At 40.8% G+C, this 72,089-nt stretch overlaps 4 protein-coding genes across 4 annotated transcripts; all 4 read right to left on the bottom strand.

Moving 5' to 3' along the window:
- Positions 1-11,889: 11,889 nt before the first annotated feature.
- On the bottom strand, positions 11,890-12,870 carry LOC309544988 (taste receptor type 2 member 40-like; the record flags this gene model as incomplete). The annotated part of the gene is made up of 1 exon (XM_082244049.1): positions 11,890-12,870. The coding sequence occupies one exon, from the start codon at positions 12,868-12,870 to the stop codon at positions 11,890-11,892; it is 981 nt and encodes a 326-aa protein (XP_082100175.1).
- Positions 12,871-22,803: 9,933 nt separating this feature from the next.
- On the bottom strand, positions 22,804-23,763 carry LOC309544477 (taste receptor type 2 member 40-like; the record flags this gene model as incomplete). The annotated part of the gene is made up of 1 exon (XM_082243386.1): positions 22,804-23,763. One exon carries the CDS (start codon positions 23,761-23,763, stop codon positions 22,804-22,806), a length of 960 nt encoding a protein of 319 aa, XP_082099512.1.
- A 28,409-nt stretch (positions 23,764-52,172) lies between these two features.
- LOC309545469 (taste receptor type 2 member 40-like) lies at positions 52,173-53,165 on the bottom strand (the record flags this gene model as incomplete). Its single annotated transcript, XM_082244680.1, has 1 exon — positions 52,173-53,165. The coding sequence occupies one exon, from the start codon at positions 53,163-53,165 to the stop codon at positions 52,173-52,175; it is 993 nt and encodes a 330-aa protein (XP_082100806.1).
- Positions 53,166-69,287: 16,122 nt separating this feature from the next.
- LOC309544990 (taste receptor type 2 member 40-like) lies at positions 69,288-70,247 on the bottom strand (the record flags this gene model as incomplete). Its single annotated transcript, XM_082244051.1, has 1 exon — positions 69,288-70,247. The coding sequence occupies one exon, from the start codon at positions 70,245-70,247 to the stop codon at positions 69,288-69,290; it is 960 nt and encodes a 319-aa protein (XP_082100177.1).
- Between the last annotated feature and the right edge of the window lie 1,842 nt (positions 70,248-72,089).

Genomic DNA, 72,089 nt, shown 5'->3' with positions numbered 1-72,089 from the left:
CTTTATTTCGGTTTATTTCAGCACAAAAACATTTAATAAATAAAATAAACAAAAACAAATTAGCAGGATCTTTTTCTTTTTAATATTTTTGCAAATTATCAAATGAAACACACTGTGCCTTGCTATGTCCCAGTTGTATTACAGGTATGACACAACACTGATTCAACTATTCAACTAATAACTCAAATAATTATAGCTGCTAATTAATTACAGCATGATATTACCACTAAAGAAGATATTTGTATCTGGTTCTAATATTATCAGTTGTTTCCCTTTATAAATTGTTTAAAACGCTTACGTTTGAAACACTTCTGAGTTCCTTATGAGCTGCTCCTAACTTCCTATTGAGTTGCTTCCCTGCACTTTTGCATTTCCATTGATTTGTCAAATTTGCATAACATGATTTAAAAGAAACTTTGAGTCTTAAGGGGAAAATTAAACCATAAGTAAACATGAACTCACGCCAAAAATGTTGGTACTGCATTGGTTTTAGTATATGTTAGTGTAACTGTGAATGCTGATTTTATTTTGGTTGTAATAGAGACATATTGTTGCTCCTCACCTCTGTTTGGTGTTCCTGTATGTATGTAATCTCCATGCTGATGCTCTATATTAACACACACAAAACTACATTTAAATACTGTATAGTCACTAAGAGGTGTGTCTGTCTCCTAGTGTTAATTGTATATGTTAATTCCCATGTCATTCCCTCAACATTTCCAAATTGTAGATTTAAATTATGACAAACACCATCCCTTGTTCCTCAAGGATAAATGCAAGATCCTAGTGGAATTATATCCCCTTTCTTATCTGATTGTTACCCTTGACAGTTCTATGACTGCTAGAAGTATGGCCATATAATTAGCTTAATGTACAGAACTCCCGGAATTTTGTAAAATATGCTGTGTAAAAAATAGTTAAATCTAATGCGGTGCATATTACCTCCAGGACCACTGCCATTTCTTTATTATTTACTGCTTTACTGAGGCCAGATAGTATACTGTAGCTTTCAATATACTTCTGGCACTGTGACAGAAGAGCTGTGGCTCTCCTACACAGGGGTCCATCTGTTGTTTTTCTGCCCCTCCTTTCCCCTTATCCTTTCACCGAATGCTTTGAATTCTGTGAACCATTCTGTGTTCTGTGAATGGACAAGGGAAAGGGCATTGCTTCTGTTTGTGAAAGCTGCAGCTCTCCTATTCTGGAAAACTTATTGTGTATTCATTACTGTTGCATTGGATTTCATTAGGTGTATATTAACCCAGATTGCAAGCAATTGAGCTTCAAGTTTGAAAATGACTTGCTAAGCCTTTGCTAGACTTGTCAGGCTTCACAACTTTGTTGCACAACTGCAGCAGGTCTGCATTGCATGACTCCAGATCAACTTTGTTTGCAAACATTCTGCCAGTCTTCTGCAAGTTCTGGTTCAGTTATGTTGTGCAATAGTCATCCCACCACAGGGGTCATTGTGACTTTCAGAGCACTTGCTGTGGGCTCACCCATCTGCAACTTTGCTCTTGCTAGAGAATGCCACGCAAATTTGCTACAAACTGGAAAAGTGTCAACTAGAACTTGTTCAGGGGAGGACTGGGCCAGGGGGCAGGGGGACAATTGCCCCCTGGGCCACTCTGATGCCCCATAAAAAGGCTGCACAGCTTCTGCCACAGATATGCCTTAAGGGATTCCTGGTGAAGAGAAGTAAAAAGTCCCTGCCACTGACCTACTAAGTGCGGGTTGAAGACAAGGACAGAGTGCAGGCTCCCCCCCAGCATGGATGGTGTAAACTGTGTCTGATCAGAGGCCGGTTCCATGCCCCACTGGAGACTCTTCTTCCCCGGATGCCCCAAGCGAGCTGTCCTATCTTCCCCAAACCGCTCCCTGCTGGCCAGGTTGGGAACCCAGATTTAGCCAGTGAGAAAGTACCTGGAGCAGAGCTTTTGACGGGAATGGGGGTCAGGAGGAGGCCGGGAAGAGGTAGCGTGGGAGGGGGGCAAGTTTTCTGCACCATGGGCCTCTTGTTTGTACTTGCCCCCTGGGCCGACAGTTGCCAGCCAACCCTTGAACTTGTTTGTGCTTCAAGTGCTCTGCAAGTGTACAACTTGCCAGTGAAAATGTGCAGCAAGTTAAGAAGATTTAACAATTCAACACTTCCACAAATCTGTGGCAAGTTATCCTTGCTAAAAAAGTGTATTGTGATACAGCTTGCTGCTAGAGGTTATATGTTGTTACAATATTGCTCAAAAATATTTATATATATATATATATATATATATATATATATATATATATATATATATATAAAATATAAAACTAGTGAATCACTCACATCTTCCACACTCACATTCATATATATATATATATATACAGTGTTGGTTGGTAGTAACTGCGTTTAAGTAAACTGCGTTACTTAACGCAGTTACTTTTGAGGGTAACGAGTAATCTATCAGATTACTCATTTTGTCCCTGTAACGCCGCTGCCGCTACTTTCGGCTGCGTTACCGCAATTACATCTACCGCCACTAGATGGCAGTAGATGTAATTGTATTCAGGGGTCGACAAGGTGTCTGCACACGGACACTGGTGTCCGTGAGCGGTCCTTGCAGTGTCCGCCGCGCCGAAACTAGTGACTCACTCTGCTCTGCTGAAATCGGATCGCTCGGGGGCGGAGCCTCAGGCCTCCCTCGGGTTGTCCGCTCTCGCCTCCTGTTCGGCAGTGGCACCGCCCACAAAGTGGAGTCGTGGTGGAGACTGGAGAGAGACCTGCGTGCGCGGCTGCGCAGTGATCTCTCTGTGACTGACTGTCCAGTGCGGGAGAAGAACAGAGGAGGATTGTAACGGTAGGTAAGGTTGTGGTGGACTCACTGGACTGGAGGCCTGGGAACCCTGCTTGGCCTGCTTTAAGGGGGAATGTCACCCTGACCTGCTGTAAGGGGGATCTAGGGGGGACCTGGGATGGCTGACCTGCCTGCCATTGTCTGCTCTAACAAAGGGGTATTTATAAATATGGGGGACCATCACCCTGTCCTAAGCCTGCTCTAATTGGGGATCTAGGGGGTTTCCTGCTCTAAAGGGGTATTTACAAATATGGGGGATCCCCCTTTAGAGCAGGCCTAGGCCAGGGTGAGGGTCCCCCATATTTATAAATACCCCTTTAGAGCAGGCAATGGCAGGCAGGTCAGCCATCCCAGGTACCCCCTAGATCCCCCTTTAGAGCAGGCCTAGGCCAGGGTGAGGGTCCCCCATATTTATAAATACCCCTTTAGAGCCCCCTAGATCCCCCCCTTTAGAGCAGACCTAGGCCAGGGTGAGGGTCCCCCATATTTATAAATACCCCTTTAGAGCAGGCAATGGCAGGCAGGTCAGCCATCCCAGGTCCCCCCTAGATCCCCCTTTAGAGCAGGCCTAGACCAGGGTGAGGGTCCCCCATATTTATAAATACCCCTTTAGAGCAGGCAATGGCAGGCAGGTCAGCCATCCCAGGACCCCCTAGATCCCCCTTTAGAGCAGGCCAGGGTGAGGGTCCCCCATATTTATACATCCCCCTTTAGAGCAGGCAAGGGACTCCTATGGGGGACCTGCCTGCACTAAAGGGGGATTTATGGGGGATGGTTGACCTGCCTGTCCTTGTCTGTTCTAAAAGGGGATCTATGGGGGACCTGCCTGCCCTTGCCTGCTCTAAAGGGTGATGTATAATTATGGGGCACCCTCGCCCTGGCCTGCTCTAAAGGGGGATCTATGGGGGACCTGCCTCCCTTGCCTGCTCTAAAGGGGGATGCATAAATATGGGGGACCCTCACCCTGGTCAGGCCTGCTCTAAAGGGGGATCTATGGGGCACCTACCTGCATTACAGCGGGATCTATGGGGACCTGCCTGCTCTAAAGGGGGATCTACGGGAGACCTGCCCTGGCCTGCACTAAATGGGGATCTATGGGGGACCTGCCCTGGCCTGCACTAAAGGGGATCTACGGGAGACCTGCCCTGGCCTGCACTGAAGGGGGATCTATGGGGGACCTTACTTTTGCCAGACTGGCAAAATATATATAAAACAACCAGTGGCAGTTACTTACAAAACGATATAGTCCAGGAGACTCCACCACCACCACAGGGCACTGGGCAGCAGGAAGTCCACCACCACAAGTCCACCAATGGTCCAACGCACACAGCCAGCCCAGAAGAGGAGAGAGGCACAGACAGGCAGGCCTGAGGCCTGCAGGAGGACGGAGCCAGAGGGACCCGGACAACAGTGTGCCTGCCAGGCCAGAGGCCACACCACCACCAGCAAGCCCAGCACAGCAGGTACCACAAAAAAAAAACTCAGTCAGTCACAGACAGTCAGGATTCAGGTCTCAGACCCCCACCAGCCACCACCCACCACCCACCGGCCACCACACCACCACCAGCAGCGTGCCACACCACCAGTGTTCCACACCGCCACCACCACCAGTGTTCCACACCGCCACCACCACCAGTGTTCCACACCGCCACCACCACCAGTGTGCCACACTGCCACCACCACCAGTGTGCCACACTGCCACCACCACCAGTGTGCCACACTGCCACCACCAGTGTGCCACACTGCCACCACCAGTGTGCCACACTGCCACCACTCGTGTGCCACACCACCAACAGCCAGCCACTCCAGGCCGCAGGTACCAAAAAACAAAACAAAATATAGTTACTCACAGTCAGGAGGACTCAGGACTCAGACCCCCACAGTGTGCCACACCGCCACCACTATTAAAGATCTCATAGAACGTAATTGCATTATAGAATATTAAAAAAAAGTCAGTTACTTTGCTGAGTAACTAATTACTTTTTCAATGTGGTAACTGAGTCAGTAACTCAATTACTTTTTGGGAAAAGTAATTTGTAACTGTAACTAATTACTTTTTTAAAGTAAGATGACCAACACTGTATATATATATATATATATATATATATATATATATGAATGCACTGTATTGAAACAGACTGTAAGTGTTCAAATATATATGCATGTGGGTCCTGCCACTATGTTGCCTGAACACTCTAACTCTCAATTTTCTAACTTATTGTAGACAGCAAATTAAACGTCCATAAAGTCCATTAATAAAAAATGTCCACTAATATCACCATAGTGTTAGGCCAACCACTCTGATCCATGTGAATATTCAGTGTTCTTCCAGTGACAATTCATTATATGTGTATCACCTGTGCTACATGCTGTGCTCTATCCCTCCATCGGGTGTGCTCTCATCTGAGATAATGGATTATGTATGTTAATATGATCAAATCACACTTTTGTCCCTCCCAAGGTGACTGAAAGCGTAGTTCAAGTGGTTCAATAATGGAATTGCTTCCTCTTTCTCCTACCAATTCCTCCAGTCAGCCATATACATATGAATAAAAATGCCAAGAGAGCTTTATCTTTGAAAACACCCAATTTATTGTTGTCTGAAGTATTACACTCACATTTAAAAGGTGCTTCCAGTGCACCAGACTGCAAACTGCATATCAGCTATGTACACCAGCATGAAATATTTAGATGTTAAATTACTGCAGATCGCTATTGCTCAGTGTTCCTCAGTATCGTCTGTTAGAGCATAGCGACCTCAAAGCCCCTCCCCTATGCGTTACGCCACAGGGACACTTGGCTTCCTCAGGGGGATAAGATGTGTTAAGACAACATGGTTGCAGGATCCACATGCATACATATTTGAACACTTATATGTTTGAACACAGTATATATATATATATATATATATATATATATATATATAGTGCAGGAGATGCAGGGCTGAGGGCATGGTACAGGAGATGCAAGGCTGAGGGCATGGTGCAGGAGATGCAAGGCTGCTTGCATGGTGCAGGAGATACAGGGCTGCGGGCATGGTGCAGGATATGCAGAGGCTGCGCAGGGGTCTTACTTACCCATCCCCGAGGTGCCTTACATTTAAAAATGGCTGCCCAAGAATGGATGAGTGCGTACAGGCTTTCCAGAGCTGAAAAAGTCGGCTTATACTCGAGTATATACGGAAAGTTATCCTTGCTATCTGGTAATGTTTTGATGCTGATATCTAGTGCCAATTCAGTGTTACTGCAACTTTTAATTTCTGTTTTTCTTTTAATGGTATATCTCTATACACTTTAAATGATGAGTGAACATCCTATGTGCTGCAGTTAAAAAAGTAAAACAACTATTAGAAAATGTTAATTTAATTGTTTAATTGTGTAGAAAAAAACTAATCACAGACATGCCTCAAACTATATTCATTTAACATTCCAACCTTTTGGCTTTAAGAAACACTTAAAAAAAGAAAGAAAACTGTAGTCAATTGAAACTATTTTTGCAGATCAAGCAGAGGAAAAAATATGCACTCAATCAATTCTGAGGAAAATATTATGGAATCATAAAAAAACACTACAGTTCACCACTAATACTTTGTTTCACCACTTCTGGCTTTTATAACAGCTTGAATTCTTTGAGGCATGGATTTAACTATTGACAAACCGTATTCTTCATTAATCTGGCTCCAACTTTCTCTTACTGCAGTTGCCAGATCAGCTTTTTAAGTTGGGGCCTTGTCATGGAGATCAGCTGTGCAGGTTGAAGCCTTGTCCTGGACCCTTTTCTTTAATTTCGACCATAGATTTTCAATTGGATTGAGGTCTGGACTATTTGCAGACCTTTCTTGAAGGAAAGTTCTCATTGCTTTTTTTCTTTGTAAAGATTATTATCCTGAAAGCTTATGTCATCATCACCAAGCATCCTTTCAATTAATGGAATAGGAAAAGTGTCCAAAATCTTAATATAAACTTGTGCGTTTTTTGGAGATTTAATGATTGTCTTTTCCTCCCCACCTTTACCTGACATGCAACCCCATATCATCAATGATTGTGGATTGTGAATTTGCATGTTTTCTTCAGGCAGTCGTCTTCATACATTTCATTGGAACGGCACCAAACAAAAGTTCCAGAGTCATCACCCTGCCCAATGCAGATTCGTAATTCTTTACCGAATATCACTTTCATCCAGTCATCCACAGTCTAAGATAGCCTGCTGTAAATTGTTTTTTAAGGTGTTGATGTTGGGTTTTGGTTTTTCTATATGTAAATCCTATTTCCTTTAGGTGATGTCTTGCAGTTTGGTCACAGACATTGACTCCATTTTCTGACCATTTGTTCCTCATTTGTTTTGTTGTGCATTTGCTGTTTTCAAGGCATTCTGCTTTAATTTTTCTATCTTGACGCTTTGATGTCTCCCTTGGACTACCAATACACTTCTCTTTAACCAGTTCTGGACCAGAAGGATTTGCCCCCTTAATGACCAGGCCATTTTTTGCGATTCGGCACTGCGCTACTTTAACGGACAATTGCACGGTCGTGCGACGCTGTACCCAAATAAAATTGATGTCCTTTTTTCCCACTAATAGAGCTTTCTTTCGGTGGTATTTGATCACCTGTTTGATTTTTATTTTTTGCGCTATAATCAAAAAAAGAGCGACAATTCAGAAAAAAAAAAAAAAACAATATTTTTCACCTTCTGCTATATAACATTCCCAAAAAAAAAAAAAAAAAAAAAATTTACTTTTTTCATCCTTTTATGCCAATTTGCATTCTGCTACATATTTTTGTAAAGAAAAAAAAAATCCCAATAAAGGTATTTTGATTGGTTTGTGAAAAAGTTATTGTGTCTACAAATTAGGGCAAAGATTTATGTTATTTTTTTTTTTACTAGTAATCTGTGATTTTTAGCAAGACTGTGACTTTGCGGAGGACAGATCGGACCCCTAACTGACAATTTGGGGGGACCAGTGACATAACTACAGTAATCAGTGCTAAAAATATGCACTGTTACTGTAATAATGACACTGGCAGGGAAGGGGTTAACCTAGGGGTGATCAAAGGGTTAACTGTGAGCCTAGGGGAGTGTTTTCTAACTGTATGGGGGATGGGCTTGTGAAATGATCACAGAGACCTGTGTTCCTATATAGAAGGATCACAGGCGCTCTGTGATCATTTCAGAGAGAACAGTCAGCCGTGTTTACAACAGCTGCCTGGTGTTCTCTCTCAGCGGGGAGCGATTGCAGGTGCCCGGCGGCAATTGGTGCCGCTGGTCCCGTGGATCTGCATCCCCACTGCCTAGTGGGGGCGGGAGCATGCCGTCGTTGGTGCGCGCTCGCCCCCAGAAGCGCTCCTGCAGATCGCCATACAGATACAGCGATTCACAGAGTTTCAGTATATATGCGGTGAGCAGTAGCAAGTGGTTTACAACCTTCCCATTTGATTTGTACTTGGTCCAGATTTTAGATACAGCTGACTTTGAACAACCAACATCTTTTGCAACATTTCATGATGATTTACCTTCCTAAAGAAGTTTTATAATCCTCTCCTTTGTTTCAACTGACGTCTCCCGTGTTGGAGCCATGATTCATGTCAATCAGGTTGGTGCAACAGCTCACCAAGCTGTGCAAGCACTCTTTTTTAACTGCAGACTAATTAGCAGATGTAATCTGATGCAAATGTTTGTTTTAGCACTGCAAAGTACATGGTGATTCCATAATATTTTCCTCAGAATTGAATGATTCTATATTTTTGTCCTCTGCTTAATCTGCAAAAACAGTTGCAATTGACTATAATTTTCTTTCTTTTATTTCTTTTTTTAAATGTTTCTTAAAGCAAGAAGGTTGGAATGTTAAATTAAAATAGTTTTGAAGCATGTCGGTGATTAACTTTTATCTACACAATTAAACAATAGAATAAACATTTTCCAAGAGTGATGATTCCATTCCTTTTGCGAGGGGTTATATGTTGGTTTAAACTCCCTTGTCTTATTAGAGAGTTAAGCTATCTGGTAACCATACTAATCCGACGAACAAAGGTCTAAAGGATGTATATCAATGCATAAAGTTGCATTTGGAACAGAGCATCTCTTTTCACAGTGCTGGAAGTATAGAAAAGCTAAACTATCCAGAATCAGTGAAATAGTAAATATTAGAGAAAAGGCAGCGATCCTGGTGGCGGCATACACCTCATTTGTTGCCCCGCACATTAAAAATAATCTTTAACGTTCTTCTTAGACCCTTTTTTGAAAAAAACATTGTATATGGTATAGCCTCCACACTACCTCTCTCACATACTTGCCTGTTAAAGAAAAATTTGTAGAAGGCGTCAAGCCTATGGCTGTAGAATTCTATGCTGTTGCCTGCCCTTCCCCCTGGTTATAGAATGTTACCCCTTCCTTTGCTGCTACCTGTTCTTCTTCTTGCATTGTGGAAGAGTGGAAAGTCTATGGTTGCTTTTTCCTCTGCAGCTCTGCCTCCATTGCCCTGACTATATATTTAAGAAATATAAACAAAAAAATAAATAATATACAGCCTGCCCTATTTTTATCCTTGTATTCCAATGTAGTCAGCTATCATGTAGTTCAGGAGCTGTGTGAGTGCTGCCTGCAGATGGGCCTGGCCTCTGAGGTTTAACAAAACTCATTTTTGTGATCAGAGGATCAGAGGCACTTTGGTAATCAGAAAGGATCTTTCTACAATAAGGAAATGTGAGAAAAAAGTTCTTACCCAATATCTCATGAAAGTGACACATTTTGTGCTCCCTCTGGGTTGATGGCAGTAGATCGGCTATATTACACTTGTATTAGGGATGATGGTGCAGGACCTGATTTATTGGACGTATATATATTTTTTGTGATCTAATAGAATCCCATGGTGTTTGCCCAGGTATCTGAGCATAAAAGAAAATACCCCATTTATCAAAAACTGCCTGTAGAAGAAGACTCCAAGCCCACCCACCATCGCATCTCACCCATGAGCAACTCCTAGGGTTTTGGATGGTTGAAGTGCCCCCCTTGAAGCTTGCCATGTTTACTCCTCCTCAACGTTGACAGCAACCCACCCCTTCTCTTCCTCACCACTAGCACCCCAACTCTCGACCTTGAACGAAAGAAAACAATTGAAGCCACTACACCAAGGACTAATCATCTGCAATATATCACATTTTTGGTTTTGGATTTAAACACACATTAAGTAAATGTTTCCAGAAAAAAAACATGGAGACTGTCATGACAGCCAGTGGTGGAGGTCATTAGTGCTGCCAGTAACACCAATACAGGGATAATGTGAATATATTGTCGCCTCTACTGCCGCTAAATGTCAGATTCCTTGCCAGCTGCTGATAAATCCCTGACCATTTTTTTTTTTTTGAACAGTAGCTAGGGATTTGTCAAATATTAAGCTTTTTGCTAGTTTGTTTAGCAGTTCTCCTAACTGCGAACAGGTTGCGCATAGGCCAAATTTTGTATGTGTGTGTGTGTTTGATCAAAATCATTAGCAACCAAACATTGGAAATCTGCAACAAGTACCACAGTTAAAGAATGGTACAAGAAAAAAACATACCATTCTATGGTACAGTGGAAACCTTGGTTTGACTAAATTCAAGGTAAAGACATCATTGATTAATAAATAATATGCTGTTCTTACATTTCTTTCTCTGGAATATTTTAAAAAGTCAATATTGTTTATAAATGTGACTCACTATAAATGTTATTTCTGTCCTATTAATCAACAGGATTTAATAGATAGACTAGATATAGGTTGCATAAATCCCCTTCTTATGTTATCTTAATTTTTTGTGGTTTGACAATATGTTTATATTGGTTTGATATTGTATTTAAATTTCTTTATTTTTGCTATAAACGTCTCTAATACCTGTAATGCAAGTTAATAAAATTTTCATTTAATAAAAATACAATCTACAAAAAAACAGGGAACAGATTTTCATTTACTACTCCGTGAGGAAGTCGCGTGACGAAACTAGTAGGGCGGGGCCAGGACGCCGACCAACACCGCAACGCAGCATTGCCTGAAACTCCGGGCTCACAGCTGGAGCCGGAGTGAGAGATTGATACGTGAATCACCCTAGTGTCGGGTAGACACACAGGAATGTGAGTGCTTTTAAACATTTTTTAATAAATCATTTATCATTCGGATTTACACTATGGGATCCTTCCTTATCTTTTCTTAAAACCCTACCTGATATACCTCTGAGAATATAATATCCATGGACAAAGTGGGAAGATCAATCTGTGAATTTTAGACCTACCTGCTGGAAAATATTGATACTATTTGAAGCGTGTTTGTATAATTTGACCGGCTTCTTATCTGGTAAGTTAGTTTTGGGGGATACGGTGGAAAGAGCACATTGGTTGTCTTACACGAGTGGACACAGAAGACAGAGCATCAAGTGAATTATATATGTTGGCACTTTCTGCACTTTGGAACTTTCAATCACTGACTGTCTTTTATTATTTTTTCACATGATTTTTCTATATGAATTGAAAATTTTTATTGATATGTTTATAAATTTTTTTATTACATCAAACATTTTTTAATTATTTATACAATTTTTGTGACATTTAAGAATTTTTGCTAATTTATTTTGCACTTGCACTTTTTTCTTTTGCACAGTGTACATTGCATGTAAGATTTTTTCTAGTTCTTTACACTAATTTTATAACAATGCTTATGAATTGAAATTTACGTGATATAATAGCACTTTTTATATATTGATTATAAATGTTTAGTCAACTGGAGAGGGATACAAACATGCGTTGATTATTTTATGTTTTTTTTATCTTGATTTAGTACATCTGCAGTGAATTAGCAGCAGTTTGTGGTGATTTACCCTTTTTAGTTTGACGATTTAACCACTGAATGCCTAGGCGCTTGATCAAAAAAATTTTTACTTTTAGATTTTTATTTATATTTAGTATGGATTCTTTGTCTTTCACTTATAATGTTTTTCTGATTCTTTGTTTGTTGAAAGTGCATTGTAAAAAGAATGATCACAGAATATCCTATATATAGTATGTAATGTTTTATTATTATCACTGTAAACGGTCACTGTGCAATGATGTGAAATGTATGATGTGGATGGAGTTTTATGCAGAAAATCTTCTGTGATTTAGGCTGTCCTTTCCTGAATAGATATTGTAGCAAACCAAAAGACAATTGTTTCAGTTTGGGACATCCGAGAATAAGAACAATTGACTGAGCAGGAGGATAGCTGTATATTACAATCAAACAGGCACAGAAGCCGGAACTGTTCCTGGGGAAGGTGTCTATAAAGAGAAGAACCTCAGATACATAGAATGAAATATAAAGAAGAAGGAGGCATGCAATTGTCCTGGCTGCAGATCTGCGAGCTTCAGCTCTTGGACTGAGGTCCCCTTGGACATTTCTATCCTCCTTGTGACTGTGTGTAACTAATAACTTGATGATCATGCCATTAGCAACACCAATAAGAGCTAATGGAAGGGAGCAGCTAATGACAGTACTGGGTAGCATGTACACAGCATTCACTTTAGGAACAGTGACTTCCAAACTCTGATTTGTTGACATGTTTAAATAGAGGTGATCCTTGTGCCGGTTCAATGCAGCAGGGAGGCCATTAGCTATAGATGTAAAAACTGAGGCCATCAGTAACTTTGGTATTAACTGTGAGACCCCCAACTTTAACCGAATTAGAAAGGGATGAGTAAATATGACAATCTGCAAGTAGTAGTAGATAGAGAGACAAACCGTGAACCAAAAGCTTGAAAATATAGGAAGGATCAATAGGACAGTAAATAAAGTGTAGATCTGATCAGAGCTGTAGAGGTCTCGGTCCAGGAAGCTCAAATAGTCATTGATCAGCATTATGAACTGGAAAACAATGTTAAAGGAACCTAGGGTGACCAAAATTAGGTCAGATGGGTTGAGCTTTTTACCTTTAACTTTGTCTACAAAATTGACAAGCACAATAAGTGAGTTGGTGAACACTCCCATGATGGTGCTTATACCCAGTATTATCATTGAAACCAAAACAAATGTAGGCGGCATTGATTATTCATGTAAGATTATTTGATTTTAAAAATTGCAAATATTACACAGAGGACTTTGCAAGCAATGGCTTCTGTCTTGCATCTTTGATCCATCTATTGTTATACCCTTTAAAAGCAATATGCTCACCTGTCAAAGCCAAAAAAATAACACATTAAAAGAATTATATGGTCACAACATACACTTTGTAATACCAATACAAAGAATAGTTATTTTCACAATCCAACACAAGCTTACTTGAAAAATCTCCTTTCGTGTTGTAAGTGCTGCCTGTCTGCTGGCCATCTCTTTCCACAATTTCCTGGATTCCCTGCATGTTTTGCAGCTTTTCCTCTACTAATTACTTTTCATTTCTAAGAACACTATATCCCACAATACCTTGCTGTCTGCAAGCAATGATTCCTATACTGGTTCTGCCTCCTTAAAGTGATACTAAAGTCTCAGTTTTTTTCTTTAAAAATAACAAGCATGTAATACTTACCTGCTCTGTGGATTGGTTTTGCACAGGGCAGCCTAGATCCTCCTCTTCTTGGGTCCCTCGGCCGGCGATTCTGGCCCCTTCCTCCTGCTATGGGGGCATGCAAGTCGAGACACAGCTCCATGTGTCCATTCAGACATGGAGCTGCGTCTCGCCCCCGTCCCCTCTCTCTCCTCATTGGCTCACTGAATTTGATAGACAGCAGCAGGAGCCAATGGCGCCACACTGCCGTCTCAGTCAATCAGGTGGGAGAGTCCCAGGCAGCCGAGACAATACTGCAACATCGCTGGATTGAGATGGGGCTCAGGGGGGCCTGCTGCACACAGAATGTTTTTTATCTTAAAGGGAAACTCTAGTCAAAAATGAAATTTTTCCTATTAGTAGTATGTTAAATATCTTTATATTTGACATTATTCATTTTCTGGCTAGCTGCTTGTCTAACTTAGAAAGTCTTATCTAACCACTTAAGGATCAAACCTATTTCTGACACGTGTTATTTATGAGATAAAATCAGTACTTTTTGCTAGAAAATTACTTAGAACCCCCAAACAATATATATATATATATATATATATATATATATGTATATATATATATATATATATATTTTTTTTTTTTTAGCAAAGACTCTGGAGAATAAAATGGCGTTCGTTGCAATATTTTTTATCACGTGATATTTGCAACAGCTGTCCTTCAAACGCAATTTGTTTGGGAAAAATACATTTCACTAAATAAAAAAAAAACAAAACAGTAAAGTTAGCCCAATTTTTTTGTTCATTGTGAAAGATGATGTCACGCCAAGTAAAAAGATACCTAGCATATGACAGTTTAAAATTGTGCACACTCGTGGAATGGCGACAAACTACGGTACTTAAAAAAACATCATAGGCATCGCTTTAACATTTTTTAACGGTTACCAGTTTTGAGTTACAGAGGAGGTCTTTTACTAGAATTATTGCTCTCATTCTGGCGATTGTTATGATACCTCACATGTGTGATTCGAACACTGTTTACACATGTCGGTTTGAGGGAAGTGGCTAAACTAGACAAACAGCTTCTTCCTGTTCTTCACCAACAACGCTATCTCCCTTTATCTGAATTTGCTAAGCTGTCTTTTACTTCCTGAAAAGGTTGTCGGTTTAGACATGCCTAGACCTGCCCAGCCCAACCCTCATCCCTCCTATTCTTCACAGAACATGATCTCCTGCCTTCATACCCTTGTTTAGGCTAGCAGCTTTTCCTGAGAGAGAGAGAGAGAGAGAAGGGAGGGGGGTCACGTGACGGTGCAATATATGAAAAAAAAATAAGGTTTAAAATAAATTTTTGAAAGTTTAGAAGGATACAGATCGATTTCTATTTCTCATTACATGTGAGTAATGAGTTTTAGGCTCTGTTTCCACTAGTGCAACTTGTCATGGGACTTTGAACATAAAGTCGCATGACAAATCACAACCCATTGATTTCAATGGCACCCGTTCCCATCTATGGCACTTTGAACATCAGCGACTTTGAAAAGGTGCCTGCACTACTTTGATGGGACTTTGATCCAGAGAGTGTAGAGTTGGATCAAAGCTGCACTCAAAGTCGCACTCTAAATCGCACAACTTAAGACTCGCACAAGTGGAAACATAGCCACTAGGCTAGAGTGCGACTTTGGAGTGTGACTTTAATGCAACTTTGAGTGCAGCTTTGATCCAATTCTGTGATGCAGCACTGCCTATGAACAGGGCACAGTAAATACATGTGAAAGATATCCAAGAAATACATGTGTAGAGAGCTACAAAAAGTAAAACTACAAACTTCAGAATTGTTCAGAGTAATAGGAATAGGTTAGAAATTATTGAAGATCAATGTGGAAATTAATATATGATTTACATTTTGACCATAGATACACTTTAAGTAAAAAAAAATATATATATACACTTAACACTAAAGAATGTATAGTCACACAGCTTGCAGAATCTGAAAACATATACTGTAGTTCAGTCATTTTTTTTAAGAGTTTCAAAACATTGAGAGAATGGTTTCCTATTTAATGACTTTTCCATAATGTTTAGTAGTGTTAGTTTAGTTACTACAGGAAGACCAAACAGAACATTGCAGATTCAAATATTTAAAAAATGTATGATAAATAAATACAATTTAGTTAGTTACAAGAGGTTCTAGGGGCAAAGTGAAATTGCCATAACAATTAGTGTTTGAGAGTTTGGACTGTCAAAACACCACTGTAATGCGTCACAAAAACCTTTCCCCTGAATGTGAAAAATCCCCTTAAAATGTTGTTTTCCACATTTTCAATTGACATGAATGTTTTTATCATGCTAGCCAAATCAGCCAGTGTGGGACTATTTGTTGGACCATTGTCCAGGAGGTTATTGGACTATAAAAATAAAGCAATATTTCACAGTGTAACTTCCTTTTAAATTTAAAGTTATACAATCTAAATTAATTTGTTATGTATATGAAGTTTTAATACATTTGTATAACTCATCATGTATATCATAAAAGATAGCTTTCTCAAAATAATCGTTTTTTGCATTCACCTAGTTGGTATTTTAGTGCATTTTCCAAAAAGAACACCATGATGTGTTTCTTTATGCCACTGATCATTGCTAGCAATTGTGTCTGAAATTTCTAAAGCAATATAATGCATGTTTACTTATATTACTTACTTAATATATGTAAAAACATTAATAAACTGTGCTTGATCAATAATGCTGTAAAAATAATGTATCAGCAGCTAGCATGAAAAAAGTTGTTGGACCTCAACTACAAAAGCAATATAAACAAGGTATGCAGCGCTTAATACGGTCAATTAGCAAAGGCTAAAGCAATGAGTACAAATCCATATAAATGATGACATCATATGTTAGAAGCATATAAGTCCATAAATGGAGGGGCCTCAAGAACAGTCCCATAGACCAGGTGAAATAATGATGATGAAACCTCCACCAGACACCAATGAGTGTGGCCTCTTACCAAATGCCATTGATCCCCATTACAGGGATCAACAATCACTTCAAATTGCAATCTTCACAACTGCAGATAGGTGGATGGATGGATGGATGATCCCTCTTACTGATCAGACCTCAATACACTCGGGAATAGTAAGCCCTCATAGGTAATAGTGACAGCTCAAATGTACCATGGATGCAAAAAGGAAAAAAAATCCTTATAGTGCAGTAAGTTTGAATATGTAACTTTTAATGACTTAAAAACAAATTCAACACTCACATTTGGCACAAGTTTAAAAGGCGTCAATAAGCAGGGGGCTCCAGGGGTGTATTCAGGCGAGCGGTGTGGAAGCAGCAGCCAACAGCATCAATCCTGGATAGGGAGACGCTGGGGAGATGTGTGCGGTGCAAGCGATGCCAGTCCCCTACCGGTTTAGTCAGACGCTGACGTCATCAGGGGGTGCCCAGGGTGAGAGGCCACAGTCATTGGTGTCTGGTGGAAGTTTCATCATTATTTCACCTGGTGTATGGGACTGTTCTTGAGGCCCCTCTGTTTATGGACTTATATGCTTCTAACATATGATGTCCTCATTTATATGGATTTGTACTCATTACTTACTTACATAACTTATGCACTGGAAAGATTGTATGAACCTACAAATCCATAGCCTCTATCAACAGCCTCTTACTCCATTTTAATATTAGCCTATGTACAAATGTCACATAAAGTATATGAACACAAAAAAATTAATTTGTACAATATTCTGAAATATAAAAAAGGAAAAATTGTCTTTACACACAGATTAGATCACAACCAATTTTATACTGTGTTCATATAAACATTTTTTGTGGTAAATAAATCTAGGGAAGAAGAATAAAGAAGTACTGTAGAAGACACTGATTTGATTAGGAATATTGATACCCATAGTATACCAGTATACTGAAATAAGCCTTTTTTCAGATATTGCTAAGTCACAAACATTTCCAGCAATAGACATTAATTTACATTATTTAACATGGTTAATTACAGATATTTAGATATTAACTATTTTTAGTTCATTTGTTTTGGAAGTATAAGGATACTTGCAGTAGTCTCTCTTCAAACAATGTCTGTCTTGTTTTAAAAGAGTGTCTTAGACAACTGGCACCTGACTTATTCATGAGTGTGTCATGACTGATTGTTAGATTGGCATTTTAAAATTTCCTAAATGTTTTTTTTCCAGGACTGTGTTTATCACAGGGTCATATACAAAGCAACCAACATCTACATCAGGGTTTCTCAACTAGGGTTCCACAGAGGTTCTAGGGGCTAGGGGTTCCTTGAGCAATGAGAAATTTCTGCCTTTCAGATAAGTTCCCAGTGACAACATTGATCCTTTTAGCCAGTGGTTCTCAACCAGCGTTCCGTGAAACCCTAGGGTTCCTTTAGAGGTTGCTAGGGGTTCCTTGAGCAATGAGCGATGTCTGCCTCTCAGATAAGTTCCCCTGACACCATTGATCTTTTTAGCTATCTGGAAGAAGGTAATTCTTCCCAATGTCCACAAGTGTAAGGAGCATTCATCCCACTGACCATCACACTAATGTATCAGGAGTTGTACAATTTGTCACTTTTAGCAAGAGTTCCCTGAGACCTGAAAATTATTTCAAGGGTTCCTCGTTGAAAAGGTTGAGAAAGGCCTGCTTTAAGCTATCTGTAAGAGGATAATTCTTCCCAACGACCACAAGTGTAAGGAGTATTCTTCCCACAGACCATCACACTAATTTTTAACAAATTGTAGATGTAATCATTTTTAGCAGGGGTTCCCTGAGATTGGAATGTTATTTTTAAGGGCTCCTCTTTGTTGAAAAGATTGAGAAAGGCTAAACTACATACTGAAATATGTAAGTTACCTTGCATATGTACACATAAAACAGTGCTGTATGTGTTTAACTGGCTCATCTTATGGAAAACAAACAGGATTTAGAATCTAACACCAACCCAGGATTTGTGTTCTGGTGTCACAAAAGTATTTAAAAAAGTTCAATGGCATCAATTTTACATACATACCTTTCCAGGCCTTTAAATTTGGCTTCCATTGCCAAAATTCTAGTAACCTCTAGTGATGTATCAATGTTTAAGACTTTAATTAAGAATCTAATTTATATGTCAGCCTGCCTCCTTTTAATTAGGGAGCATCATTGCTCCAGGGCTAATTGTATGTTTCATGCATATTAGAATCCCATAGCACATAGAGATGACAGCTTGGCACCACCCTACACAGCTCTCTTTAGGGAAAATTACTTTGAGATCTGGAGCAATATTTTTCCACCTGTGAACTTTGTGCTGGAAATAGTTAGAATAAAATAATAGTAATGTGAGTGAATAGTTCGAGCTGTATAAAGGAAATAATACTTGCCCTTGGTCAATACATTTTAACCAGTTGGTGTAGTCTAGAATATGTGGTTTAATAAGATAGATAGATCTTTTCTGTAGTCTGTGTTCCTGTTGGAGGGATTTTCATTCAACTCCTGATACAGGAGGTGAGTGGATATTATTTTTTCAGGACACTTAAAGCGGTATTAAACCCAAAAGCAAACATTTATGATATTGCAGTTTATCAATTCTTAGATGTGGTGACTGCATTTGTTTTCTTTTTTAGGTTTCCTTTATTTTATTTTCAGCCAGTGATCCAGCCAGTAAGTCTGTTCTTCAACAGAACAAGGTCTCTTGCAAATGTGTTGAGACAAACTATTTACCACTGAAAGGGGTGCTCACAATCATCAACTTTTATTAATTCATGTAAACCCTTATACAAAAAGAAAAAAACTGTTTGCTGTAACTCCAGTGCGAACTAGAGTTTGGCTGCGATTTGTTAGTGTATTTAAAGCTACTAGTCCGTCTAACACTTCCCTCCCCCCAGACTGACAATGCTGCTGTCCAAAGGTGCCCCCCGTCATCCAGAGTGTAGGCATTCTAATGCAAGAGGTGTGTTACTGGCCAGATCACCAGGTGAAAACAGAAGGAGAAACGTCTAAAAAAAATGAATGCAGCCACCACATCTAATGATTGCAAAACTGTAATATATTAACTTTTTAATTTTTGGGCTTGATACCACGTTCAACTTCAGATAGAAAGCATATAATATTATAAGCAAGCTACTAATCATTATAAAGTAATTATATTTCATCTTTCTTCTCCCACAACCATGTCTGCTTTGTCTCCTTATAAGGGCATATTCTATTTTGTATGACCAGGTAATGCAATTTTTTCTCAATACAGTGCTGCAGGGGAGGTTGGTTGCTCTAAATAGAAGTGGCACCACCCACACCTTACCAAACAACAGGCAATTCTTTTTTTTTTTTTTATCTTGAAAAAATAGTTTATTGAAACAAAAGGAAGACAAAATAAAACATTGCCAAAGAGTACATATGCCAGAATGTACACACATAGAGAAAAAATTAGAAACAAACAAAACAGTACCAAATACCACCCATGATACCACCTCCTGTATCCACAATACCATGACAGCAACACTGCATCCCACATTCTTTATGGAATCCCAAATGTCCCATCACAGGCTTCAGAAACATTCATTTACATAGGTAGTCAGTCTAATATTAAATCAACTGGAGACCTGGGGTATCTAGCCACGGGGGCCATCATTTATCAAATTTACCTGGGCAACCTCTGCAATGAAAGATGTATTTCTCTAAACATAACATGTCTCCTATCTGGCAATCCACTCCTTTAATGAAAGAGGATTGACATTTTTCCAATGTCGGAGTATTAGCTTACGAGCCCGGAAGAGAGCTCTACCTATGATTTTTTTAGGAATATCTTCAGTTGGGAGATGATTCAATATATCCAATAGACAGGGTTAAGGATCTGCCTGGATGCTAACCTGAGAACAACAGGCAAATAATTTGGATTTGATTCTGGTCTATATAGAGTTGCACTCCAGAACATGGAACCAACTTGGAATGTTTTAAGAAAGGTTGTGGGTTCAATGATCATGCAGTAAGGAAAAAAGCCTATAAGACATATCCATCTATCCAAACTTACCATCTGCACATTGATCCTTGAAAAAGCAGATCTGGTTATAGGAAATGCAATGGCTGATTGATTGTCCACAAAACTATGGTTATACACAATGTCGCTCATCAAAATATTTGCATGCTGGGACCTGCTTCCCATTCAATACTGAGTACTTTGAATTTAGCGAGATATATTTAGACCTCATGCACACAGATGTACTTAGGCATAAAATATGCCTAATATAAAAAATTATTTTCCCGCAGTTGAGTAGCTGCAGGTGGGGCATGCAGTCAGCCATAAAAGTGAATGGCTATATGCCTCTATACCAATATAAATGCAGATGCATCTCTGCACCATCGTTTAGCTGTGCATGCTTGTACAATGTAATTTTCCTGAGTGTGAGCGCAGCCCTGTCTGGTAGGGTGAGTGACCTTGTTCCTTACCCAGCCTGTGAAAGAAGAAGCAGCACACACATGAGCTCATCTCTCTGTTACTTTTCTCTCTCCATCTGTCAGTATGAGTTTTGTTAGCACATAAGTACTGCAACATAAATGACTGGCATCTTGTGCTGCTTCTCCCTCTCCAGTTCTGAACTCTGCTATTTAGGAATTGCATAAGGCTGATACCAAACCAAATTCAGCTACTTACACTGCTTGCATTTACAAAATAGATTTATTGACATAAAAATTAACACAGTGCTCCATTAACTTGTGTATTTTATGTCTGCCCAGAATCCAGCTTTATAAGGAACTTGTCACTTTGCTCATTCAATGATTAGCAGTGCATCAAGTGGGGAAGGGGATGCTACATGGTCTCCAAACTCAGAAGTATCAGGTATTTCCAGGGATTTCAACAGATCAATGGAGAAGTGAAAAGGCAAGAACAGTGATTGGACAAAACAATGGAAAAACGACATAATTTGCCAAGGTGATAATGCTCCAAATCACACAGCTGGTGTTGTCAAATCATGGTTTGACGAGCATGCAGACAAAGTCTCACACCTTCCCGGGGCACCGCAATTGTCGGACTTCAATATCATAGAGCCTCTATGGTCAATTTTGGAGAACAAGGTTCATTCTCGTTTTCTGCCTCTGGCATCTCTTCGAAAACTGGAATGATTTTACATGAAGAGTGGTATCAGATTCCATTACCTACCATCCAAGACTTATATTTGTCAATTCCCAAGAGAATTTAGGATGTCTTGGGTGCCAAAGGTGGTCCAACACCATATTGTGTAACAATTTCATTCTTTTACCTGGTGTTTCCATAATTTTGTCAAACCCCTTGATCTGCAGGAGGAGCAATGTTAGGAGGAGTTATCACTTTGCCCTAAATGATGGGTTTCAAAGCCTGTGCTGTGTACCTTTCTTTTTCACGTTGCTAGCAATTTTACCAATCATTTTTATACATCCAATGCAGGTCAATCTGATTGGTTTCATACATTTCTTTGGTGACAGTAATATGCTTTCTGAAACATTTATTTTCACTTTTATAAATTTATTTGAACTTCTTTGCTGAAAATATTTAAATAAACATGCCATTTTAGAAAGTATTTTTCAAACTTTAAAAAACTTTAAATATATCCAGTATCTATTAGGATCTCTTAAAAAACAGCTCTGCTCAAATATTTGGTGTAAAAATTTGAGATTGATAACTCATTTTCTTACTATGTTCCTTTGCTCATTTAGCTAATAACCCACAATTTTAAAGACCACATTAAATTCACCCTTTTAGCTGAAGCTTGCACAACGACTGGTAATTATGTCCCCAAGATCTTAATCTGCCTGTTCCTATATCTGTTGTTCTAGTGCCTGGACCAACTAAAATTCCCAGCAGAGAATGGCTGGATCCAAACCCTCTTTTACATTGACACCAATCAGATTCATCTGCTTTGGATGCACATATGATTCTAAAAAAAAGAATGTTTAAAGTAAAGAAACCTGACTGAGAGTTTTAACCTTTAGCTGAGTTTACTGGCTGAATGCTTGTTCCAAATCTGTGACTCAGAAAGTTTTATCTCCGAAAAAGAATCGAGTAATGGCAGACCCTGTATTTCTATTGGCATGAGTCTCATTTACTGCCAACCTCCATGTTCTATTCTCTTCTTTAGTTTTGGAATAAACATTTTTCACATGGTTAGGTCACATCAATGTCATCAACCTACCAGGTTCGTTTTTGAGTGCATTGAAAAAAAAATAACACTTTAAATATTTTTTTCTGGAACAAGAAGCAATCATGCCTGGTCAAGTTAATTCTCATTAGATCAAAGGTAATGGGTTCTACCTTATATAAAATTGAAATATATGGCTTATATATTGAATCTAATTAGTAAAGTTCTTAACAAGGAAAACTCTAACACAAACCCTCTGATTGGACTTAATTAATATTGAAAATATATGCAAAAAACGATACATTCTCTTTAGGCTTGCACTTGTCATACCTTAACGAATGGGCAAATACCACAAACAACTTTTTGGATGGGAAAGTTATTTTTGCAGTTTAAGTTTAATAAAAATAATAGTTGGCTTTTTTGTCTTTACTTTTTTAAATGAATGTACAGAACTAAGTAAATCTAAGGACACTTGTTTCAGCCGGGGGCTTCCAAAAATCAGAACAATAGATTGTGAAGGAGAATAACTATAAATAACTATCAAACAGATGCAGAACCCTGGGCTGCTGGGAGGAAAGGCATCTATAAACATTAAGATTTCTGATATATAGAAGAAAATATATAACAGCAGAAGGCAGCTTATCGTCCTTGCTGCTCGAATCCGACCTTGAGCTCGTGTACTCAGCTCCCTATTTACATTTCTGTCAGAATTGTTAGTTAATAGTGACTTGATAATCAGTCCATTGGCAACAGAGACTAAGATTAGAGGAAGAGAGCAGCTTAAAATATTACAGGTGAGGAAGTAATAAATATTCAGTTTAGAGACACTTATTTCCTCAGTCTCATTGCTTGACGTATTTAAACTTGGAGTATCTTTGTTCAAGTTCCAAGCTGCAGGGACGCCAGTCACCATTGCCATAAGAAAAGAGACCAGGAGAAGATGGGGTATTAGTCGGGAAACTGCCAACCTAATCCGAATGAGAAGTGGATTGGTCAAGATAACAATCTGCAGACAATAATTAACAGATAGACAAACTGTGAACCAGAAATTGGAGTAAATTGGAAGGTTCAACATGATTGTGAACATAGTGTAGATCTCATCCGAAAAGTACAGATTACTGTTGAGAAAGCTTAGGAAATCATTTGCCAACATTAGGAACTGAAACAGAACATTAGTTGCACCCATAGTAACCAAAATAAGATCAGAGGGACCTAAGGCTTTTCCCATCATTTTGTCAAAGATGTTCACTGTGATGATGAGTGAGTTGGTGAAGACACCCATTATGGTGCTGACACCAAGTATAGTCATAGAGACTAAAATAAAGACTGGAAACATTAGAAATGAACATCCAGATTCAGTCCTCTGAGCAGTCAAACAAAATGTCACATATGTGTCATAGCAAAATGCATCAGCATATGATTTCTTGTTTCCAGGTAGAATGCCTGCAATGTTTTATTCAGATAAATGAAAATTAGACTTTATAGAAACATAGAATAAAGAATTTAATGATATGCTGTATACTCCTAGCTATCATACAAGTCCATATGGAAAAGGGACCTAGAAAAGCACTGCTGCATATGAAGTTAAACAATCTATGGTGTAATTATATTGCAAAACACTTGTAAAAAAATGCATACCTGTGTAGTTGTCGTCTAATACCTATAAAATATGTCCCCCACAAATGTTCCTAAATGTTTTAAAGAAGGTGGCTCAATGAAACTGCCAATATACTGTAAAACTTAGTCCTACATTTGTGAAGCTATAGAGATGGACTTTCCTTAACATTCAAGAGGTGAAAAACTAAAAGCACTAGCATCATCATCAGTGAAAATGACTATCTTGTTATACAGTAAGAAAAAGGTTCACGTAGCCAGTAACATCATTACATTGCAGCATCAATGTCACCATGCTTATGAACATCATCTAACTAGCTGGCTGGGGATCAAAGGATAGAGAGTTGTGGATATCCACTCTCTGTCTTCCTAGCAGATGGTGGCAGTCCTCAGGTTGGGCGGTCCCTACAGATGAACCTACTTTATCCTGAGCATGTCTTCTTCACACGAGGCACGAAGGTTGGATCCTTGGAACCACTGTGGGGTTTCTATGTCTGTGGTTTACAAAATCTTTGGAAATCAAATCATTTTACTGTAAGGCTATCTTATCTCTTTGTTGTAATGGTTCGCTATTCAAGGCACCTCCTTTAGAAGCAATTTTGCTGATATTTTGTCAATGGATAGAAATTTACTGATTCATTTCCAATGACCCATTATATGAGGATTTTGGAGGCTTTTATCATACATTATACAATGTGAAAGTATTCTATATGCATAGAGTATATGTGGTATTTATTAAATATGTTTGTTTTTTAACTTTACTATCTGATTTACATTTGCATCCTTGAAAAAGTAGACTTTGTTCCAAGAAATCTGTTGAATGAAAACCATTATATGTAGGATGATGAGTAAAGGATGGCACGCAAAAATGATTTTGTAATGGTCCTTTCTGAATGGTTTTAATTGCAAGAATTTATAGATTTTTTTTAAAACTTCTCTCATATATATATATAAAAAAAAAATGCAGAAACAATTATCTATGTGTTGGTGATGATTACTGTATATGCATATCATAAGCATCCGCCTTTTTCTGTGTGGTGTACTGTGGAATCCTTTATGAAGGGGATACAGATATGCCAAGAGGAAATTATTCCCTCTGAATTCCCAAGAGCCATATACTGATTATTTTATTTTTTACTTTTACTTTCTCAAGGGGATATGTAGTTATTCATAATTTAGGACTCAATTTGAACGAATTTGAAGGTAAATATGAAATATTGGATAAAAAGTCTTCAATCCAGCCAGCAGGTAAAAGTTCAGGTCCCTTTTACATGATTTTCCCAGTTTGGTTGCCATCTGTTTTAAAAAGCCTGAAAGCTGAAATGTAACACCAATGAATGAGTTTATAGCAGTGACTGCTCCCTTATTGGATAGCTTTCTTCCAGTTGTTGGCACTCGCCGCCTGTCATACAGTGCAAGTCAGTAAGTTAGGTAGCTTCTGCTATACTGTTTCTTTAGATAACACATAATGCTCTCGAAATCCTTTGTGTGTTTTATTTACAATTATAAAAGAGATATTGTAAATACAGAAAAACAGATATAAAAAATAAGTTTAAAATATGGAAAAAAAATAATTAATTTCATATTAGGGCCATTGATCACTTTTGGAACTTGAATTGGCCCAAAACCTCTGGATCTCCTAGGTCGCTGGGTCTTCCAGAATTCAAGGCATTATGAGGTTCAGATTTTTCATTATATCAACAAAACATTGCCTGGACTTTGAACAAAGGTCAGCTGGCTTAGAGGGGGCCCATATGAGGCTTTTTGAGCAGCCAGCCCCCGCACTTTGAAAAGGTGGGTCTCCAGCTGCCATATTGACAATGTACATTAGCTGTAATAGGGAAACCCTAGGGCAGGGATCCTCAAACTATGGGCCTCCAGCTGTTGCGAAACTACACATCCTATGAGGCATTGTAAAACTCTGACATTCACAGACATGACTAGGCATGATGGGAATTGTAGTTTCCAAACAACTGGAGGGTCATAATTTGAAGACCCCTGCCCTAGGGAATACTGTTGACAAACTTCATATAGAGAAGTTAGTGTAGGGTTTGTAGGCACTGTCAGGTAAAGTACTGCAGTACACTAAATTAAATGAAAAAACCAAAAGCAAACTGCTGTGTATCCTGGAGACTTTGGGGATTTGGGGAGGAATAGGTTTTTACATTTTTTATATGTACATCTCAATGCTGCTATTCTCATTCAGTCTCTTCACAACTATGTGCACTACAGTGACAACAGACAGCATTTATTTTTCACATTGCATATTTCCTAATTGTTGCTGGCTGCATTTTTTTTTTCTACACATTTTTTTTTAAGAGCAACCTTCCTTAAATATTGAAGTTCTGCTCTACTGAAGGATCCTCACTTTTACTTTCATGTAAGGTTTTTTTAATGGTGACAGCAATGAAATGTTCATTGACCAAGAAGCCCATATTTTTTTGTATAAGAATGCGACAGGGTAATTTATAGACAAGTGATTATAGGAGGCAAAGGCAGAGCGTTGTCACCCCCATAACAAAAAGTGCTCAAATAAGTACCTTTCATCAGTAGCACCAGTTGGTATTTCCATCAAAACTAGCGATTAAAATAAAATTAGCCTTTACAAGGGATATTGTCATGCTAAGCTTATATGAGACTTTAGTGGCTGGGTTTACATCTACTTACCAAATTATAAATTCACATTTTATTAATCAAAAGTACAAGCAAAAGGTAAATAGCTGCAAATTGTGTAATGCATTAAATACATTAAAATGGTACCAATACCCACTTCATACCCACCTAATGATGATTTAATGTATTGTATGTAGCACCCTACAGGTAGGTGCTAGGTAAATGTATAGTGGGCCTTGTCTGCCTAACAGCAGAAGGCAGATTAGGCTGCAAAGGATTCTGGGAGTGGGTATAAGTTAGGGGGGAAATGCGTGGCACGGTGTCTTTGGCGGGAGCAGAGTCCCAGGAAGGAGAGTGCGGCTGTCTCTCCTCCTGTCAGAGGAAGCAGATGTCTCAGGGTGTCGCCTGAGAGTCCAGAAAGCGCTGAGTTGAGCTGAGGGGATCCGGTGTGCCGAGAACCTGCGGAGAGAGAGGGGTCCAGTTCAAGGAAAGCCTACACAGGTTGTGAGTACTGTGAATTGCCGCTGGGGGTCTGCCTGAAGTTAGAGGGGACCACTCCGGGAGAGGTTCTGGGATCCAGTGTCAGCTAGCTGTAAAGAGGGTACCTAGGTAGAGGACCCTGAAGAGTTCAAGGTCAAAGGGGGCACCGGCAGTCTGGACCCTGAAGTGTACAGAATGTGCCAGTTACAGTGACAGGTACACAGAGTTCTGCAATATACTACCTCAAGCTGTGCTAGGCGGGGGAAGTATTCAGTGACTTTCACAGTACAACAGTGTCAGGAGTTCTACAGTTCTCAGTCTTGGATCTTCTGGACTATATGTTGATTCAACACTTCTTCTGTTATACAGAGTGTTCTCAGAGTATATATGATTCAACACTTCTTCTGTTATACAGAGTGTTCTCAGAGTCTGTGAGCGTTGGCTGGCGTCAAGGAAGCACCAACGGGCATTTTTGGATAGAAGTCCCAATTGTTATTAGTTAAAGCCTCAAGGAGTAGCCCACTATTTCCCTTCTCCCATCCCCTTTATTTCAATAAAACTACAAACAAAGATGCCGGAGTTGTCGCTATTGTCACACCCAGGGACTAAGCTCACATGGGCTGGAAAGGATTCCGGTACTAATGGCAGACCCACATCAGGTCATAGGCCTGGAAACCTTGCTACATGTAGATAAATGGAACTATGGAGACAAAACGTTCAATGCATTATGATGCAAAAGAAAGCAAGCCAATAGCCATCCAATGATAATGTCCTTGTGCAAAATGATGCTAAGTGTCAATACTCAAAGGTGCCAGTTGGAGAAATGGGTGGAAAAACATGGATCTCTGGGTAACTCATATTGTGAGAGCTCCCATATTTTTAAGGGGAGAGATAAATTAATGTGGTCCAGGGGAGGATAAATGTTCACCAAATATGCAAAGTCAATGGCTGTCTAAAGCATATAGCTGTATGATCCTATGGTTAGACCAGGGTAGATTTGTGAACATAGCCTCCCTCGCACACTAATTCACATTCAGGTAAACCATTCCATCAGCTGCCTTGAAAGTAAGTCCTCAAAGATATTGAATAGGACCCAAGGGTCATAAAGTCAATGGCTGTTCCTATAGAAGCATGCATGCATGTGTTGTATACCATCCAGTAGTTTGTGGAAATGTAAACCCATAGTTGCAGGGGAACATGCTCCTTGGATAAACATGACCATGTACCAATGGATCACCAATGGGGCAGAGAGAGAAGGTGGACAAATATGCCTGACCGGTTTTGCCGGGCACAGGCCAGCTGCTTTAGAGTCAAAGTGGTGGCTGGCTCTGTCACTTTGTGTTTAAAAAATATTTAAAGATGGCCGCCACACCACATTGCGTAAACGCGTGTGCATTGGCGCACAAACAAGCGCGAAGGAGCAAATTCGCGCACACGTGTGATGTCGCCGTGCACTGTCTCGATGATGCCATCATGCATGCGCAAAACCACGCGACACGGTGGCATTTCCATAGCCCAAATGCTGATGCTGTTTAAAGGAGCCAGTGGGCAAATGCAAAAAAGGAATATAGGGAAATCTGAATGCAGAAATGACATAAATACTAGAATACTACTAGACTAGGCTAGAATACTACTGTTGTGTTTTTAACCTTGATTATTTGATTACAATATCATGCATTGATTTTTGTGGGGGCTCATTGAATATACTGTTTACGGTGAGAGAGGTGGATGCATATTTCTTTTCCGTTCATTGACAGACACAGCTCCATATACTTCACCATAGGCTATGCTACCCTCTACAGGAGTAGGACTAGGCAGACAATACAAAAGCGTGGCTATGCTCTGTGGGGCCGTCCTCAGCTGGCATAACCCCCCCCCCCCTCTGCTTAGAGATACTCAGTTTTTGTTTGCCTAGTTCAGGAGTAGGACCTAGTCTCCCTGCTGGGCCCTAGGTCCTGTTTTCTTTTCTGTTTGTTTTTGATCCCATTTTCTTCCTGTGGAGATCTTCTAGCAACTGCTGGGTTGAGCGACGGGCTGGTCTATTGCAGTTTCAGTGGTCCCCTCAGCCCGGCCAGTGTGCACGTGCAGACTGTAGCCCCAACATAGCCCCACTGGACGGGGGCTGGCCTGTGAGTTAAACGTCTTGCATGTTCGCATACGACCAGGTCTCGGCCTGAGTCACAGAGTTTCTTCTGGCTGACAGCTCCCTCACTTCAGGGGCAAAGAGATTTCTGTCTTTGGAGTGTTACCCGCACGCTTCTCTGGATCGGTAAGTAATGCCCCCCTACTCTCCTTTCCTGGTTTTGGTGTGGAGCACGGGTACTTCCTGGGGTGCCTGGTCCCTCCAGGGCTCTCTTTCCCCTCTCTCTCCCCCTCCCCCTCCTTGGGTGGCACTGAACTGGCTTGTCTGCCCGTGCTCATGGTGGGGGGGTGGCTGATGCCCAGGCTGTGGGTACCCCTGGCCTTGGTGCCTGCGGGCACGCTGTCCCCCTGCCGCCCTCGGTGGGCCTTCTATGGGGTGGGTGGCCTTTTATGGTCCCCTTGGGACAGCTGGTGGGCCTGGGGGGCAGGTGGCTCGGTATCTGTGGGTCCAAGTACCACACGGTCGAGCAGGCCAAAAATTTAGGCCGCAGCTTTGCGGCTTACTGACTGGACCTTCTCTGGGGTAGCCCCAGTTGTGGCAGCTAATGCCGCCATTGTACCTCGGGACATTCATCTCCCCTTCACTCCCTGGGCTTTGTGGCCAAAAATTTAGGCCGTGGCTTTGCAGCCAACTAGGCCGCCACCCTTCTGGTAGGCTGGCTTATGGGAAGGAGAACAGGGTCCCAGGTAGGTTTAGCTGCCAGGTGCTGTGGGGCATCCGCCTTCCCCAGTGGCTCTTTGGTGGTAGTCTGTCTGTGGGTTTTCCTGCATTAGCGGCGGGCAGCCCCCCTAGAGGGGTCAGTTTTTCGGCCTCCTATGCGGGCTTTCTTGGGGGGACCCCCTTGCTGGGTTCTCTCATTGGCCCCCCTTTTTGCAGGTCTCAGTCAGCGCCTGCTGTGGGAGGCATGAGTCACTGACCCCCTGTGCGGTAAGGATAGCGGTTGGCTTAGCGATTGCATCGGATCCTACATCTGGTTTGGTCACAGCGAATGTGACCACCCTGTGGGGTCTGAGTCCACGTTTCCCTGAACGGTCAGACAGTGATTTTTTCCTCCATTGCTGCTGGGCCACACAAAAGAGGCACTGGTAGATGCATTGATTGTGTCAGGACAGGAGTCATTTATGTTGGAGGAAGAAAGCCGGGTCGAAATCAGAGGTCAAATGCAGGAATCAGAAATGCAGGAATGACACAGAACGCTGTAGACCAAACAGCAATTAGCCAATTCTGAAGTCCTGATTAAATAGGCCGTTTGGCGCCAGATGTGCGTCAGTGAGAGCACGGACCTCAAGGCCCTGAACTGTTTTGTGCGGGTGCAATAATTCATGACGTTCTTTTGGACAGTGGTGGCGTCCCTGCATCAAGGGGGTTCCCTTGCTTCTGTAGACGTCAAGGATGCCTACCTGCACATTCCTTTTTACACTCGGCATCAGCGTTTCCTCTGCTTCACTCTGAAAAGGAGCACTATCAGTTTGTGGCGTTACCCTTTGGTCTAGCCTCTGCTCCTCGGTTTGTCACGAAAGTGTTGGCCCCGCTGCTGAACCAGTGGGGGATTGCTGTGCTGGGATACCCGGAAGACCTCCTCTTGCGAGTAGAGTCTCCATTAGGCTCTGATGGTCAATGGGGAAATTATTTTCCAGGCTTTGCGGGAGGTCGAGTGGCTTCTGAATTTCAGAAGTTTGCCCTGGTTCCGACCAGGCGATTGGATTATTTTAGGCTGATTCTGGATTCAGCTCTAGCCAGAGTGTTCCTTCCTCTGGGAAAGTTGCAGAAGTTGCATTCTGCGATTCAACTCTTGTTAGCCCACAAGTGGCGTCCCTTTGGGTGTGCATGCGAGTGTTGGGGCCTGATGGTGTCCACCTTTGAGGCGGTTCTGTCTGCACAGTTCTACACGAGACTCTTTCAAAGGTGATTCTGGTCAAATAGGACAAGTGTCCCAAGTCACTGGACAATGTGATTTGTCTGAGTCGGGCGACAAAGAGTTTTCTGGTCTGGTGGCTGTGCTCCCAAGCCTTGCTACCGGGCAAGTCCTTTCTCCCCGTTGTACTGGACAGTGGTCATGACAGATGCCAGCCTGTTGAGGTGGGGAGTAGGGATGATCGAACGGTTCGGGTCCACCATCGGTTCGGCCCGAACATTGGGTGTTCGAGGTTCGGCCTAATTTAGAACTTTTTGCCCAAAAAGTTCGGAATTCGGCAACCAGAACCGCCCAAAATGCAATGCTTCAGGAAATGGGCTTTAAAAGCCCGTGATTGGACCAGAACCATTAGCAAAAGCCAATTGAGGGGGCAGGAGAATGCTAGGAATGTGATTGGAGTGACTAGGGGGTCCCTAGACCAATCATTAGTGAATACGCCCCCCAGTATATAAGATCGCCCCCGCCATATTCCCAGCATTGTTATACTGGACATGGAAGAGAGTGGAAGCAGTTCTGTTAATTTTACTTTAAAAGTGTCATTTAGCTATTTTTAGTGTGAGGAAAGGGATATCTAGTGTAGTTAGAGTGCTCCTTTACACTTAAGTTAGCTTCAAAAATTTAGTTTCTGTAGGGAAAGTGTTAAGTGTCAGGGGACCGTAGTGTAGTGTAGGGTTAACTGACAGTGACTGCTATGGCAGGGTGACAAAACCCTTCCATAGCAGGGTGACCGCTATAGAGAAATGATCATTTCTCTGTGTTGCTTCGGCACAGGCATGTGGCTTCTCACCAGCAAGCATTTTTTAATGCTGCAGGGGCTGCCACTGCCAGTGCTTTTTTGAGGACATGTTTGATGTCAGACATGACATCTGAATATGTGTATAGGGGGAATATATAGACATATATGTCTGAATATATACCCCTAGACATATATAGGTGTGATAGTAGCAGAAATAAATGCTTGCGCTAATGAAATCATTTACAGTAATATATTTCTGCTACTATCACACCTATATATGTCTAGGGGTATATATTCAGACATATATGCCTATATATACCCCCTATACACATGTTCAGATGTTTTGCCTGCCTCAAAAGAACCCCAAAAAATGCCAAAAAAACGCTAGCGTCAAAAAAAAAAGATGCCCAGGTGTGTTTTTGCTGGCATTTTTTGGGGGGTTTTGGAGGCAGGCAAAACATCAGAACTTGTGCACAGTACCACTATACACAAGTTCAGATGTTTTTCCTGACTGCAAAGAACCCAAAAAAATGCCTGCTATTAAACCGGCAAGGTGTTACAGCAGAGAAGCCATATTCCTGTGCTTAAAGTTTTCTAATACAAACAATCTTTTTTTTTCTGGTTCTGGACATGCTACAGACCTGAAACTTCACAGGTACACTTTTTAGACCCCCCAGATACTAAATCCAAAGTAAAAATCAAAAAATCTCTTTTTTTTTTTTTTTTTTTCAATAATTGGCTTTTTTATCAAAAATGACAATTTTTAAGAACTTTTTTTTGTGTGATTTTGTGTCTGGGGGGTCTAAAAGGTGTACCTGTGAAGTTTCAGCTCTGTAGCATGTCCAGAACCAGAAAAAAAGATCATATAGGTGTTAAAGTTAAAGGAGGCTCCCGAACCACATCCCTGTTCTACTGAAAAATTATCTTTTTTTTTTCATGGTTCTGGACATTCTACAGAGCTGAAACTTCACATGCACACCTTTTAGACCCCCCAGATACTAAATACTAAAAATCAAAAAAATCTCTTTTTTTTTTTTTTTTAATTTTTCAATAATTGGCTTTTTTATCAAAAATGACAATTTTTAAGAACTTTTTTTTGTGTGATTAATAGTTAATGGGGCATGACCCAGAACCCTAGGCACTTTTTAGGGGCATTTATTGGGTTTTAGGGCTTAAAAATTGTGTTTTTTGATTACAGAAGTTCGGGTCCCATTGATTTCAATGGGGTTCTGAAATCCGGGCCGAACTTTCGTGAAGTTCGGGTGTTCTGGTCGAACCGAACTTTTCAAAAGTTCGATCATCCCTAGTGGGGAGGGGTCCTGGGGCTGTACTCGACTTAGGACTGTGGGACGCTGGAAAAGTCCAGATTGCCCGTCAATGTCTGGGAACTTCGAGCGATCAGGCTTTACCTGGATCATTGGGCGGAGCGGCTCCGGGGGCTCCCAGTGCGGATTCAGTCGGACAATGCCACGGCCGGGGCTTTGTGTATCACCAGGGCGGCACAAGGAGTGTGTTAGCAGCCCTGGAGGTATCCGGCATACTCTGGTGGGCAGATTGTTCTTGCCCTCTCCGCTATGCACTTTTCCGGCGTGAAAAATTGGCAGGCGGATTATCTCAGTCGTCAGGCGTCGGACCAGGGGGAATGGTCCCTTCATCCGGATGTGTTTCATCAGATATGTCTGCGGTGGGGCATCCCCGAGGTGGCTCTGTTGGTGTCCTGGCTCCACAGAAACGTGCTGAGGTTTGTAGCCAGGTCGCGAGATCCTCTGGCAGATGCCACGGATGCTTTGGGGGCTCCATGGAGCCGGTACCATCTGATTTATGCCTTCCTTCGCTCCAGCTTCTTCTGTAACTTCTAAGTAGGATCGAGGGCGAAGGAATTCCAGTCATTCTGGTGGCTCTGGACTGGCCTTGCCGGTCTTGGTATACCAACCTGGTGTGACTGGTTTCCAACGTCCCCTGGAGGCTTCCTCTCAGGGACAACCTGTTGTCTCAAGGGCCGATCTTCCATCCTGTTTTACAGTCGCTGGCTTTGACGGCCTGGCTGTTGAAAGCCAGGTGCTAAAGTACAGAGACTTATCTGCCTCAGTGATTCACACCATGTTGAAGGCAGGGAAATCTACATCTCGAAAGCTTTAATATCGGGTGTGAAAGGCATACATTTCCTGGAGTGCGGTTCGTGGAGTCCATCCCCGTTCCTTTTCGGTGGCTCAGATTCTGGCCTTTCTTCAACAGGGTTGAATCAGGAACTGGTCTTGAGCATTGTGAAAGGCCAAGTGTCTGCCTTGGCAGTCTTTTTTCAAAGACCTTTGGCTTCCCATTTATTGGGGCGTACATACCTACAGGGGGTTTATCTTTTTACTCCGCCTGTAAGTTCTCTGTCACCATGGAATTTGAACATGGTTCTGTCGGTTCTTCAAAATCTCCCTTTGAAAACATAAGGGGGATCCCTTTCCTTATGCTGTCACAAAAGGTGGCTTTTTTGGTGGCTATCACCTCTGCTCACAGGGTGTCGGAGTTGGCGGCTTTGTCTTGTCGTTCTCTCTATTTGGTGGTTCACTGGGATAAGGTGGTCCTGTGACCACGGCCACCAATCCTCCCAAGGGTAGTCTCTGATTTTAATTTGAATAAGGACATTGTGCTGCCATGCTTGTGTCCCAGGCCTGCTCATCCCAGTGTATTTGCCTTTTATACTCTGGATGATGTTTGAGCTATTTGGCAACCACCAAGTCCCTTGGGGGTCAGACTCACTCTTTGTGATTATGGATGGGCCGCAGAAGGGGAATCCTGCTTCCTACGCTACTTTTCCAGATGGATCAGACAGACGGTGGGCTGCGATTTAGGGGGTCTATTTTTCCCTCTTGAGGGTGTATTTCAGGTTGGGCTCCTGTTGTGCTAGTTGAGTCATTATTACCTGGATTGGCTTGTGTTTAGCCTTGGGTTTGTTATTCCCACCCCTAATGTCCGGCACTGCTTTGAGACATCCCTACATGGAGCTGTTTCTGTCAATGAACGGAAGAGAAAATAGGATTTTTGTACTCACTCTAAAATCCTTTTCTCTGAGTTCATTGACAGACACAGCACCCACCCCTCTTAGGCCTCATGCACACAGGGCGTTTTTACAGTTGCTTTTAGGAGCGTCAGGCATTTTTATTTTTTTTTTTTGCAGCTTAAAAACGCCCCTCCATGTTATTCTATGGCCTCATGCACACACAGGCTTTCAGGAGCTGTAAGTGGCATAGGCGTTTCTAAGCTGTAAAAAAAACCCAGGGCCAGCGTGTTCTGGAGCAGCAGTGTTAAGCTGTAAAAACGCCTGACGCTGCTAAAGGCTGCTTAACGCCGCATACAGCGTTAGGCCACTTCAGACGTTTTTAAACTGTAGTAGTTGGATTCGAGGTTGGAAAATAGAAAAGGGAAGAGAAAGGCTGCTAAACACCAACGCTGCTAAACGTGGCTAAAACGTGCATTAACACCAATATAAAATGCTTCTAAAAGCACGTTTTTACAGCTGCTTCTTCTTGGCGTCAGAACTGGCTTTTCAGCTCGTTTTTTCAAATGCCCTGTGTGCATGAGGTCTAAGGAGTTTTTATGCTTCTGTTACTGCTTGTTACAAAACTGAGTATCTCTAAGCAGAGAGGGGGGTTATGCCAGCTTAGGACGGCCCACAGGACGTAGCCAAGCTTTTGTGTTGTCTGCCTAGTCCTACCCCTGTAGAGGGTAGCATAACCTATGGTGAAGTATATGCAGCTGTGTCTGTCAATCAACTCTGATTAATAAAACGTGAATTTATTACAGCCCAGTGAGTAGCGTTATAAAACACTCTATGTAGTTCTTTGGTGGTTAAGTTAAATCAGGCCTTTTTAACTCTGTTTTTCATGTTGTTTATTTACCGATATACTCCAACCATTTAGGCTCCATTCACACCTGGGCGGCGTGAATGACAATGGATTTACATTGGGGGACACTGTTTTTTTTTTTTTTTTTTTGAATAAAGGACAGTGTGCGTGTGTTTATTTTTTTTGTACACTTTTTTAGTGAATGGGTAGGGGTACCCCCTACCCATTCACAGGGGGGGGGGGGCTGGGACCTGGGGCCCCCTTGTTAAAGGGGGCTTCCAGATTCTGGTAAGCCCCCCCACCCGCAGCCCCCGACAAACACCAACCAGGGAAGCCCTTGTCCTCATCAACATAGGGACAAGGTGATCTTGGGTGTGGGGGCGGGGGCGGAGTTGGCAATTGTAACCGCGAGTCATTTTAAATGTAATTTGACTCATTTTTTTTCTTTCTTTAGGAATGTGATTTTTGTTGCAGCATGTTTAATGCATGCTAAAGATGTGCCACTTTACAGGCAGACTAAGGGGACACCCCAGGCACTATATTTAAAGGAAAAAGGAATTTTTTTTTTAAACTGTCACTATTTTTGTTCAGGTGTCAGCGGGGAAACCCATGGACAGCTGATGAATTATCGGTTGTTAAGGACGCCGCTTCCCAGGCCCCGTTCCTTAACAACCAGCTTATACTGCACCCTGATTGCAGAGTGTTCGTGGGGGGGGACACCTGGCAAACACCCTGCATATTCAGGTGTTCGGCAAACGGCTGAATAGGCAAATATTCGGCCTTAACTCATGCTCGGGCCTAACCATTCGCCTATCCCTACTTTTGAGAGAACATTAAACAGTTGTTGCTGACAGTCCATTCAAGAGCTGCCTTTTTTCACAGAACCTGACTAAATCTTTTGAAAAAAAATGGTAAAAACATTGTGCATCCAAAACACTGCACAACCTCACCTCAGGTCTTCCTCAACCTCCTGCTGCATTTCACCCCGAAAGAGTGTTTGATATTTTTTTAATTAAATCCATATAAAATTAATATTTTGATTTTATTAGTAACATCTGCAGTAGGTATTTGGCAATCCTCAGGTATGATTCATTTTATTAAAAGTCAGCTTCTTAGTCGAAAATCTCTCCATGAGTACTAAAGGCCTCTCTTAATGGTAATGTTGTACATACCCAAGCCATGAAACAGAGAGTTTTTAAGCCATTGAAGTATCAAACTGGATGCCATGTACCTGTAGAGGCTAAACTGACGGGAGGGCTTCCTTTACACCTACTGTCCAATACCTCTTGGAATTGGCGAAAGGGTGTAGCAGGATAAAGAGTAGCACGGGTGCCTGTAGTAGGTCTTGACACCATGGCGGTCAGGTGACAGTCTGGATACCTCTGAGATGTTGTAGATGCTGTACTGGAACCTGTGCAGAATGTTGTAACATGGAGGGAGCTCAAGAACTTGCAGATACCGGAATCAAAGCTGCAGTCAAGACAAGCCAGACTCAGCAACAACAGAAAAGGCACTAATTCAGAAGGCAGAGGCAGGGTCAGAAGCCAGTCAGGACTGATAACAGGTAAGCAGATAAAGTATACAAAACAGCAGGAAGGGGATGACGTCGGAACACAAGCCAGGGTCAGCAGCAGGAGATCAAAATCAAGTGGTGTCAAAAGGAAAGCCAGCTTATGACACAGGATGCAGGTCTTGTCACAAAGCAGTGAAGCTGGTAACCTTTCAGCAATTCTCCTTAATTCTTTAATGCCTTAAACAGGTCATTAAGCGCCAAAAGCCAGTGTCAAACGTGCATGTTCATTTAAGCTAATGCACATGTGTAGATGCACCACAACCCTGTTTCTGTGCATTGGTGCTTGAGCGACACTTTGTGCACATGCATATCTTTGGTCATGGACGTGTACATGATCTTCCTGACACTGGCATACATGCACTGGGCATGTAGGGGGACATTTCATTTTTATGCTTCAGTAAAACATGTCATGGGAAGGGATCTGTGTTAGTTAGGTGATAGTAAAGAATAAATATCATTTTTTGCTATAAATGAAAAATATCTTATACTTACCTGCTCTGTGCAGTGGGGTGTTGGTGGTCCCCCGGTTCCTGATCCTATAGGTTTGCCTGAGGAGGTGGGATATATGGAAGCCACAAAAGGTGTCATGTAAAGACCATTGAGATCCCTCTTCTATTGCAGTTCAAAACTTTGAAAATCATTTGGTGTGAATAAAATAACACATACAAGTACTATATAGTAGGGTGGGAAGGTCAATGATATACTGTGAAACTAGTAATGCTTTATTGTGGAATATATTGAAGATTTACAAATAAGCCATGTTTGGCTAGAATGTGATGTATTTTTAATTTAGCATACATTTATGAAAATGTTACTATTGGTGCATATTGTATAAATATCTGGGCACCCTCAAAGTCCCATACATAGTGGATTTTTGTTGTTTGTAATTTCAGAGATGTTGGCATGAATCTATGCGATTCTGACAGTACATAATTACAGTACATGGTTTAAAAAAAAAAAGAAAAAAATTCAGGTGAAAATCTGCAACTCATGTCAGAAATGTTTTGCTTTATTATGTAGGGAACGGACTGAAGCACAAAGAGTTTGGATAAGGTGGGGCTCAGACCCCAGGACTAGGGGCAGTTATAGTGTCTTTTTTGCAGTTATAGGTGGTAACAGACATCATCTGGAACTGCACTGTACAGCCACTGTACAATATTTGTGTCTATTGCCTCTCAAATAATATACTCTAATATCTATTTCACGATAAAACCTGTCTCATCTCTACCTCCTATATTATGGCCTAACCAAGCTGCTTACATACTGTAATTACAGTTACAGTAATTACACATTTTTTTTAAAGATAAAGCCTGCCTTGCCTCCTATTTTCTGCCTATTTAAGCACTCGTTTAGTGTCCTGAAGGTAGACAATTTCTACAAAGCACATGCCTGAAATCTATATTTGTATTTTTTGGGAATGATTTAGCTATACAGGAAATGGGGGGTATTTGGGGAATACTGTGTTTTTGTATTTTTTTTAATGCTTTTGGGCACTCTGTTTCAACATATTATATTTTTGCAAAAATTGTTAAATTTTTAGGACAATGCAGTGTGGTTATGTAAAAAAAAAAAAAAAGAAAAGAAGAAGCTCACAAACTATACTAATAAATTGTTTTGCCACTGGCCCATAGGTAAGAAGTTGAGGGCTTTGTTTATTAGATTAAAATTTGCTATAGCTTTTAGAGCTTTTGTTGCTTCTGCTTCCACCATTCAATTCAGACCTATAACTGCTGGATGAAAAAAAAAAATCAGGTGTCATAACGCCAGAGCTACCTAAAAACCTTTTTTTAATTTTTTTTTTTATTTAAATTAATTACATTGGGGTGCTGCTGCTTACTGCCAAGCAAAATGTACTGTTCTGTAACACCATATAGCTTAAAGGCATCTTCTAAGCACTAATTTAAAGGACTATTTTCTCTCATGTCACCTTTGAAGTCACATTAACCACTTTAATACAGGGCACTTCCCTCCCTTCCTGCCCAGGCCAATTTTCCCCTTTTAGCGCTGTTGCATTTTGAATGACAATTGCGCGGTCATGCAACACTGTACCTACACCAAATTTATGTCATTTCCCCCCCACAAATAGAGCTTTCTTTTGGTGGTATTTGATCACCTGTGCGATTTTTACTTTTTGCTAAACAAATAAAAAAAGACTTTAAAAGTTTGAAAAAAAAAAAAAAAAGTTTTTTTGTTTATGTTATACAATTTTGTAAATAAATAAGTTTTTTCCTGCACTGATGAGCACTGATGAGACTGCACTGACAGGCACTGATGAGGAGGCACTGATGGGGTGGCACTGATGGGGTGGCACTGATGGGGTGGCACTGATAGGCGGCACTGATATGCGGCACTGATAGGCACTGATATGTGGCACTGATAGGTAGCACAGATATGCAGCATTGGTGGGCACTGATAGGCGGCACTGCTGGGCACTGATAGGCGGCATTGATGGACACTGATAGGTGACACTGAAGGGCACTGATAGGTGGCACTGACGGGCACTAATGGGCACTGATAGGCGGCACTGATGGGCACTGATGGGTGGCACTGATGGGCAGCACTGATGGGCACTAATGGGCACTGATAGGCGGCACTGGTGGGCAATAATGGGCACTGGTGGGCGACACTAAAGGATGGCAATGATGGGCACTTGTGGGCAGCACTGATAGGGAGGACACTGGTGGGCATCACTGATGGGGAGGCAATGGGGGGCTCCCTGAGCCCTGATTGCCATCCCTGGTGGCCATAGTGGGCATCCCTGGGGTCATAGTGGGCATCCCTGGTGGATCTAGTGGCATCCCCCCCCGAGGGTCTGCACTAGTAATCAATGATCTGATTACCAGTGCCGACCCCCCCCCCTGTCAGGGGAGCCGCCGATCGGCGCTCCTTTACTCGTGCCTGTCAGGCACGAACTAAGGAAAGCCGATCAACGGCTGTTCCTATTTACTATGTGACCAGCTGTGATTGGACACGGCTGATCACATGGTAAAGAGCCTCCGTCAGAGGCTCTTTACCAAGATCGGAGATGCAGGGTGTCAGACTGACACCTCGCATCACTGATCGCCGCTCTGCGCACCCCCGGGGGGCGCCCAGAGCTGTGTTATCCTGCCGCCGTCATATGACGTCTGGTCAGGATAACACAACCACATTCCCGCCTTCATTCTGTTATAGGGCGGGCGGGAAGTGGTTAAAAGACTTTTCATCTGCTATTCCATATTTAAAAAAAAATGTTTTTGCTTTGTGTCCAACTTCACATATGCTTTTTGTCAATATCTTGCCTATTAGGGTCACTATACCTGTTAAATTCTGACTGTACAATCAACTTTGGATTTATCAAAACTTTGGATTTACAAATGTAATATGGGTACCTACCTAAACTATCCAATCAATCTGTACCCAACCAAGCAGCTGCTTCCACTACATAATTAATCTTAGATTAAAAATATCCAGAATTTAGTATCAAAATGTTCCCCCCCCTAGACTTTATGGAATTAGTTGCTAAGTTTTGGTTTCATGGATTTTCACAGATTTCACGGATATGCCCACCCCTCCCACTGTTGGCCTACTGTAATGTAATACAGGTGGACAAAGTCAGCTTGTTAGAAATATATATATCCACACTGCAGAATTGTGGCGGCACACATTCTTTTTGCCACCAGAATTGCTATTGCTGCGCATTGGAGGAATACCACAATCCCTAGCATCGTTGAAATCAGGCAGAGAGTTGATTCCCAATGTGAAATGGAAAGAATACTAGCGTATAAGGGAAGAAGGGCTGCAGGGTTCCATAAAGCATGGGACTCTTGGCTCACAGCATCCGTGTGATTATTGGTTGGTGTAAGCTGGTAATGCATCTCTTCAGGACCTCTGACGGTAGCCTGACATGTTGGAGACTTATATATGGTTTTTATTCTCTAGTGGTGGGAACCCCTCCCTTCCCTCCCCCCCCTCCCTGCTTTCTAGCCCATACCCGCTTTCCATCCCTTTCTCCCCTTCCCTCGCCAGGATTAATATCCCCCTCCAGGTACTCTTGAGGGAAGTAGGAACCCACATTGCAAGGTTATATGCATATATAATGATGTTCCTAATTATGACAGAGTGTTAAGTTAGGCTGGCATAAGCCAGGTCAAGGAGGTGAGTGGTGGCGCGCTTGTCTCTCCCACAGCGCTCCTTGGAGGTACTCGATCACAGTGTGTTCCCCTTGGGGGTGACGAGTACCTCCTTCCTTACTGACTATCTCCTAGCTGGTATCCCAGACTCATTGCTGATGCGGAGGAACTGTGGACGGAACTAGTATTTAGAGGTTGCACACTCGTGACACCTGGTACACAGTTCCCTGCGAGGTTTATTACTACTGTGATGTTTATATGACTTCCAATAACCTTGTTTTCTGTTCTCATGGTTTGTATCTTGTTCAGAATTGGATGGATGACGATGTGCTATTATCTTTGTACGTGTCCTTATATTTCAATAAAAAATTTGGTGTTAAAAAAAAATAAATATATATCTCCTGAAAATAGTTTCTTGTGTGTTACCTAGAGTATTATTATTATTATAATACAGGATTTATATAGCGCCAACAGTTTGCACAGTGATTTACAACATGAGGGCAGACAGTACAGTTACAATACAATTCAATAAAGGAGGAAGCAGAGAGCCCATGCTCGTTATTCTTTATTTTAAGTCTGTTGTACTTCTTTGTGCTTTAAAACAAATGTACAAATACAAATCTTTATATAAGAAAAAAATATACCGTAATTTAAAGTTAAGGGTTTGTGTTTGTGACAACTCATGGGTTTTCTGGTAGCCCTAAAGTTATACACCCTAACCCTGAGCTTCTATTATTTGCTCCCTTTTGGTCCTGCTAAGACAAACCATGATTGTGAACCCATGCTATTTCATGTGTGATTGTGTTTACAAATCAGTGAACAAGCAATTCTAAGAAGCATAGCTCTAGATTATAAAAGGGATATATGGACAACAGTTCTCCTCCCATACAAGCTTGTGTGAAACACTAGAACTGCAATAGAATGCAACCGGAGATGGCTTGTTTGAGTTTAATTCTTTTGTCTGAATTTCAAAATGACGAAACCTGAGCACATATCTGCAAGGCTTATTAAAGCAAAACCTGACCATGATGATGAAAGTCAAGCAGGTGCTAACACTATGCAGTATTCAGATAGAGCTATACAACCCTTTATATAACTCCCTGGCTTATACAGTAAATGGTTCATTCATTAATTCTGGGGGACAATGCTATGTCTCACACAATCATAAAAAGCTTTTACTTTCTAAGAACCAAACTGAATGATTGAGTACATATGTACTGTATAATGAGCAAACAATAATGTCTGTCAGCATGGATGAAGGAATCTCCCCTGCTGGCAGTGAAATTTGTGCCAGGTTACCAGCTCCACCCTTCTGCTGCCACCATGATTGATGTGATGGGGAATGCAGATGTAGATATGAGACTCAGGGGCAGGGGGCAAAGCATGGAACCCAGGTGGGTAAGTGAAATATTGGTCTAAAGTGGAGTGACTGTTTAAAAGTATTAGACTATAATATTATACACACTAAAACAGAGCTACTATATATGATTTCAATATCTAACAGCAGCTTAAGTGCCGGTTCACACTACCGCGGCACGACTTCGGGGGCGACCTGTGAAGTCGCGTGCACTGCGACTTTGGCACGACTTGCACGGACTTCATATAATGAATGTCAATGCAAGTCGCTCCGATGTCGCCCCGAAGTAGTACAGGAACCTTTTTCTAAGTCGGAGCGACTTGAGTCTCTCTTATTAGAACGGTTCCCGTAGCACTGCATGGACCGCGACTTGTCAGGCTGACCAGTCGCCTGACAAGTCGCGGTAGTGTGAATGGGCACTTAAAGTGGAATTATCTATTGTTTTTGGTGTTTTAGCACAGAATGTTTTGAGAAAAATTAGACTGTAATATTACACAATTATATCCAATTCAATAACAGCATGTTTTTGTTTCTAAAAAACTGTGACAAAACATTAGATCACTCGAGGTGTCCACTTTAGAAAAGGGATCATTTTTAGGGATTTTGGACAATCCTGCCATTTTTACTTTACCAAAAAGTAAGGGTAACTTTTTTCTTTAAAAAGTTCAATTTTTTTCCTTTATACAGTATAGTAAAAATAAATAAAACAGTGGTTATTAAATGCCACCAAAAGAAAGCTCTATCTATCTTAAAAAGCATTCAAATTAATTTGGGTACAACGAAAATTTAAAAAAAGGCCTGAAAATGAAAGGGTTGTAAGATACTGTTATTGAGCTGGTTAAGACAGCATCTGATAAATTTATGGTAATTTCCTCCGTGCCCTCCAAATGCTATAAACCATTTCAGTCCACTTAGAATACTCACATGGAAAACCGTAATTTCCTTGGAAGAGGAAGTGTAACCAGATTCATGCCAAGGTGGACCAACATATTGCTGCCATGCTGTTGATGCTATTGGATCTTTCTTTTCAATGAATACATAAAATTTCATACTAACAGTATGACACTTTTCAGCAGTTAAACCAACAGTTGTCATAGTGTGTGAGACAAGTGTGTGACAGAAGCAGTATGTGTAGATACAGGCTGAGAGATGGTTTTAGCAGTGAAAAGGTACCTGAGCAGGTAGCTCAGGAGAGGATCCCAGTTAGCGACAGGTCTGCTGCACAAAGGTAGAAGACTGCAATCAGTCCTGCAAGGGCAACAATTGAAGTAGACAGCCTGTTGGTGGGATGTTAGGCCAGGGATGTTGTACCCAGGCAAGATCAGCTCCTGCGGTGTCAGCCCCTGCTCCGAATGCAGCATCACAAGATGTGCTAAAGGAGTGCATAAGTAGGAGGCAGAGGTCATGTGTGTCCAGGCCTGCTGGCCTAAACAGACAGGCCCCATTCAAGTAGAAACAGTCAGGGCCAGGGGTCCGAATATGACGTGTTGCTATATAAAGCTTGAACGAGCAAGGGAAAACAATGTTGAGGGAATTTATCATTGTATTTGCACCAAAATGATCTGGCACAGGACAGCCAGGCAGACTGGCTGTAGCCTATTTATCATGCGTGTGGAGGTGTTTGCTTGTCTACATCTGATCATGACAGAAACAAAACCATCACTATTTGTGCAACATTTATCCTTATTTTGGATAGCTTCTGCAACCAGTCTTTATCTGGTAAAAACCTTTGCAGCCATTGTCATCACATTGCAATTAATGTGATTAAAAACAGTCTTGTACAGGTGTTTTTTTCAGAATTTTATGTACTGCCTATTTGATCAGTCCGTCGCAAAACATTATGACTGCAAAGCTTTTTAATGTTGGGGACCTATCTCTAAATACATTTATCTATGATGAATAATAATTGTGTGAATTTTTATACATTTAATTGGCAATAAATTACTATTATTATTATTAAGGATTTCTATAGCGCCAGCAGTTTACGCAGCGCTTTACAATATTAGAGGGAGACAGTACATTTACAATACAATAAAATACAAGAGGATTAAGAGGGCCCTGCTCAGAAGAGCTTACAATCTAATGCGGTGGGGCAGGTGTTACAAGAGGTTGTAAGAGTAGGGAATGAGCTGATGGCGCATTAGTTGGCGGTGGGATAGGCTTCCCTAAATGTGTGTTTATATTGATTTTAAATGCATAGCTCCTAACTGTCTCTGTTTTGAGACCAAATTCCTCTCTCACTCGTGGAGCCTCAGTTGTCCCTCTTTTTTATTTGAATGCGTACAGCTCTATACAATCATACTATTTTATTACCAAAAGTGTTATGCTGCACTGAACTTTCATCCAACCTCTATATTACTGCATTTGTTATTTTGAAAAAGCAAGGCTGTGGCAAGCATGTATCTTTTGCCTCCATACTGTTTGCTAAAAGGTGTCTATGTGTATGTATCACTATATATATATGTATATATATATATATATTTTTTTTAATACAGTATACATTTCTGCATCAAATTCACCTGTGCAGCGACATTTGGCCTGCACAATGAATAATAATTTCCACCTGTGTGTTTTGCTGCACCATTTAATGAATTAACATTGTCAGAAAGTTTCCCTTCCTGGCAAGTGGATTGTCTTATTAGGAGCTCTCAATTAAAAGTTACATCTCACAATAGTCATAAACCTAGGATCTCAATTACAGTGATACTGTCTAATATTGAAGTCATTAAACTGAATTAGACACTGGTCTCTATTGTCTGGTATACTACACATAGACAACTAAGTTTTAATGGAAGTCCGCAGACACTTTAAAATTCAACTTTGTTTTCCCCTCCTATTTTTTAAGATGTAGGAACTCTGTAATGTAGTAAGTGAACAGTTTTTGTACAACACTGTTTGAAAGAACTGACCTTGTCAACCACTACTATGTTTTTATCCTACACTGTTCTTTATCTCTCCTTGACATTTTGATTTTGTATGATGCTGATTAAAAAAGGATTTTTTTATTACTCACCATCAAATTGTTATATCATTCATCTCTGATCCTATGTATTTAAAGTATCCGTTTCTGATGTGGAATCATTTTATACTGACTTTTTCCTCATGGTAATTAAGAGGTGTGTCAGTATCCCGTTGCTAATTATGATGTTTGATCTCATTTAATTTTCCACACTGTCTGCAAATGATAGACTGACATAACTGCTGACATTTTAATTTATTTTTTTCTCAAAGATACTATTTTTATCTGGAGTTTTACAAATGGCATAGTCTAACATATACAGTACATGTTTCTATGTAATAAAAACATCTTCAAGTGTGCATTGTCTCCCATTGTTTGAACAAATATTTGAATGTATTTATGTGTAATAATAAAGCCTTCACAAATTAACCTATAGGTCCATTTTTGCACTCAAAATGTATATATATTTTTTTTAATTCCGAGCAGAAGCCCAATAAAACACCCTACTTTTCTTCTGAGTCTACATCAGAAAGATCCTTGCTTTGCTCACAGAAACTTTTGCAGTACTGGAATTCTAGGGTGTATCACTAGAGGAATCACTAGCAGAAGGAACATAAAAAAGGCAGCGCAAGATCCTCATTAGAATGATGAAGTAATTTATTCCAAAAAAACAAATAGTATATATACATGTTAAAATCTTTATGATCAGTATAGATGGCAGATGAAAACCACCACAATGTTGTATGCAGTGTGATGGATGAAGAAACTGCAAGGCTGAGCCTGTCCTATCCCTCTAGCTGGCATCAGGGAGATAAGATAATGACAGCTGTCAGAAAGCCTGGCATTCCTCAGCTTTCTGCCCAAGCACACTCTACCTCGTGGCAACCTCTTTCCGGATCTTTACCTGGCAAGCTGCAGGACCCTTGTATGCATGGACATCCGCAGGTAGGGGCAAGGGGGGGCAAATGCCCCCCCCCCCCCTGGAATCTCAACTTCCCTGTTCAAGTGGTTGTTAAGCCACTTTATACCATCCTGTCTGGTCTGTTTAATAATCCTGTGTGCCTGTGCCCCTGTGTATGGGTTTTAAAAAATAAGCCGTAGTTTACCAGTTTTCAGAGGGTCGAGTGCCGCTCACGTGACCCATCAGCTCTCTCCTCGTCTGACAGCTGCCTGCAGTGGACGGGGCCGAGGATTCCTCACTGATGTCAGTAGGGAGGGGGTGAGGAGGAGAGAGGCGGCGGGTCACATGAGCGGTGCTCTGAAAACTTGTTAAGAATGGCTTATTTTTATAAAACACAGGCACCGGGGCACACAGGATTAATAAACAGACTGTAGACAGGATATGAAACTTTAAATAAAACTACAGCAGCAGGAGGGGAGGGGGTGGTCACTGACACAGGAGCAGACAGGCAGGGAGGGAGGGGGGAGAGAGGACAGAGGAGGACAGGAGGGCTGCTGATGACGGAGGCACGTGAACTGACCACAGTGCCTGGGCTTAGCACCATGGTATACCGTGGTCAGTTTACAGATAGGAGGACATAGCCAGGCAGGATCAGCCAGGTATTATAGGTGATAGAAGGGGCCAAATTACACAGCAAAGCACTGTGCTGTATAACTCCTTTATGGGAATTCTTTTTTTTTTTTTTGTTAGGTAGCAAATGCATTAAAATAACTGCTGCTGTTTGCTCCTTAAATATAAATACTCAAAATAAGTATAATGACTAAGCCCCTCCCCTTCATGACATTGTTGAAAAGTGGCAGAGCATGGGTGACCTTAAAATGTTGCCCCCCCCCCCCCCCCTGAAAAAAAAAAGTTCTGTGGACGCCCATGCTTGTATGTTGGAATGAATGTTTGCCCTGACCATGCTGATACCATAGACTGCTGTCTGTTGGGCTGGACATTGTAGTGCGCTTTACTGGTTTGTGTTTTTTTTATACACCAGCAGAAGGAAGGAGGTCTTTCCCCTCTATAGATCTTTAGTTAAAAAAAACAGTAGATTAGCTGGCGCTCAGGATGATTACCAGAGGTCGGTTTGACCGGCGTATAGTAAACAATACACTAATAGAATGTCAGAACTTCAAGTAACATTGGTGCAAGTGTGCGTGGGACATACTGTGAGGGTATGGAAGTCCATCAAGGAAAAAACAGTCCGCAACGAAGGGCAAGCTCCACAACACAGGGAAGTCAGGGCTCTGTGGAAAGGATGAAAAGAGAGAGACGCGGAGCGCCTCTAAATGCAGTATGCTTTATTCCAATATTACACTAATCTTGGATTAAAGCATACTGCACTTAGAGGCGCTCCGTGTCTCTCTCTATAGATCTTTAGTTAAGCTGGGTATACCACGTTGTACACAGGTATTTTTTTTTTTTTTGTTCAACTAGTGGGTTGAACGAAAAAAAAAAAAAACACCCCACAGATCCCTGCATCACACATCGCGAGTCTCCCCTGCTGTTCTATTGTATTCTGACAAGTGGACTCCCTTCCTGCCATAATACACTGATCCACACTTGCTGATGAATTCTAGCAATACTTGCAGTGCTTGTAAAGGCCCGAGGTTTTTTTTACCTTCGTGCATGTAAAAAACCTTCTGTGTGCAGTAGCCCCCCTAATACTTACCTGAGTGCCCTCTCAATCCAGCGATGTCAACTAAAGCCTTGCCTCTCTGGGGACTTGCACTTCTGATTGGCTTTTTGCCGCAGCGAGAACCATTGGCTCCCACTGCTGTCAATCACAGCCAATGAGCCATTTAGGAGACGGAGGGGGCGAGGCCGAGCCCTGGCTCCGTATGTGAATGGACACACAGAGCCACAGGTTGAGAGCACGCTTGATTGGGTTTCCCCAGAACAAGCTGCTTGCTGTTGGGACACCCAGCAGAAGGGAGGAGCCAGGAACGTCAGCAGGGGACCCGAGAAGAGGAGGATCCAGGCTGCCCTGTGCAAAACCAACTGCACAGAGCAGGTAAGTATAACATGATTGTTATTTAAAAAAAAAAAAAAAAAACAAGACTTTAGTGAAGGATTATAATAAGGATAATGCCTATTGTGGCCATGTATAACTGATGGGGAATTTCTGACAGAAAGTCCTACAACACAATAAAAATAACAAGGACATACTTCAAAACAAACTCTTCACAGTGGTACACTTAGACTGAGAACAGCTGCCACATGCTTCATATTAGCTGTTACTCTACAAAAGGATCCTATATGCAGGCTCAGATTGGCTGCCCGATGGTCCATTGTATTTTACTAATAAGGGGTCATTTGCTTAAACACTGTACTGCATATTTCCTACTCTACACCTCCTTATTCCGTACTCCTCAATGTGCATTCCATATTCCACTCCAACTCATTCTTTGCTATGAAATTTTTAGCGCTCTGTGAGGCACACTTTGTTTTTCTTGCACACATTCAAAAACCTTTTACCAACCAATCCTTGACCTTTTATTCCTGAGTTTACAGGCAATTAGGAAGCAGGACAAAGACTCTACTTGGCATCAACATGCTTGGAGCCCAAGAATGCTGCTGACTTCATAACAGGTATACTGCAATGCTAATTGGTCCTGCTTTCTTTGAGAGCTCTTCGTGAAGTAAGGGTTACCTATTTAATGACATATTTGTTAAGCAGAACCTATGTGGGGTAATAGGCATAACTACAAGTGAAAGGGCCCAATAGAGAAGTTTCCTTTATCATTCTATCCAGCGGCCAGCACACAAAGGGATCAAAAACACAAGTTCCCTTCTCAAAAAATCTTAAAACTTTTGATCTATAGAGAGCTTAATTATTCGGATTACAGTTTTTGTACTACTACTTCTGTCTTGTTTCTTAGGCTGCACATTTCCAGCTTGCCCTTCTGGGCACAGCTGTTTGTCTAATGCCCCATACACACGTTCAGATAATCGGACGACTTATCGTTCGCATTTTGTTGCATGATATTAACCACTTGCCGACCGCCGCACGACTATCTACGTGGGCGGTCAGCCCCTCACAGGCAAAGTGACGTAGGGCTACGTCACTAGCTTGTGAGGGTCTAGGGAGCGAGCGCGCGCTGACGGAGGCGCGCTCCCGCTCCCGCGTGGTCACGAACCCCCCCGCGCGTGTGACCAGCGGACCCGATCGCCGCCGGCCACTCTGCGATCGGCGGGGGAGAGGGAGAAAGTCAGGCAGCTTGTGTAAACAAGCTGCCTGTCATTCTCCTCTCTGTATGAGAGACGATCACATGGATCTACTATGTAGATCCGTTGATCACTCTGCATACAGTTGAAGCCACAGCCAATCACAGTTAGAATCACACCCCTAGGGACACACACAGCCCCTCCCTCTCAAATAAAGTTAACCCCTTCACTACCAGTGTATTTTTACAGTAACAGTGCATATATATAGCACTGATTACTGTAGAAATGTCACTGGTAACCCCAAAAGTGTCAAAAATGTCAGTCAAGGGTCCGATCTGTCCGCCGCAATGTCGCAGTACCGCAAAAAAAAACGCAGATCGCCGCCATTACGCGTTAAAAAAAAAAACAACAAAAATGACAAAAATCTTTCCCTTTGTTAGTAAACGCAATAACTTTTGCGCAAACCAATCAAAATACGCTTTTTGCGATTTTTTTTACCAAACATAGGTAGCATAAAACAAATTGGCCGAAAATATTAAAAAATTTTGATTTTTACATTTTTTTTGGGGGAATTTCATATAAAAAAAAGGGAAAAATATTGCTATTTTTGCAAAATTTACGCTCTTTTTTTGTTTATAGCGCGTGATCAAAAAATCGCACAGGTGATCAAATACCGCCAAAAGAAAGCTCTGTTTGTGGGAAAAAAAGGACGCCAAATTCGTTTCGGTACAGCGTCGCACGACCGCGCAATTGTCCGTTAAAGTCACGCAGTGCCGAATCGCAAAATACCCTCTGGTCGTTTAGCAGCCAAATCCTCCGGGGCTTAAGTGGTTAATATCGAATTCAACAATGCATATAAACGTATGATTTTATTCATACAATTCTGGAAAAGCTTCCTGGTTGCATAGCTACGTATCAGATGGTGCAAAACAAAAACAATGGCAGCCAGGCTTTTTCCGTGCTATTTTAGTGTTTCTGATTTTTAGCGGACGCATAGTGTACTGATTAAACTATTGTCGTTCGCTAGGCTATCGTACAACAGAAGTTTTCCTGTTTGTCCCTTTGGATTTTGTTGGACGAACTGTCGTGATCTGCTTTCGAAAGCTGTGTACTAACGATCAGATTATCGTGCGATCAGGTCGAAGTTTTATCGTACGATTATCTGAACGTGTGTACGAGGCATAAGTCTGTGCTATGTATTTGTTAAATCTGCCTTTCCAGCTCTCCGATTGCCTCAGGAAGGATTTTTTTTCTACTGATGGAGCAAATTGGATCATGCTTTGCATGGGTTTTTATCTTCCTCTGGATCAACTGTGGGTATAGGATTATGTATATTGATAAATAGGATCCCCCCCCCCTTTTATTGGGAACTTTTATTGAACTTTTATTGGTTTTCAACCTGACTAACTATGTAACTTTATAAATATATAATCGATGTGGTGAAACAGAAGTTGAGGGTTAGTAAAAACATTACCTGCACACAGGTTTGGATATTAAGTAAAAGGAAATACATAAATCCAGGCCAATTTGTGGTGTACTTCAGAGAAGCAGGACTCTATGGTCAGTCCATGCAGAATTTCTCTCTCTAACAAATGAACTCACTCCAGGTACAATCAATGGTCAATTTATTTTATTTCACAATGCTTTTTGGAAGTTTTTAAAGTATATTTATCATTGTTTATTATTTGTAAAATAATATTATTTTTGAGCTATCGGGGGCCAGTGAGCTATCCACTGCGCTAGCATACCAATGCGTAAAATAATATTATTTGCAAATTATTTAAACCAAAAATGTATTTTTCAAAAACATTTACTATGAGGTGCTTCCAAGTTTTAGTGTGTACAGGGCTTTCTGAGCTATCTTATACAAACACCAAGCACTAGCTCTGAACTACTCCTTTAGACTGAAGATACAGACATGGACTCTACTTGGACAGAAGGAAGTGTAGGCATACTATAACTGTACATTAAAATTAGGATATGAGACATCACATATGCTGCAAATGTGGGGTTACTACATTCTTATTTTTGAGTTTTAAATATGGCAAGAGTCAAGTGAATATATCCGCTTAAACATGGCACTTGCAATTAACCATTGAAAAAGTTCATCCAGTAATGCAAACTACATTTATTATTTGAAAATACATTTAAATAACCTTATTAAAGAAAAGAAAAAACAGCAGCGCTGCTGATAATGCCAACATTTGTGTATAATGGAGACATAATGCAGAAGTATGGTGGCTTTCAGGACTTAGGGGTTGCTGACGGTGCTTACAGTTCTTGCATGCAGCCAAGTTCAACCTTGTGAGACTTGTAATGTCTTCGAATTATTAACATCAATAACAGAGAAAGTCGCATTTTTAAACGTTTCTTTATGATTATGAATACCTCGTAAACAACGAATTATGCTGAGAGCAACGTGTTTCAGTTTGGGGCTACCAAAAATGAGAACAACAGATTGTGCAGGTGCATAACTGTATATTACCATCAAACAGGCACAGAATCCCGGACTGCTTGGAGGTAAAGCTTCTGTAAACATAAGCAACTCTGATATGTAAAATGAGATGTAAATAAAGAGTAAACAGCTTATTGTTCTGGCTGCCCTAATACGTCCTTCTGTCCGAGGGCTGAGATCTCCTTTAGCACTTCTGTCTGACTTGTGAGTGTTATCTATGAGAGACTTGATGATCAGTCCATTAGCAATTCCGGCAAGGACTAATGGTAGAGAACAGCTGACCAGATTACTGATAATGAGGTAAGTTAAATTAAGTTCTGGAAAAGTGGGCTCCACAGTCTGATTGCTGGTCACGTTAAAGTCTTGTTTGTTCATGTTAATGTACCACATTACAGGTAGGCATGTGGCCATTGATACCATCACAGAGATCACTAGCAGCTGTGGAATAAGTCTGGACACTACATGCTTTAGTCGGATGAGAAATGGATGAGTAAATATGACAATCTGGAAATAGTAGTTGATGGACAGGCATGCTGTAAACCAGAAGCTAATGTAGATAGGTAGGTTAAGTGCTATCGTAAATAGAATATATACACCTTCGGAGTAGTAAAGATCACTCTGGAGGAAGCTTACAAAGTCATTTGCTAGCATGATGAACTGAAAAAACACATTAGATAGGCCCATAGTTAATAAGATGATGTCTGAGGGACTAAGAGCCTTACCCCTCACTTTGTCTATGACATTTACAGCTATGATGATTGAATTGGTTATTGACCCCGTCAATGTGCTGATACTTAATACAGTCATAGAAGCCAAAAGAAATAAAGGAAGCATCCACAAAGATCTGAAGAACAGCAACCTACTAATCTAGTTCGGTACAGGAAAGATAAAGAAAAAGAAACGTAAGCCATTTTCACAGATATACACTTAGACTGAGAACAGCTGCCACACGCTTTATATTAGCTTTTACTCAACAAAAAAAAAAACAATATGCAGGCTCAGATAAACAAAATAAACAGTATAACAGTATAATTTTATATGTAGTATAAACAGTTTGTGTTAAAGTGGGACAATGGGCAAAATGTACATATGTACATATTAATATATGATTTAAGCCTGGAACAAACCACTCGTTTTTTTTTTATTCAACACGCTGGGTTGAAAAAAAAAAAGAAAAAAAGGACAGCTCCGGTCTGAGCCACTGTACTAAAGATCCAATGTTAGTGCAGCGATCTCCCCTGCTGTTCTTTTGTGTTCTGACAGAGGACGGCCCTCCTGCCAGAACACTACAGTCAGCGTTCTCAGCCATTGGCTGAGAGCGCTGATCGGGAGACAGTCAACTGTCGCTTTTCCAGCATGCTCGTCCAACAAAAGCCGACCATTTGGCTGGCTTCCATACACACGGGCCAAAGCTCGGCCGGTTTTTATTGAACCAACCGATGTCACCCGACATTCAGCCTGTGTGTACTAGGCTTTAGTCTTTTAAAAGCACCAACATTAGTTTTCTTTAGCTTCCCTTAATCGACATAAGAATTTAGTCATTCAAAGGCATTCTAGTTATACTGCTACCTACAGGAGGTTGGAGCACTGCCAACAAAAATCATTGACCCAGCCCCTGTAAAACCCCACCTCCAACCATTATGCTTCAGTTTGTTTTTTTTGTTTTTTTGCTAGCATCCTAGTGCCTTTTCCTGGCCTCCCAACTTAGGAGAACTTCACTGAAAAGAATCAGTTTCTTAGATTCCTATCCATCTCATGAGGGATCTCTTGACCTAAAAGATTGATAGGCATCAGTTCCTGCTACTCTCTTATCTTGTAAGAGCCTGACTCCTCAATGTACTCCAGCAGTGTTGTACCCTACCCACCTACACACCGTGAGTATAGAAGATTATTTCCCATTCACCTCTTTGAGATCCTCTTTGAGATTTGTGAGATTGTTGAGGCACTCCATTTCGCATAGCCCCGATTTTTGTCAATCCTTTTCAATTCTTCTTCTGATTTCAGCAATGCACCAAGCTTGTCTTTTCGGACCAAGAAGTCCTGCTAACTAAAATCTGGATTCTGGCCAGGTTAAACTTTCCGTCATTCTGGGAGGATTATAATGGGTTTCATGTATTCTCCTGTCTACACCTTGCACATCTTTAAAAGATTACTTGTCTGTCAGGTAACATCCTCTTGTGGATCTAAGGGTCTTCTGTTTAAGCCTCAGGCTGTTGTCTGGACATTTAGGGACACAGGTCCTGCCCCGCTGTGTTGTTGGCCTTTTGTACTGCTTGCTCACAAAATGGACACATGGCGATAGGAGGTGAAATTATGGAGGGGTTGGTGTTTGTTTGCCAGTGTCTGAATCACCTGTAGACAGCAGTATAACATGAATTTTGTAAGGAATACTAAATTCCTGAGCCTCTCAATGGTTTAAAAAAAAAAAAAAAGATTCTACAGTACGTACAAAAACGTAACTTTTCCTAGTCCACTTGTATGATAATTTTATTGCCAGTTGATGCTGCCAAAAGATAAGTTGACTTCCTTGCAGGATGACAGCGCTGCTCGTTCTGCAGTGAAATCACGCAGCAGCATTGCTTTAATGTGGACAGGGTAGCCTATGAACATGTTGTTTTAAATGGATTTAAGAAAGTGACAAAGCTAAGTCCAGCTAACACTTTTGTAAGCTGCTACAGCAACATTTTTGGGGTTTTTCTTTATAAAAATGTTATATGGTTTGTCTTATCCCCTCTTGCTGTCACGTTTGCTGGACAGCTGGGTCTGCAAGTAAATTGTGGAGAAAACTAAGAATGCAAAAGAAATTTATAAACTGAATACTCTCAATGCAACTAATATTCTGTACAGGAAACACATTATTTTGATTATCTGCAATTTTGTGGCAGTTTGTTCCAGTTGCTGGTGCTTTTTGCCAGGTTTCTCATATTCTACATATCAAGCTACCTTGTGACTTACTAACCTTCATCATATGCAGCCAAGGGGTTGTGTTATCAAAGCTTAGCCTCTGTGGATAACTCCTTTTTGTGCTGCTCAGCTCATCAAACACAATGCAGTGGTGGAGCGATCTGTTCTTCACCAGTGTTTTGAAATCATTATCATTTATCAAAGTTGCAGAGGGCATATGTAGTAATTGTTATGTATTTATTATTCAATGTCCCCTTAAAGTGTTACTAAAACTACAACAGTAAAATCAGTCTGTATATGCAGTAAAGTATGCTTGTTATACTCACTGTGGAAACTTAGGGGTTAATCCCCCTGCATTGTGTAAAAAGGCTTCTTGATCCTGTCTTCTCTGATCCTCCCCTTCCTCCACTGTCCATAATCCATATCCTGATAAGACAGGGCCTTGGGGGCACTCTGCACATGTGATCGGCACAGGGCCAATCAGTACTGTCCAGACAGAGAGTCAGGGGTCCTGCAGCCCCAAAGGACAGCCAGAGTAGAGTGAAAACTCCTCCTATAAGTTTAACCAGACACTGATAGAAGTCACAAGACAGCTGTATATACTGCTGATGACAAAAGGTATTTAGCAGTTTATACTGTACATAGTAAAATATTTGCATTTCCATGTTCTGTGTACTGTGGGAGACCAGATATACTACATGCAGGGTCCTGGTTTAAGTAACACTTTAATTAACCCTTTCATTAATTCTTTACACGTTTAAAGGACCCATTCACATATTTGTCCTGCAAGTAGATACCTTATTGATTCCTGTGTGGGTAGTTTACATGTAAGCACTGCAGCTTGGCACATACATTGTATTAGAAAGATGGAAGATGTAGCATTTTTAGTTTTTTTTACATGCCTGTAAAATGTCCATTTAGGAGAATGCAAAGTAAAAAAAAAACAACCCTGATTGTGTGTGACACGCAATGGGACAACAATCTCATTAAGGACCCTTTTACAGGTATGTAGATGTAATAATTACACTGCTCAAAAAAATTAAAGGAACACTTTGAAAACACATCGGATCTCAATGGGGAAAAATATCATGCTGGATATCTATGATGATATGGATCGGGTAATATGTTAGGAACTAAAGGATGCCAGGTCGTTTTATGGGAATGAAAATGATCAACCTATAGAGGAATGAATTTAAGTAACACCCTCAAAATCAAAGTGAAAAAAGGATGCAGCAGGCTAGTTCATTTTGCTGAAATTTCATTGCAGCAACTCAAAATGGTACTCTGTAGTTTGTATGGCCCCCAATTGCTGGTATGCATGCCTAACAATGTCGGGGCATGTTCCTAATGAGTCAGCGAATAGTGTCTTGGGTTATTTCCTCACAGATCTGGACCAGGGCATCACTGAGCTCCTAAAGAGACTGAGGTGCAATCTGGCAGAGGTGTTCTATTGGATTTAGATCAGGCGAGCGTGGGGGCCATTCAATATTATCAATTCCTTCACCCTTCAGGAACTGGCTGCATACTCTCGCCACATTTGGCCAGGCATTGTTGTGCACCAGGAGGAACCCAGGACCTACTGCACCAGTATAGGTTCTGACAATGGGTCCAAGGATTTGATCCCGATACCTAATGGCAGTCAGGGTACCATTGTCTAGCCTGTAGAGGTGTGTGCGTCCCTCCATGGATATGCCACCCCAGACCATGACTGACCCGCCACCAAACCAGTCATGCTGAACGATGTTACAGGCAGCATAACGTTCTCCACGGCTTCTCCAGACCCTTTCACGTCTGTCAGGTGCTCAGGGTGAACCTGCTCTCATCTGTGAAAATCACAGGGCGCCAGTGGAGGAACTGCCAATTCTGGTGTTCAATGCCAAATGCCAATCGAGCTCCACGGTGCTGGGCAGTGAGCACAGGGCCCACTAGGGGACGTCGGGCCCTCAGGCCACCCTCATGAAGTTTGTTTCTGATTGTGTGGTCAGAACCATTCACACCAGTGGCCTGCTGGAGGTCATTTTGTAGGACTCTGGCAGTATTCATCCTGTTCCTCCTTGCACAAAGGAGCAGATACCGATCCTGCTAATGGATTAAGGACCTTCTATGGCCCTCTCCAGCTCTCCTAGAGTAACTGCCTGTCTCCTGGAATCTCCTGCATGCTCTTGAGACTATACTGGCGTACACAGAAAACCTTCTGGAAATGGCACATATTGATCTGCTATCTTGGAGGAGTTGGACTGTCTGTGCAATCTCTATAGGGTCCAGGTATTTCCTCATGCTACCAGTAATGACACTGACCCTAGCCAAATGCAAAACTAGTGAAAAACAGTCAGAAAAGGAGAAAAAATTAATTATTAATAACCCCCTCTGCTACCTAACTGACCAGACCAGATCAATATCTCAGGAGTTTAATTTACTTGATGTATACTCTGATTAAAAAATGTTCCTTTTTGAGGAGTGTATATGCATTTATGTGCATTTTAAAAGTACATTTATAAGCATGCTTGTGCATTGTAAACACATTAAATGGAGGGGACTGGGAGTAAATGATTTTTCCACATGCAAATTCCACTCTATAGAAGGAGTTTTTCTTTTTGGTAAAAGTGGGAAACCCCTTCATCTGCTCTCAGAACAAACATCCGAATTGTCAGGCACATAAAATGCTCATTGTTAAATATCTGCAATTTTGACCCATTTGAAGAACTAAGCAGTGCATGGAAGCAGAAGATAAATTTACTGCTGAAACTGTGATTTAAAAAAATTAAGTTGTCATTTACTTAAAAACCTGCGTATCCATTTGTAACATGTTGTGCCTGGTAAAATATACAAGCCAGATTAATGCAGCATCAATTAGTGATACTCACCTTCTGTGAATGTATGTATTTGGTGATGATGTTTTGATCACCACTTGCTATTTTCAAAAGGTGAAATCCTTTATATGGGCTTGTAGTCACTGTAATTAGGAGGTGTGGTAGTCATTTGGATTAATTATATACTTTATTTTAATCTAATTCCCATATGTCTTTCAATTGAAAGTACAGCTAATTATAGAACCTGTAGGTGACCATTTTTCTGTAGTTTTTATAAGTAATTACTTTTAAGCAATATAAAAGCACCCAATCAGCAAATTCTTTATTTTTAGCATTGTAATGTCTTTTAAGCTTTACCACTTGCCGACCGACCCACGCAGATTTACTGCGGCAGGGTGGCTCGGCTGTGCATAATCACATTGAACTTCGTGATTATGTGCACGCGGTCTCCGTGTGAGCCAGGCCGCGGGAGGAGCGGGTGCGATCGCCGCCGGCCTCTCGCAATCTTCAGGGAAACTGACAGGAGAGCCGCCTGCCTGTGTAAACAAGGCAGGCGGCTCGCCTGTCAGACAGGCAAACTGAGATCGTGTGTCTCAGCTAAGCTGAAACACCAATCTCTGTGTGCCTGTCACAGAGCCCCCCCCCCCCCCACAGTTAGTAAGCACAATTTAGGAGCACACTTAACCCCTTGATCACCCCCAGTATTAACCCCTTCCATGCCAGTGTTATTTATACAGTAACAGTGCATATTATTTAGCACTGATCACTGTATTGGTGTCACTGGTCCCCAAAAAGTGTCACTTAGTGTCTAATTTGTCCCGCTAAAAATCACTGATCGCCTTCATTACTAATAAAAACAAAAAAATAAAAAGTCCAAAAATCTATCCCATAGTTTGTAAACGCTATAACTTTTGCGCAAACCATTTAATATACGCTTTTTGGGATTTTGTTTACCAAAAATATGTAGCAGAATACAAATTGGCCTAAACTGATAAACAAAACAGATATTTTACATTTTTTTATTGAGATTTTTTTTATAGCAGAAAGTAAATAATATATATATATATTTCAAAATTGTCACTCTTTTTATGTTTATAGCACAAAATCTAAAAACCGCAGAGGTGTTCAAATACCACCAAAATAAAGCTCTATTTGTGGGAAAAAAGGACATCAATTGTATTTGGGTAAAGCGTCGCACGACCATTGTTAATTAATGCAACGCAGTGCCGAATTGCAAAATATTGCCTGGTCTTTAAGGGGGTAAAACCTTCCAGGGCTGAAGTGGTTAATGTGCCATAAATGTTCTGTTAGGTAATGGTTGTAATATAATTTAACCTCAATTTAGTATGCAGCTCCTTGCAGGACTAAGCCATGGGACAGATTTGGGTTTGATAAGGCAATTTGATGAATGCAAGAATGATGTGGAATATAGAGTAAACTGAGTCAATAAAATATGTAGCAGCCCCCTAGATAGGTTGCTAGGATGTATATAGTGTGGTCTCCTGCTTAACAGGAAATTAAGGTAAAATATAATAGTTTTCCCGCCTAACAGGGAGACTGAATTGGTGCAGCCAGGGAGCCCAGTGTGTTTAAGTGTTTGCTGTATTTGCATTGACTCATCTGTATCCAGGCAGTTTTGGAAATTGCTGGGTGGACAGTAGTGACTAATGCAGATCAGTAGCATAACAATGAATACGATCCCAGCCAATTACAGGCTTAGGGGTACCTATGCAAGCTGGAAAGGGGTGGTAATATATAGTGAAGAGACACCGGAAGTGGTCTTTGCCTGGAGAGAAGAGTCCAGTGTAGAAGGGGATGCCTTGCCCTGCTCAGCACCTGCTGCACTGCGGCCCCAGGCTGGAGGCCTGGAAGTTGAAGAACTGACCCATGTGTTCTGCAAAGCAGACTGAGGGGAGCCATGCCTGAGAGGATCGGGATGCAACTCATGTGAGTTCAGACCAAGAATCTAGGGGCTTGTTCTTGTGTAGGCTACCCCTCTGTGCTGGGAATGTCAGCTTTCAGCTGGGTGCAGCAGAAAGGGGATACTGGCTAGTGTCCTTAAGAGCAATAGTCTATCCTTCCCATAAAGGACTTGCTCAAGAGCGCATGTTGCTTCAAGAAGTCAAGTTGAAGAAGTTGTCCTCTCTGTAGTTAGTTGAATCTTGAGTATCAACTGACTATTATTCAAGAAACGAGCCTAAGTATGTGCCTGGCTGTGGAAAATACTGTGTGCCTGGCCAAAGAGTTAAAGCAAGAGAGTATTCTAGTGGCTCCTACTGGGGTGGTGCTACAAATATATACCTAGTTTAGACTGAGGTCAATGAACACATTGCCAAACATTACTACTCCTTCTGCCCACCAATGAAGTATTTTCTGTTGATTACATTGAACTGTATGATGTTTTTCAATGTTCTAATGTATGCTGACATCTAGTTTTGGTGTATAGTCACTACAACCTATTTATTTCTGCATTTGGTACCTCCCTCTGCTTCTCCCCTCCTGTCCAGTGCTAGCTAGTATAGTCTTAGCTAGCCCTACCTGTTTTCTCTTTCTCTGTGTCAGTCATCCCAGAGACAAAGTGTAGAAAGTAATTGCCTTCTCACACTTCATAAACTGGAAACACTTCCAAGTGGTCATGTCACTATGACATTATCAAGTCCTGTTTCTCTGTTTCTTTTGCAGACGGTGGTTTGCAGCCTGCTGTATAGAAGCATTTACAGAAAAGTGTTCAGACATCAAATAAAACAGCAGGTAGCTCTTTGACTGTAATCCCAAATTGAAGAAGCTGCAGTACATCCAAGCAGTGAGGCTTACCCCAAAATAGCTGGAGTAGAGTAGCAATCATGAGAATTTCCAATTCATCACTGTTTGATTCTTCTGAGTAGTTTCATGTATATCTGATCTGTGGAGACTGAACAAATTTGCACACATATATTTAGTAGAATAAATATATATATATATACAGTAAAACCTTGGTTTGAGAGTAACTTGGTTTGAGAGCGCTTTGCAAGACAAGCACATTTTTTAAATAAAGTTTGACTTGATATACAAGCGATGTCTTGATATACAAGTAGCGTCATGTATAAAAAAGAAGAGAGGAGCCTCTAAAGTGTGGCAATATGGTTACATTTAATGAAGGTTCAATATTTAGCAACTCACATGGTTGATGATTAAAACAAGCACATCTAAGTATGGAGGCATCTGGGGTAAAGCTGTCCACATAGACCATCCTCCGCACAGCCATCTTCATCATCCCTTCCCCGCTGCACTCCACGAGTGATTCAAAGCCTCACTTTCAGATCACTCTACTGCAGGCTATTCTTCCCGGTCATGATTGCAGACTGACAGTGGTGAGAGCCAGTGGTTCAGAGGATGGTCTATGTGGACAGCTTTACCCCGGATGCCTGCATACTTAGATGTGCCTATTTTAATCATCAACCATGTGAGTTGCTAAATGTTGAACCTTCTTCATTAAATGTAACCATATTGCTACACTCTCATCTCTCTTATATTCTGTAGCTCTGCTAGATTTTGATTCTAATCCCCTTGGGAAGGCTACATATTGTGGATGGACATTTTATGGTTACACAACCTATCACATTGCTATAATCTTTGTATATAGACTATAAACTGAAGGACTCATGGAACAAATCATCTGAGTTTCCATTATTTCTTATGGGGAAATTCGCTTTGATATAAGAGTGCTTTGGATTACAAGCATGTTTCCAGACCAAATTATGCTCGCAATCCAAGGTTTTACTGTATATATATATATATATATATATATATATATATATATATATATACACTGAAAAAAGAGTATATACTTTGTGCCTGTGGAAAGCCTAAGGGAAGGGGTTGTAAAATAATTAAATATAAATTTGAAGGGGGAGTACCAGCTGCTATAGTATAGGTATGGAATACCTCTGAAAACGTCATACACTCTGACGAAACGCGCGTCAGGTGGAACGCACGCCGCATACCTGGAAGTCAGCTGGAACGCAATCCGGTAGCTACCGCTCTCCGCGCTACAGACTTCACTACAGTGGGCGCGGTTTTACTCTATTTTATCTTTACGTGTATTGTTTGAACAGCAGTTTTGATAAAAACCTTTTTAATGGTATTACACCATCTGGAGCTATTGTTTTCTCCCTGGCCGGACTCGGAGGACCTCATTTGCCCAGGAGGGGGATTTCGGCTTGTGGGGGACAAGCCCAGCAGATACCGTTCCTTAGGCCGGGAGGGCCATCAAGCGTTATTGGTCTTTTTGCCGTAAGGTAATTTAGACCCACTATTTCTGGTGAGTTCACATCTATATTTATCCTAAAGTCACTTCATCTGACTGGCTATTGGACCATTGGAGGATCCAGCACTGAGCACATGCCCTCAACATGGGGGGGGGGGGTGCTTTGGGGCAGGGGGGAATTTTCAGGCTGGGGGCTTAACAGAATCTGGAAGCCCCCTTCAACAAGGGGGCCCCAGGATCCCGCCCCCCCATGTGAATGCGTATGGGGTACAATGTATCCCTACCCATTCACCAATGTACCCCTACTCATTTGTGATTGGCAATGTCGATCCGTTGCCAATCATGATGCCTGCCGCACTGCCCGAACAGAAGAATAGAAAAAAAAGCTATGCCCACGACAAAGACTAACCAATGACTGCTTGCTCTGTGGTTTGACAGTGCTAAAACAGGTAAGGGGCAGGGCCACCTGGCGACGTCACCTGTGACATCATCGACCCAGCCTGCACCAATTGGTGACGCTGCTAGGTGGCTCTACCCATTACCTATTTAAGAACTGTCAGGTGGCAGATCAGGCAGATGGCAGTTAGCCTTCGCCACAGGCAGATTTTCTATTTTTTAAGGTCCAGTGGTGCGGCGGGCATCATGATTAAATAAGGGAATTGTCAAAAAATGTGTGTGTGTTTTTTTTTATTTGTGACACTTTTTTGTTGAATGGGTAGGGATACCCAATACTCATTCACATGGGGGGGGGCAGGATCTGGGATGCCCCTTGTTAAAGGGGGCTGTCAGATTGGAATAAGCCCCCTGCCCGCAGACTCCCACTATCACAGCCCAGGGTTATCGGGAAAAAGGTCCTTGTCCCCATCAACATAGGGACAAGGTGCTTTGGAGTGGGGGAGGGGCATGTACCCCTCTATGTTGAGGGCATGTGACCTGGTATGGTTCAGGAGGGAGGGGGGAGCTCGCTCCTCCCCTCCTTTCCTGGTCTGCCAGGCTACATGCTCAGTCAAGGCCTGGTATGGATTTTTGGGATGACCCCCCGTTTTTTTTTTTTTTTTCATGGGGTTTCCCTTAAGTACCATACCGCAACCAAAGGGCACTGTTTTTTTTTTTTTTTTTACATTTTTGTATTGCCGGCAATGGCTCCCAGATAGCAAGAAATTGTGCTGCAAGTTTGAAATGAAAAATTAGTGTTAAACTATTGCTAGACAGGCTTCACAAGTTTGTTGCACAATTGCAGCAAGTCTGCATTGCATAACTCCAGATCTACTTTCTGTGCAAACATTGTGCAAGTCTTCTGCAAGTTCTGGTTCAGTTATGTTGTGCAATAGTCATCATACTACAGATATCACTGTGGATACATTTTCATGCTGTAGACTTAGAGAGCTCTTTCGGTAGGCTTACCACTGCAACTTTGCTCTTTCTAGAGGCTTGCAACGCAAAGTTGCTACAAATTGAAAAAGTGTCAACTAGAACTTGTGCTTCAAGTGCTCTGCAAGTGTTCAACTTGCCAGTGAAAATATGCAACAAGTTAACAGATTAACAATTCAACACTGCCACAAATCTGTGGCAAGTTATTTTGCTATCTGGGCTTGCAGCCAGGAAAATCACTTTAAAGAGGAAGTAAACCCTCCTCTGCAACTTTTACCTATAGGTAAGCCTATGATAAGGCTTACCTATAGGTACTGTAAATATCTCCTAAACATGTACCGTTTAGGAGATATTTACCTTAAATGCAGCCAGTGACATCACTGAAGGAACGGCTGCTGGTGACGTTCCTTCAGACCCCCTGTGCCATGACCGTCGGCTCCCGCGTGCGTGCGCGGGAGTGATGTCACCGCGGCTCCGGCCAATCAGATGGCCGGATGCCGCGATCCCATGTTCAGTCACCCGTCATACAGGTAAGCGGGTGGCACGACAGGGGCTCGTTCTAAGGTGAGTATTTCATAATGAGCTAGTATGCAATGCATACTAGCTCATTATGTGTTTCTCTTTCAGGTTGAAAAAAAAAATATGGGTTTACAACCTCTTTAAATGTCTTTTTTTTTTTTTATAAATGTCAGTTTTGCTGCAGCAGGTCCTATACATGGTACAGATGCGCCACTTTACAGGCAGACTAAACAACCACACTAAAAATATTTGTAAAAATCGAAAAGTCAGGTGCTGTCACTTATAAATAAAAAACCTAAACCTTACTATGTGCACAATAATTTACCCCTCTTTCAATCAGTGCTCAAAATAGGCTCAGTGCTAATAATATCATGTGATAAAAAACATAGTTAAAAAATGGTAAGGTAGAAATACAAAGCATATATTGCTATATTCATAACTTCATGTGCCACAACTAATACTAAAATTGTGCAAAAAATATTTTCCAAGTGTGTAGACTTTGTGTACATAAATACCACAAAGTTGCCAAAATTGAAAAACTTGAGAGAAGTGGGGAAGTGTTTGATTACTGTTGAAGAAATTTTGATTATTACATCTTACATATTGATAAAAGGCTTGATTGGTCCTAGTGACCTTGGGGCTCTAGTGAGTGCACTTATGCACTTATATTGTTGCTTGTGGTTTAGCACTTGTTTCCATTTGGAGAAGAGCACGATTCAAGTCCTTCGGATTCTTCTTTCAAAAAGCATGGTGGATGGGCTATAAAGACTGATAGAAAATTATTGTGGACTATATTGGTTTTGTTTTTTTTCAATGTATTTAAATGTTTTCAATTTTTGCAACTTTATGGTGGTTTATTTACACAAAGTATACACGCTTAGAAAATTTGCTGAATTTTAGTATTGGTTGTGGCACATGGATTTAATAATGTAGCAATTTATGCTTTGTTTTTCTACCTTGCCATTTATTTGCTTTATGTTTTTTATCATTAACCACTTGCCTACTGGGCACTTTTACCCCCTTCTTGACCAGACTAATTTTCAGCTTTTAGCGGTGTCACACTTTGAATGACAACTGTGCGGTCATGCAACACCGTACCCATATGAAATTTTTTTATCATTTTTTTTTTTCACACAAATAGAGCTTTTATTTGGTGGTATTTAATCACCACTGTTTTTTTTTATTTTTTGCTAAACAAATGAAAAAATACCAAAAATTTTGAAAACAGATAATTTTTCTCCTTCACTGAGGTACGCTGATGAGGCTGCACTAATCGGCACTGATAGGATGCACTTATGGGCACGGATGAGGTGGCACTAATGGTCACTGATAGGTGGCACTTATGGGCACTGATAGGTGGCACTGATGAGGAGGCACTGGTGGACACTAATGAGGAACCACTGATGAGGCTGCACTGATAGGCAGTACTGATGGGCACTGATAGGCAGCACTGATGGGCACTGGTAGGTGGTACTTATAGGCAGCACTGATGGGCACTAATAGGCAGAACCGATGATTATAGCTATGTCTACAGTTTTTTATGCTGGTTGTATGTATGATGCCTTACTTTTGTTGGAAGTAGCTGTACACTGCTGGCACTTTTGATTATCAATAAAGTTATATATTTGTAAAAAATAGTAATGATTGCTATAACAAATAACAGCACTGACAAGTATATTGAATATATTGCTTGAAAGAGTTGGTGTTCTCTTCAAAACCTCATGGAACATGTTTTACTATATTCATAAACAAAAGTACACTGCTTTTACTTTACATATTTATTATTGAATTTTGTGTTTTACTTGTAGTTATCTTAACACAATTGGTAAATTGCAAAAATGAATTATCTTATGCTTCTAATGGAAACTTGGAAAGGCAATATTTTGTTTGGGCTTTTCAATAATCAAGTTACCAAGACTTTCCCTTGATTGATTATAAATACATATGTAAAATAAACATGGATCTGTGGCATTATATTCTACATGACATCAAAATAGTTTAGCATTTATTCAAATGCAACATACTGTAAGGGTACAGACATTGATCTAAGCTCTGAAGATTGTGAGATTGATTACTAAAGGAGTACATGCTGTTTAGTTTGCAACGATAATGTTAATAAATGTTGGTAAATGAGGTGAAGCTGTGTTCACTTTAAATCACTATCATGTGCTAGTCCCCCACAGATTCACTTTATAAATAGGCCCAAATGTAAGCAACTTTTACAACGACTGAACAAAAGAATGATAAGCATAGCTATAGTTCAAAAATATAATCAAATAATTTATTACTGACTTTTAAGGTGCCACCTTAAGCTGGCAACACTACATGTCCAGTTACAGGGCCAGACATGTATGTGCTTCAAATTGATTTTTTTTTTTTTTTTTTTTAAACATGGATCTTGCAATTTGAATGGCACTACATGCAACATTAAAAAAATGTTTTCTTTACACAGCTGTAAGCCACTGATCCTGTAGCTTAGGAGGAAGCCTACTACATATATAGAAAGCATGTGGAAATAAAAAAAAAAATGCAATATTTTTTAATAATATACACGCACTTAAATTGAAGTGTATACAGTTTTAGCAATATATTGATATCTTTTTTTTGTAATGGCAGAAGGTTTTTTACCTTAATGCACTCTATGCGTTAAGATAAAAAGACGTCTGTGTGTAGCAGCCTCCCCAGCAGCCCCTAATACTTACCTGAGCCTCATCTCTGTTGAGCGATGTGCACGAGTCCCTCGGCTGTCCGGGACTCTCCCTCCTGATTGGCTGAGACACAGCAGCGAGCCATTGGCTCCCGCAGCTGTCGATCAAAGTCAGTTAGCTAATCAGAAGAGAGAGGAGGCAGGCCAAACGGAAGCTCTGTGTCTGAATATACACATGGAGCTGAAGCTCGGGTGCCTCCATAGCAAGCCACTTGCTGTGGGGGCACTCGATAGGAGGGAGGGGCCAGGAGCAGCAACGAGGGACCTGGGAAGAGGAGGATCCGGACTGCCCTGTGCAGAGGAGATAAGTATAACATGTTTGGTATTTAAAAAAAAAAAAAAAAGGTGACTTTACAATCACTTTAATATTGCTTTTATGTAGCTTACATGGACCAACCAACTGTACTTTTTTTTTACTTTTAAAGTACTTTTAAAGACAGAAGGTTTTTGTTTTTTTATCCTAATGCATTCTATTAAAAAACCTTCTGTGTGCAGCAGCCCCACCTTAAGCCCCCCTAATACTTACCTGAGACCCACTTTGTCCAGCGATGTTGCAGCAGTGTCTAAGCTGCCTGGGAGTCCCTTCCTCATTGGCTGAGACGGTAGTGCAGCATGATTGGTTCACACTGATGTCAATTAAAATCATGCAGCCAATCAGGAGAGAGAGAGGACGGGGCCGGGTCGAGGCTCTGTGTCTGAATGGCTAAGGGGAGCTGTGACTTGGCCCAGGTGCCCCCATAGCAAGCTGCTTGCTGTGGGGGCACTCAACAGGAGGGAAGGGCCAGGAGAGCCAAAGAGGGACCCGAAAAAAGGAGGATTCGGGCTGCTCTGTGCAAAACCAACTGCACAGAGCAGGTAAGTATTACATGTTTGTTTGTTTTTTTTCAAACTAGACTTTACAATCACTTTAAGGTAATGAAAATTTTAAACAGTACAGTCGATTTATTTCTAGAGCATTTTACAATAAAATAGGATGAACATCCCACTTACCATTATATATGTGCTTGGTTTGGTGTTTAGACATATAAATACTTTTTACAATTCTAAGCCTGCATTTATTCAGCATGGAAAGATTCCAAAATATATAAATAAAGGTTTGACCAAATGTCAAGGTGAATTATACCTAAATTTAGTGGCTGTTGAATTGGGAGCTGGCATTATATAGATGTTGTTACATAGTAAGTTTTCAAATCAACTGTGTAATGATGTTTCCACTTCCTGGGGTTAATTTAGCAAAGGAAAATTGATTATTTATGAGGAAAATTTTCCTCAGAGCTTAGTGAATGACTTAAGTGGGGTACACACTAGTTGAAAATCTGCCGAAAATTCCCATCCGAGGTAAAATCGTACGATTTTCGGCTAGTGTGTACACAACTTTCAGCAGCCATTGCCGACATTTATAACGAAAAAAAAACGGAGGGACAAACACCAAAATTTTTATCGTCCGTCCCCAGACGACCAATTTCCGCTCAATGTGTATGTAGTACGTCTGCGAAAAATTGGATACAAAAGACCGCGCATGATCTAAAGTTGCTGATGACCCGGAAGTCTAGGTACAAACGTCCCAAAAAATCGGGCGAGAAATTTCTTGAACATTATGCACTGTCAACTCAAAACGGTTATGACCTCTGAGCATGAGAGAGAAAAATCGGAGGATATTTCGTCCTATTTTCGTCAAGTGTGTACGAGCCTTCAAAATGTCTGCTGAGTTGCAGTTGTGTGCAAGTAAAAATGCTGTTTTTTTTATTTTTGGCTTTTGTTGTTTTTTTTTTTTTTTTTTATGCACATGATTGGGTATTCTTTGCAAATTGAGATTTCACCACATCCAATAAGCTCTGGGGAAAATTCCCATGCAAAGAGTAGCTTCCCTTGCAAAGTAAATCAACCTCACTTAGTACTCAGAAAGAAAGCAAAAAAACCAGAACAGCATAATTCTTTATGAAAAGCCAGCTAGGTGAAAACCTAGATCGATATTACTGAACAAGTTTTTTGTGGTTCTTTGCCACCTAAAATAGACTACTTCAGATTATCATTTGCATTGGAGAGCTCACCACAATGCAGAATATATGCATGCTGATGAGAAAAGGATGTGCTATTTCAGAAGAGAATGACCAGGTTACTCCCCAGGTTTTACTTGGCATTTTTGGTTAATTTCATAGTCCTTTTAACCCCTAAGCACTGACGGCACACAATATGTGGCCTCTAGGTGGGTGGGCCTTGGCGCTGAGGGGCCACATATTTGCATACCAATTAACAGACACAGTTGCTGGAGGCTAAAGGAAACTTTCTGCTCATATGACCGCCGTAACAGCCAATCATGGCGGTCATGTGATCATGCACCCCCCCCCCCCGACATCTGAAATCCCTTAAAGGGCCTGGGAGGTGCTGGCGCAATGGGATTAACTGAGTTTAATGAACAATACCTTTGGTGTGTTTGATTTTCTTTTCTTTAAACCAGCTTTAGAGTGAAATAAACTAAGAGACACTTGCTTAAGTTTTGGGCTGCCAAAAATAAAAACAATTGACTGCCCTGGAGAATAACTATATATGACCATCAAACATGTGCAGAATCCTGGACTATTGGGAGGGAAAGCATCTATAAACATTAAGATTTCTGATATATAAAAAGACAAGTACAAGAACAACAGGCAACTGATGGTCTTGGCTGCTCTAACCCGGCCTTCTGCTCGAGCACTTAGTTCTCCATTAGCATTTCTGTCTAACTTGTGTTTATGAGTCACAAGTGACTTAATAATCAATCCATTGGCAATTCCAACCAAGACTAATGGTAATGAACAGCTGATAATGTTACTGGGTAGTAGATAAACAATGTTCAGTTTAGGAACAGATATTTCCATGCTCTCATTGCTTGATGATATGTTTAAATCTTGAGGGTCTTGCAAGAAGTTCCAGGTTGCAGGGATTCCAGTAACCATTGCCACTAGGAATGAGGACATTAGTAGTTGTGGAACTAGCTTGGAGACTCCGATCTTGAGACGGATTAAAAAAGGATTAGAGAATATGACAATCTGCAAGTAATAATTTACTGAGAGGCACACTGTGAACCAGAAGTTAGAATAAATAGGAAGGATGAGCATGACTGTAAATACTACATACACTTCATAAGAGAAGTAAAGAGTTGTTTCCATGAAGCTTATATAATCATTTATCAACATGAGAAGCTGAAATATAATGTTAGATATACAGAGAGTTACAACAATGAGGTCAGATGGGCTGAGGTTCTTATTCATAGCTTTGTCTATGAGGTTTACAGCAATGATGAGTGAGTTGGTAAACACTGTCATTACCGTGCTCATAGCCAAGATAACCATGGAAGCCACAATAAACACAGGAAGCATTGAAGGTAGGTTGTTCACTGTCGGCTTCCAAACATAAATCAGTAAAGTAATATTCCGAGAAACCCCTACTGGCAGTGGGTCATACCATTTATTGTAACAGGTGAAAGCTGTGTGGGAAAAAATTAAGAAAATTATGTTAAAACTGGATCAAATGGTTGTAACTGCAGATAATTTTGGGCAACACAAATTCAGCTTTACTTTTTTCAAAATCATACATAAAAAGATAAAAGCTTGACTTTCTGAGCTTAGCTATGACTTGCAAGTTTATGCTGTTTGTGTTTATGAATTTTCCATGCTGAATTTCTTATGTGCTATGTTTCTATAAATAATCTTGAGAATAATCAGTTGAGCACTAACTTTGTTACCCAGTACTAGTCAGTGCTCTATCAGTGCAGTTTTACCCTAGATTTATTTACTATACAACATTGCAATCACTGCCTTATGTTAAACAATTTATTATATGCTTTGCTTCTGCAATCTTTAATATGAGACTGTATTTCTTGCCAAGCTAGACTCTATTTACTTCTAGTAATTTTATCAGATTTTAAACTTATAAAAATAAAAACATAATACCAATAAAAAGTATTTAATTTAAAAAACTTTACATTTATACAATAAGAGGTGGCCAAAATACCATATTTACTTTCATTCAAATGATAATTTTTTTTGATGACAAAAAAAAGTTTAAATTAATGCATTTTAATAAGTCCCTAATGTGCAGAATCTCATACAGTTATACTAATCAAATGTTACAGTATCCTTATTGGGCGAATGCATAATTATTCTAAACCTTTTTTCCTCTTTTTTTTTTATACAAATTTTGTATAATATGTTTCAGGTTTCTGTTTGCTGTTCTTATAATCTAATCTTTTATTGGTTGAATTTGTGAGTCCTTCCAGCATTAAGGAATCAGCATCAATCTTGGCATAATGCAGATGTGAAAAAGCATTTTAGAACGTTTTAAGATTTAAATTGCTGTCTATTTATATTTCTAAAAAGAATTACACAAGCAAGTGATATAGACTGAAATTATTGCAATTTTGTGTAGAGTACTGTACGATTACCAAGAAAATTAAATGCAGTCCTCTTATTGGAGGATCTCTTTAAATTAAATTGTTAGCTATTAAATTTACGTTTGCTATTTTAAATTCTTCAGAAAATCCACTCTCTAGAATGTGGCTTATAGTTTGTCAGTTTCTGTCTTTTGTATTTATGTGGTAACATTATCCTTACCTTCTTGACATATGCTGTGTAGTATCCAGTGATCCTCTGACCTTCTCCTTGCAGGTGTGAAGGGAAGGCAATTTATGTAGCTGTCACTGTGTTACAGTCAATTAGAATGCCATCTTTAATTATATATTTTAATTGTCAACTATTCCCTTAACTCCAGAAAATAATTGAGTGTCACTTCATAAATTATCAGTTTTTCCATGGCTTAGGAATTATTTTTAACTTTGCTGCTTTTCTGTGCACTATACTACTTTCAAAGATGTTTCTGAAGTTTTTTCTAGTTTTCACACTGTTACACTGATGTGGCATCACAAACTGTATTATTTGACAGCCTCATGGACAAGATTTGTGGAATGGCAGCATACACTATATTAATCAGGACTGAGAAGAACCAAGTATACTCAAATCAATCTCAATCACCCAGCGCTCATAAAATTAACATAAATGTATAAAATCTACACAAAAGCTGCTGCCTAAAATATATAAGTAAAAGCAAAGGTGCATATAACTCCTCCTAAAATCAATGCAAAGAGAGTCAATATCCACAAGCAGCGCTGCAGAGTTCCATAAGGAATCATATATATATATATATATATATATATATATATATAT

Source organism: Pelophylax lessonae (assembly GCF_965119305.1).
Source record: "Pelophylax lessonae genome assembly, chromosome: 1".
NCBI lineage: Eukaryota > Metazoa > Chordata > Amphibia > Anura > Ranidae > Pelophylax > Pelophylax lessonae.
Note: the sequence above shows the minus strand (reverse complement) of the source record. Positions and strands in the feature narration are given on the sequence as shown.